The 55,676-nt window shown below is 38.3% G+C and overlaps 3 protein-coding genes across 7 annotated transcripts; all 3 read right to left on the bottom strand.

Annotated features, from left to right (window-relative positions):
* Positions 1–1,401: 1,401 nt before the first annotated feature.
* LOC136687580 (polymeric immunoglobulin receptor-like) lies at positions 1,402–7,556 on the bottom strand. Of its 3 annotated transcripts, none has more exons than XM_066662074.1 (9): positions 7,420–7,556; positions 7,015–7,335; positions 5,621–5,704; positions 5,413–5,526; positions 4,844–5,185; positions 3,499–3,624; positions 3,153–3,251; positions 2,302–2,354; positions 1,402–1,941 (listed from the first exon to the last, which is right to left on the bottom strand). In XM_066662074.1, exons 1-9 carry the CDS (start codon positions 7,457–7,459, stop codon positions 1,639–1,641), a joined length of 1,482 nt encoding a protein of 493 aa, XP_066518171.1. In that variant the 5' UTR covers positions 7,460–7,556; the 3' UTR covers positions 1,402–1,638. The 3 variants fall into 3 exon arrangements, with proteins under 3 accessions (XP_066518171.1, XP_066518172.1, XP_066518173.1); XM_066662075.1 differs by having other exon boundaries at positions 7,015–7,332; positions 7,420–7,554; XM_066662076.1 differs by lacking the exons at positions 5,413–5,526; positions 5,621–5,704.
* A 17,933-nt stretch (positions 7,557–25,489) lies between these two features.
* LOC136687544 (CMRF35-like molecule 8) lies at positions 25,490–30,035 on the bottom strand. 3 transcript variants are annotated; one of them, XM_066662024.1, is made up of 8 exons: positions 29,947–30,035; positions 29,539–29,862; positions 28,262–28,603; positions 28,048–28,167; positions 27,716–27,841; positions 27,359–27,457; positions 26,485–26,537; positions 25,490–26,067 (listed from the first exon to the last, which is right to left on the bottom strand). In XM_066662024.1, the coding sequence occupies exons 1-8, from the start codon at positions 29,984–29,986 to the stop codon at positions 25,765–25,767; spliced, it is 1,407 nt and encodes a 468-aa protein (XP_066518121.1). In that variant the 5' UTR covers positions 29,987–30,035; the 3' UTR covers positions 25,490–25,764. The 3 variants fall into 3 exon arrangements, with proteins under 3 accessions (XP_066518121.1, XP_066518123.1, XP_066518124.1); XM_066662026.1 differs by having other exon boundaries at positions 29,539–29,859; positions 29,947–30,002; XM_066662027.1 differs by lacking the exon at positions 28,048–28,167.
* Positions 30,036–39,677: 9,642 nt separating this feature from the next.
* LOC136686638 (adhesion G protein-coupled receptor E3-like) lies at positions 39,678–55,229 on the bottom strand. Its single transcript, XM_066660539.1, has 11 exons — positions 55,196–55,229; positions 54,947–55,042; positions 54,275–54,428; positions 53,961–54,077; positions 53,250–53,440; positions 51,661–51,825; positions 45,846–46,052; positions 44,788–45,017; positions 44,559–44,625; positions 40,982–41,257; positions 39,678–40,613 (listed from the first exon to the last, which is right to left on the bottom strand). Exons 3-11 carry the CDS (start codon positions 54,420–54,422, stop codon positions 40,518–40,520), a joined length of 1,497 nt encoding a protein of 498 aa, XP_066516636.1. The 5' UTR covers positions 54,423–54,428; positions 54,947–55,042; positions 55,196–55,229; the 3' UTR covers positions 39,678–40,517.
* Between the last annotated feature and the right edge of the window lie 447 nt (positions 55,230–55,676).

Consider the following 55,676-nt stretch of genomic DNA (forward strand, 5'->3'; position numbering starts at 1 on the left):
GGGAATGTGCTACTGAAGCCACTGCTACACCCAGCACTTCCAGCACACAGTCAGCGCTGCCAGTTTTCAGTAAAAACTGGTTTTAGTGGTTGTTGCAGAATGGTGAGAGGATTTACAGGTGCTGGTCATAAAATTAGAATATCATGAAAAAGTTGATTTATTTCAGTAATTCCATTCAAAAGTGAAACTTGTATATTATACTCATTCATTACCCATAGACTGATATATTTCAAGTGTTTATTTCTTTTAATTTGATGATTATAACTGACAAATGATGAAAACCCCAAATTCAGTATCTCAGAAAATTAAAATATTGTGAAAAGGTTTAAAAGACTTTGTCATCTGCTGATGTTGGTCCACTGTATTTTCTGAGGTCCAAGGTCAAAGCAGCCATCTACCAGATAGTTTTAGAGTACTTTATGCTTCCTGCTGCTGGAATTAAAATAAATAAACACTTTAAATATATCAGTCTGTGTGTAATGAATGAGTATAATATACAATATTGAATTACTGAAATAAATCAAAATTTTCATGATTTTCTAATTTTATGACCAACACCTGTACACTCCGCTTAGAGAACACAACATTTATGGTCAAGTGAGTTGCTTCACTGGCTCTTTGAAAGAGAACAGTATGTTTTTAACATTTTCACACAAATGCATATTTTTGTTTAAAAAAAATTGTTAAAAAATAATAAGCACGTGTGGAATAAGCACGATGCTAGAATTTGCATAAAACATTAGGGACAAGTAATCTCCAGTCATCTCCATATGAGACGACAATGCTGAAAAGAGTCAGATAAACCTCTAGAGAACATGGTTGTGGGGGGATGGTTCAGTTGAATTGGAGTTCATGAACTTTCCTCTTACACTTAGAGGTGTTTTTATTTACAGAAAGATGCATAACTAAGACTAGATTTTATTAATGGCTGAATTGTGTTGCTTTGTAATTGTGAAGTCTATGAATATATTTCCAACCTGTTCATGAAATAAATCCTGTGGTCATATCTGTCTAACTATTGCATCATGTACTGTTCCTGGTAATCTTTCTCCCCCATATCATTGCAATCTGACACTCTGCAACGTGTTTTTTTTTAAATAAGTGTAACTAAACCTAATCTACCATGAGGCAGAAATGCTACTAATATATGTACTGCTTCAATCATGTGTGTACTCATTTTTTGAGGTCTTGTTGAAATATGAATTTATTTACTGAGATGAGTGCTTTGAATGTGTACAGGAAGGACTAAGTACTCGATGATACTTATAATTAAAGTAGGGGAAAAAATAGTAATTCTAGAAATTAGCCATAATATTTAAAAAAATATTCAGAATATTTTATTTAGTTTAACATTAAACATCAGAAAATGTAGCACCTTACATTTCATATTTGAAAAGGGAAAAAATCAAAGTGAAAATATACAGTGCTGAACATTTTACCAATATAAACATATCAAAACACAAAGGCACAATACAACAAGGTGACAGAGCTTTACTTAATGTAAATCTCACCTACATCTCACTCCACTGTATAAGACATAAATACAATCTGGATGCACAGTTACAACCATTTCAGGATCAATTGAAGGGCTCTAGTGCTAGCCTAGCCATGTTCTCTAACAGTAACTTCATAGTACCTTCAGTTTCTTTGTTTATTGATGGTTGCTGTGGAAACTGCAAAGCCGTCTGCTTTCTTGCTTAAATCCACTGTGGCATATATAGGACTTTCTGCTGAATCAGAGAGACCTATGGGTAGCTCTTCATTGGAATTAATAGGCTTTGTGGGGTTGCAGGTTTTGGTGGGTAAATGGACATAGCTATAAACAGTCACAGGGTCTGTCGGGAATTTGGCTGTAGTGTAAACTGTGAAAAGTCCACAGTCTGTGGCAGGAAGTTGCCTGGGTTCATGAATGTCCTCATAGTCAGCTTCAGCATCAGAATCCTGAAAGAGGAATGTTTTGTATAATATTGGTGCACATGTAAATCCCCTCTTGGGAGAAAACCTTGCATAATAAAGCAGTTACAGAAATGAAGGAATTGATGAACCATCACATACTTAAAATATTTTTAAAAATTCATGAATTAAATTGCCTTAATGAAATCTAACATCTGTTTTTATTACTATTATTATTAATAATAAAAATACACAGTTTATTAATGCTATGAAAAATCTCAGTGTGAGTTTAATAAGCCATGATGACTTCTAACATGGTTACATGTTGTTAACCATTTGTTACATGATATTTACAAATGTAATAGTTCACAGTTTTTGGCATTGACTTTAAAGTCAGAGGAGACTGACCCTGTGATTCTCTGAGGAGTTCGTCTGGGACTGGGTTGGTGCTGAAGCTGGGGCTGACGACAAGAAAAATAAAAATAAAATCACTCTTAAATGAAATATTGAATCCAATCAAACAGGCAGCAGGGTCTTTTTTTGGACTCTGTTCTTTTCTTCCTCTAGCTTCCCTGCTGTGTCCAGCAGAGGGCAGCATCTGCCAATGAGGCAAATCTTTAGCGTACTGAAACCAATTGTAGAAAAATCCTGTAGCTGTAACTACACTGTGGTTAATTAATCTCAAATCTCATTATCAAGATGATCAGTATCACTGTACTGGCATTGCTTTTGCTGAGCCTCAGGTCATGTGAAAATGGCTTTGAAATATTTGTTGCTCAGTAGGTAGTGTCTGAGTGACTATAAATCATCCACATTAAGGCCAGAGAAGAGTCACTCACAAACATGCTCATAAGCAATAGTGAATCATTGTGGTGTGGCTTCAATAGCAGCCACAGAAACAAAATAAAATCAAGTTGTTGTTGCTAAATAACTTAAATATCAACATTTACGTGCAAATGATTCAGTTGTTCTCATTGATGTGGTGGCTGGTATACTGAAGTCACACCGTGATGATTCACTATTGCTAACGGCTGCAGGATTGACAAAACCTATTGTTGGAGCTCTAATGCGGAGGAGCTTTGTACCATTCCAGCTGACAGTTTGCTCTAACCATAGTGACCTCAATCTCATATACCCTGGAATCTTCTGTTGATCAGTTTTGAAAGTGTAAAAATATATATACATCCTGAAACAAAATCAGACATGACACAATGTTTTCACTCTGTATGCTGCACAAGAGTCAATTTTTGTGGTGTTACCTTGAGTTGTGTGTCTTTTCCATAGAGCAACAATGAAGAATATGAATCCAGACATTAGCAACACCACAAACACAAACACAACAGGGTTGGTGGTGGAAGCTTGAGTGGACGTGGAGAATAAATAATGTTAATAACACTAATATCAATAATAATAATAGTAATAAAGAACAACAATCAGATAGCTTTAGGACTGGGCCTTTGTTGGCAAGACCTTGTAAAAGGAGATGAAGTCAACACAGGATGTGGGTTCTGTGGTCAGTGAGCTGAAGGTAGGCAATGACATGATTTAAAGGAAGTGACAAATATTAGCGACAGAGTTGTGGGGTGCAGCCAGTGTGTGCTGTACCTTTTGATGCATCTGACAAGGAAGGTCCAGTTGATGTTAAAGTTGAAGTTGTGTTTAGTTCTTCAGGCTGTGTTTCTGAGCTTGATGATGTTGATGATGATGTTGTTGCTGGTGCTACTTTCTCTGCTACAAAGAATTAAAACCTTTAGAACTAGGAATAATAATTTTACATTATGCATATTGGAAGCTTTGCACCAATGCAACAGTAGCGCAAAAAATTATTATTGGTTCAACACAGCTTCAGGGTCTTGGGGTCTTGGTTTCTAGCCCAACCTTAAGTCACTGTCTAGGCATTTAATATGTAGTCACAATGTTAGTGTGGGTTTAATTAAACTCCCTGGAGTCTGAGGCCTTTCACGTCTGATGTGATCTGACATGCTTTGATATTTTAACAAATTTCACCTATCTAAAATGTTTGTTCCCAAAAAGCTACACATGCTAATATTTAGCATAAACCTGGTGAACTCTGTATACATGGATATCTATACACTGGTGTTTACAACTTTCTGATATTCTGGAGCAGCAGGTAGTGTCGCAGTCACACAGCTCCAGGGACTTGGAGGTTGTGGGTTTGAGTCCCTCTCCAGATGACTGTCTGTGAGGAGTTTGGTGTGTTCTCCCTGTGTCCACATGGGTTTCCTCCAGGTGCTCTGGTATCCTCCCACGCTCCAAAAACACATGTTGGTAGGTGGATTGGCGACTCAAAAGTGTCCGCAAGTGTGAGCATGGGCTTGGATAACTAAGGCATCACCAGGGATAAAACCTGTAATCTGTTGAAGATATGGACATCAGTTAAGATGTTGTGCAACTTGGGAGCCTTTGATTTATAACATTAATACAGGTTAAGTGTAGGAATTGTTTCATGGTATTGAAAAGGTTCTAGTGAGGTAATGTCAAGCAGATGCACACATTCTGGGCAGTTTCACATACTTAGACCTGTGGACCTACAAACATGTTTTAGTAGCTGTGGGAGGAACCCAGTGGACAACAAAGCAGATATGAGGACAACACATCAACTCTTTAGAGACACTGACCCACGCTTTGGTTTGAACACAAAACTGCAGGATCCTAGAGTTGTGTGACTGCAACACCACCATTTAAAGATGACCCCATTTATTCAGTGCAGTGTCCCATTAAATGCACCCAGGCATTGGGATCCACACTGACCACAGGGACAGTGCACACTTTCGGCTCTATTAACACCACCTCCAACAGCATTCTAGGATTTCTTAGGAGGTGTTCTATCCAAGTCTGTTGGACATGTGCAATGACTTCTTAGTTTCAGTCAGATTAAAATATACATATTGCTGTTCATGAACTACTTCAAAATGGGATCTCTACTCACCGGTCACTGTGAGGTTGATGTGTGTGATGTAGAGTTTGTATCCATTATCACATTCCCAGTCTGATTCAGCTCCACACCAGTATTCACCAGAGTCTCCCTCATTCACATCACTGATGATCACACTGAGGGTGTTCTTTACTCTGTCGTCATGCAGTGAGTATTTTCCCTGGTTTATCCATTTTCCACTTTCATTAACAGGTGTTTTATAAACACGTTCATCATTGCCCTCTCTCCTGAAGAGAAACCTGGTGTAATTCCTGAAGAGATCTGGATATTTGCAGCTGATGTTCACACTTCCTCCAGCACGGCCAGTCACATGGATGCTACTATTACAATCTGAAACTGTCAGTCATAAACAGCCATAATAAAAAACAAGAATACAATTAAAAGTATGTGGATGGCACAGTCAATTAAATTTCAAATATAAATTTAAATTTCCTTATAGTTTAACAAAAAAAGTTTGCAGAATTCACCAAAGTCTCCCTCACACAGATTGCTGATGTGCACAGTGAAGGTCTGCTGTCTATCATTATATAGAAAATATTTTCAATTTTCTATCAAGGTATTACCATTTTTAACAGATATGTTATTATCACTGCCCTGTGAAGGACTGGCGTCCCCTCCAGGGTGTATTCCCGCCTTGCGCCCGATGATTCCAGGTAGGCTCTGGACCCCCCGCGACCCTAAATTGGATAAGCGGTTACAGATAATGGATGGATGGATGGATGTTATTATCACTCCCACACATAAGTACTCCACAAAAAATAGTTGTGTTACCGATGGATTGTGAGTATTTACAGATGGTGTCCACATCTCCATCTTCACAACTAATCACAATGATTTTATTTCCATAGTGTGGACCTGTCAATAATGAACAGAATACAGTTACAAATACTTCAACACAGTTCCAGCTGGTCATGTTTTGACTAATATTTGTATATATCACTGTATCAATGGAATTATGTGCTGCTGTATAATCTTATTGCTTGAACTCGAGGAGCAGCAAGGTACACTCTGAATTCAAGGTTGTGGCTGCAGACACAGAAGTTCAATTGTACACAGTAAGCTTGAATAACCTACTTAAGGAATCACTGCCCATAGAATGAGACATGAATGAGAAACTAGCAGCAGTTTGCTAAACACGATGGAGTACCACCTAAATACCTTTGGGATGAGTTGGCATGGGGTTGGTGATCCAAAACTAACTAATCCCCCATTTGTACATTCATTCATTCATTGTCTGTAACCCTTATCCAGTTCAGGGTTGTGGTAAGTCTCGAGCATACTCAGAATCACTGGGTGCAAGGCAGGAACACACACTGGATGTGCCCAGTTCTTCACAGGGCAACACACATTCACTCACACAAGCATACCTACAGACACTATTTGAGTCGCCAATCCACCCACCAACATGTGTTTTTGGACTATGGGAGGAAATCTACGCAGACATGGAGAGAACATACCACAGACAGTCACCCGGAGCGGGACTAGAACCCACAACCTCCAGGTCCCTGGAGCTGTGTCACTGTGACACTACTGACTGCAGCCCTCCATTTATACATTTGTACATGACCTCACTAAATATTACACAATAAAATAATAATGGCTATGTTCCGGTGTCCAAAAGTAAAAGTAGTTAATGCATCAAAAGAGGACCAAACTCTCAAACAACTCCACAAATATTGCACTTGGATTAATGATGTGCAGCTGCTCCAACATGATTCATCACATTCTGAGATATTTGTTAAAAACCAAAATTACAGAAACATCATCCTCTCTGCTGCTGCTGTAGTCAAGCTTCTCTCCGTCTCCACAGTGGGGGAGCTCAGTTCTCAGTGTGAGAACACTGTTAAACTGAGTTCACTGTGAAAACTCATTTATCACCTCACTTAAAAATCACAAGTTTACTTAGCTTTAATTATGCCATCTTTCTAGTGAAGAAAGTTTCAGCTTACTGCCTTTAGTAACACAATTTAAAAATAAACAGTGCAGAAGGAGAACATGCGCTAACACTAAACGTCTCTTAATTGAGCTGTGAAGATAAATACTGTGAGAACACAGTTCCTGATCTCAGTTCTTCATGGACTTCTATGTGTTTTCTCTCACTGTAACTGAAACTACTGATGCTGGAGGATTCAGATCATAAAGAGGACAGTGATGGAGACACTCACCTTCCTCTACCTTCAGTTCCACTGGGGTGTAGCTGTCCAACAACAAGGTTTTATCCACTGCACACTGATATAATCCAGAATCTTCTACTGTGAGGTCTCTGATCATCACCCAGAAAACTGCAGCACTGGTGTCATCAAACAGTGAAACTCTTCCTGAATTCACCCACTCATTTTTAACATCTGTCCTGATTTGGTCAACACAGGTCAACCCTGAACCCTTACAGAAATACTTTGTGTTTGATGTGTATTGTGTCTCATATCTGCACTTGATGAGGACTCCTCCTCCTGAAAACCCCCTCACTGTGGATCCTCCAGCAGCTGCTAAAAGAGGAGGAATGTCAGTGTGAAGAAAGGCTGGATGTGACACTGCTGATAGAGCTGATGATTTAGAAGTGTGTTTCTTACCTAAGATCAGGTAGAGGCTGAAGATGAGGAGAATCTTCATTATGAGTTCAGACCTCACAGATCCACACCAGCTCTACTGCACTTCACACAGATCTCAGAGCTTCTCACACACACACATTGTCAGTTCTGTCACATTCACTCTCTGAATCTGTGTCTGTACAGTTTTCAGCTGCATCTGCAGAAACAGATGATCTGCCCACTTCCCCTTTTGAATCACAAGGAAGAAAGAGTTAACACCTCTTAACAAGAAGATACCAGAGATTTGTGAGAGGTCAGCTGCAGTAGAAAACTGCCAACACTTTAGGGATTGCAAACATTGACAAGTTATTAATAAGCCATTTATAACTTGTTAGTTAACTGGTTATTATGCATTATTTATTAGTAAAACACTAAGCACTAGTTTATTATTTATTTATTTACTGACTGTGCACTAAACCACAGTTTAGTATTCTTCTGTAATACTTTTAGTAATACCGTTTCCAAAGAATTTAACAATTTTATTTAATCATTAATTCCATGGCGCGGCATGGTGGCACGGCAGGTAGTGTCGTAGTCACACAGCTCCAGGGACCTGGAGGTTGTGGGTTTGATTCCCACTCCGGGTGACTGTTTGTGGGGAGTTTGGTGTATTCTTACCGTGGGTTTCTTCCGGGTGCTCCGGTTTGCTTCCACAGTCCAAAAATACACATTGGTAGGTGGTTTGGTGACTCAAAAGTGTCCGTAGGTGTGAGTGTGTGAGTGAATGTGTGTGTGTGTGTTGCCCTGTGAGGGAATGCTGCCCCCTCCAGGGTGTATCCCCGCCTTGCGCCCAATGATTCCAGGTAGGCTCTAGACCCACTGCGACCCTGAACTGGATAAGCAGTTACAGGTAATGAATGAATGAATAATTCCACGTATAACATGTTTTTTTTTTTTTTTTTTTTTTTTTTTTACATTCTAAGGGACAATTTCCTACACTGCAGTTTCCAACATTAATTTACATTCGTTACTGGAGTGGGGTCACCACACACATCATATCATTGATTCTCTGCTGGTCTGTGATGGAGTTCCTATACTGCCATCTAGAGCATGGAATTTAAACCGCTGTCACACAGAGACTGGACTAACTTAGCACATAACTACACACAATAGTTATTAATATGTCAATTAGTCATTTAGGAGCTTTTCTATTGGTGATCACATGTCCAAATTAGGTAAAGAGCTACTGATATTTTTTACCCGAAATATTGGTACAAATTAAAGCAACATAAAATACACTCTCCTTTCTAATGACATCAATATCTTTCTTTTGTCATAATGTGTAACTTCTGTGTAAGTATCTTATTATGGTGCTGGATAAAGTACAATTTTATAACATATACATTACTCTTAGAAAGTGTAAGGACTTTTCACTACTGCAACAGAATTATCAGTGTATTCGTTTGACAGTAGTTACTGAGTAATAATAATAATAAATCTACAAAATAGTAAGTGCTAAAATAAATGATTAAACTACAACATAAAAAAAACTGTTCTTTAAGGAACATGAGAAAATGTTGACCTTAATGAACAATGTAAAATTGAAGAAAAATTTCTTGAGTAAAAAGCAAACCAATGCTGCATGCTCACAACACACACACACACACACACACACACACACACACAGAGGAAGAAATCAGTCAGACATTACCAAGTTTTTAAATAGCCCTGATACTGACTCCTAGTGGCCTGGATTATTCAGAGACGTCTGACTGCTCATCTCTGACCAATTTAAACATGGCCACCTTCTAAACAGGCTCATTCAGAATAAAATATATATATATATATATATATATATATATATATATATATATATATATATATATATATAAATATATATAAATACTTATATATATATATATATATATATATATATATATATATATATATATATATATAAATATATATAAATACTGCGTATTAATCGTATGTGGCCCACATTTAAAAATAAAAGAAAATACTGGTAACTGTCTGGAAAACGATGTAATAAATGTTAAATAAATAGAATCATTATTTTAACTTGTTAAATGCCATACAGTTAAAGGTAAGCTCTGTATTGTACTATTTTAGAATATTGATGTAATGACTGGGACACGAACGACAGAAATGATTATGATAAACAGGGTTAATAAGGAGACAGTGCCGTGCTGAAGGGAGGAAATTGTTAAGTTTTTGAAGATGGCAGCTTTAAAATGAATGAACTCTGAATGAGAAAACGGAAGGTGGCAGAAGCGAACCGCTGTAAAAACACAGAAGAAGAAGACGATGAAAATTCGTGATTCGGCCGATACAATTTTGCTAGCTGGGTATATATATTGAGCCTTGCACAGCTCAAGTGACAAACTCTGGAAGAAGGGTAATGTTAGCACAAGCAGAGAGAAAAATGTACGACCCAAGTCATCAAACGTATGGGAGCACTTTACATTAACGCCTTCAAGGGCGTTAGGTGCAAAATGTGCACAGCTGATCTCGCATGGCACAGCAGCACAACATCACTGCATGAGCACCTGAAAAGGAAGCCTGTTGGAGCTAGAGATTCACGGTAAGTTCATAGTAAGTTAATTCTACGTTTTCTCTCACTCAATGTTACTAGAGCCTGCTAGAGTAGTTAAACAACATTTGTTTTTCTTAGTACATTGATATTACACTCGCGTTTAGCGAACAAGCCATAGCATCCCCCCGGGTTTTCTCTTCCACCTTAAATGTGTCAGCTCGACCAGCAGTTCCAAAACAAACCGTAGTTTTAGTCTCGCTAACGTTAGCGACAAGTTCTATTTTTTCTTTCACTCAATGTCACTAGAGCCTGCTAGAGTAGTTAAACAAGATGTCGCAGTGTTAGTAAATTTATATCACTCTTGTATTTAGCGAGTTTTCCGTTCCACCTTAAACGTGGCGGCAGTTACATTCAGAGTTAAAAAAAAAATCTGAAAAAAAATCAATCCAAACATTTTTTTTAAATAATACATTTAAAGCCTTTTTCAAGGTCTTTTCTGACAAGCATATTTTTTAAACATTTGTTCATCAATGTTTGATTGAAGTAGATGGTAACATCTAGCATGCTAACCTAGACATCTTTGCTAATGTCTGACAGTAGCATATTCAAAACAGTCTTGCCATTTGGTGGCAGTTGCTGTGGTGACAGTGTCTAAGCCCTGTGTGTGTGGCACAGGAGAAGTCTCTAAGAAACTCTCTTTTTCCCTTTCTCTGCTCTTTTACAACCGCTCTTTCATGACACAGTGCACAGTAGCGACATCTGGTGGCCAAAACCATCGAGTGCTTTCTGTATCTGATGGACAAATGTCTTTTTGACAGATTTTAAAATGTTCTCCGGTTAACTATTATCATTACATATGTTTCAGTAAAGGGAGCTGATAAAACTTTTTGTGGTGCATGTCTTCCAAATTTCACTATACTTGATTAAGCACATTAGAAAAACTACACTGTTGTAATAACATTCATAACTATCACACTGTTACTGACAGGCATTAATTCTGTTATTTTACGTACAGTTCTAAACTTCTAAAAGTTCAACCAACGTTCTTCTAAAACTCCCAGGCACGGCTTTGATAACCTGCTGACATTTCCCGCATCATTTCGTAGGCTTTCTGTGGGAGGAACTGACATGGACAGAATATAGTGGTCAGGGATGATAAAGTACTGAGCTCTTGTGGAGAGGTCAGTGAAAGTGCGTTTGCTGTGGGAAGTTATCGTTTTCTGAGAAATATGATAGAAGTTCAAGTTCTTTCTTTTCTTGTGATATATTCTTATGAAATACTGTATCATATCTGATGAAAGATTCACTGATCCCAAACCTCAGAATGCCCATATTTGTTCTCACTGGTTCCCTCTTAATCACTGTTTGCCACTGATAATTATCTGTTTATTACAGTTTTTTTTTTCACATGGACAAGAAAGAAAGAACAGCAGACAACAGAACAAAGCGCTATAAACTCAAAGCAGCACAATCAGGAAGAAGAACAGAATCAGAAAATCGTTTCTTTAAGCACTGGTGACTTATTGAAAAATCTTTACCTTTATAAATGCATCCCCACAGTGAAGAGATTGCTTTTAAATCCAATTCAATAATAAGGAGTGGTGTTCATCCTCATTTATTTAGTGTTTTATCCTCAATGTCTAACAACCTCCACCATTTCGTCATGTCCCTCATCTTCCACTAGCCTGTGGCCACATCCTGTAACTGTCTCCTGGTGTTCTTGGTCTGTGTTCATGATTTTATAAACCTCTGCTCATAAGAATTTGTGTTATGTGCTGAAAAGCAAACTGTGTTATTGCTTCTTTCATGAAAATGTTTCCCAAATCAGTTTTGATTTGTGTGGTGTTTGTGTGGACTTTGCAAACACACGTTTCCTTCCTCCATGCTTCATTACAGACCCCTGCAAATAGAGAATCTTAGAATGTGTCTTACCTACAGAATGAAACAAACAGGACCCAGACTTATGGAAACTTTTGAGTTGCCATTCTAACTACCAACCTGTGTGTTTTTGACCGTGGGATGAAACTGGAGCACCTAAACACATGGACAAGCGGAGAACACACCAAACTTCTCACGGATAATCACCCAGAGCAGGACTTGAACCCGAACCTCCAGGTCCCTGGAGCTGTGTGACAGAGACACTACCTGCAGCCTGAAGATCACCCTCACCCTCAGTGTGTTGTTCAAATGATGCTCATTATAGATTTACACTAAACACATTTCCCCAATAATAACATTATGGAGTTTTAGATATTTTTGACAAACATTAAAAACAAAAAGGCTCTAAATCATCTTACAATCAGAGAAACACTCAGGACTCTCTGACCAATAGGAAAAGACCATGTCTCTCACCAGTGACCTGCAGCTGGATCTCTGAGAAGAAGAAGAGGTAATGGACTGACTTCCCTATAACCCACACTCCACAGTAATAAACTCCTCCATCTTCTTCACTCACATCACTGATTCTCACACTGACATCATTAGAGCGTCTGTCTTCAGAGATGGAGGATCTGTTTCTCTGAGACTCTGGTAGTGATCAGTTCAGCAACATTCTGACCATCATCTTTGTAGAAAGCTTTGGTGTCTGTCCTCAGCTCTTCTGGGGATGAACAGTTGATTGTGAGGATCTCTCCCAGAAAACCAGTCACAGCACTAGGACCTGAACAACTTTAAATCATAAATGACATCATCTAATAATTCAAGGTGGAGTTTCTTGACGACATTATGACTACTTCATTAATTTATATACACAAACCGGATTCCAAAAAAGTTGGGACACTAAACAAATGGTGAATAAAAACTGAATGCAATGATGTGGAGGTGCCAACATCTAATATTTTATTCAGAATAAAACACAAATCACAGATCAATAGTTTAAACTGAGAGAATGTATCACTTTAAGGGAAAAATGTGTTGTTTCAAAATTTCATGGCGTCAACAAATCCCAAAAAAGTTGGGACAAGGCCATTTTTTTACCACTGTGTGGCATCCCCCCTTCTTCTTACAACACTCAACAGACGTCTGGGGACAGAGGAGACCAGTTTCTCAAGTTTAGAAATAGGAATGCTCTCCCATTCATGTCTAATACAGGCCTCTAACTGTTCAATCGTCTTGGGCCTTCTTTGTCGCACCTTCCTCTTTATGATGTGCCAAATGTTCTCTATAGGTGAAAGATCTGGACTGCAGGCTGGCCATTTCAGTACCCGGATCCTTCCCCTACGTAGCCATGATATTGTGATTGCTGCAGAATGTGGTCTGGCATTATCTTGTTGAAAAATGCAGGGTCTTCCCTGAAAGAGATGACGTCTAGATGGGAGCATATGTTGTTCTAGAACCTGAACATAGTTCTCTGCATTAATGGTGCCTTTCCAGACATGCAAGCTGCCCATGCCACAAGCACTCATGCAACCCCATACCATCAGTGATGCAGGCTTCTGAACGGAGCGTTGATAACAACTTGGGTTATCCTTGTCCTCTGTGGTCCGGATGACATGGCGTCCCAGTGTTCCATAAAGAACTTCAAATCGTGACTCATCTGACCACAGAACAGTCTTCCATTTTGCCACACTCAATTTTAAAAGACCCCTGGCCTAGTGCAAATGTCTGAGCTTGTGGAACTTGCTTAGAAATGGCTTCCTCTTTGCACTGTAAAGTTTCAGCTGGCAACAGCGGATGGCACGGTGGATTGTGTTCACTGACAATGCTTTCTGGAAGTATTCCTGAGCCCATTCTGTTATTTCCTTGACAGTGGCATTCCTGTTTGAGGTGCAGTGACGTTTAAGGGCCCGGAGATCACCAGCATCCAGTAGAGTTTTGCGGCCTTGACCCTTACGCACAGCAATTGTTCCAGATTCTCTGACTCTTTTGATGATGTTATGCACGGTTGATGATGATAACTTAAAAGTCTTTGCTATTTTACGCTGGGTAACACCATTCTGGTATTGCTGCACTATCTTTCTGCGCAACAATGTTGGAATTGGTGATCCTCTTACCATCTTGGCTTCAGAGAGACACTGACACTCTGAGAAGCTCTTTTTATACACAATCATGTTGTCAATTGACCACTAGTGTTAACTAGTGTTAATTGGTCTTCCAGCTGTTCGTTATATGCTCAATTTCCTTTTTCCAGCCACTTATTGCTACTTGTCACAACTTTTTTGACACTGTGAAATTTTGAATCAACATATTCTTCCTTTAAAATGTTACATTTACTCAGATTAAACTGATCTGTCGTCTATGTTCTATTACGAATAAAATATTGACATTTGCCTTCTCCATATCATTGCATTCAGTTTTTATTCACAATTTGTTTAGTGTCCCAACTATTCTGGAATCCGGTTTGTAGTTTAAAAACCAGTAGCACGAAAAGCTCTCCAGTTCAGTTCATTCAGCTCATCAGAATGGTCTTTAGATCTCTCTTCAAAGCTCTTCAAGGCTTCTAGGCTCTTCTAGAAGCTTCTCAGTCTCTAACAGACTGATATATTCCAGAGAGAATACAGACTCTCTTATGGCACTCTCTTAAAACAGGCTTTCCCACACCCAGAGCATGAAAGAGACCTCAGGCCTCTGACCCTCAAAGTGGTGGAACTAGAGCTTGAGGATCAGTGACAAAGGAGAAGGCCACATGCTCTCTCAGAATGATAACCTTCTGAGGTGGTATCTCTGAGCAAAGGCCCAGAAATGCATGGATGTATCTCTCAAAAGGAGGATGATCAGCAGCGAAGGAGAATCTCACATGCCCCTCAGAATGCCACCAGCTCTGACAGAGTGTTCACCGTGTCCTAGGCTTTGTCTTTGACCAAAAGCCCAAATGGAAGAATAGGTGCAATGCTACAAAGTCTGTGAGAAGCTCCAGAAAGCCCAGCACATCTGTGACCCCACACATCACATCTCCACTCCTCTCAAGGGACATGTAAGATCACTGGTTAAATTATTTCATATCTCAGGAGATTGGTGCTGAATGCTTTGATGGGATCAATATAGCCTTTTTAGAATTTAGGGTAATTCCCTCATATATTAATCTCCCTGCTCCCTCATGTAGTGCTGTAGCCCAATTCATTATATGAATATATAATCAACAGTCATTATTTGATATTACATTTAATAAACCAGTTGTATGATAAAAACAGTCCTTGGTTATTTGTTTGTCTGTGCACCTTTCTTGTATGGAATAAATACTTTTGGAGCCAAGAACCTATCGTTGGTCAATGAATATGATAATTTATTAATAATAATTAATTCTAGCTAATTCTGCTTTTATATGTGTAATGTCGCTCATCATTATAGCCTACTTGTCCAAGCTGAAACTGGACAGGTAAAGACACTACATATTATTTAATGACTCCCAACCATGGAGTTTAACATTATGAATTATATAATTAATTATATATAAAATAATAATGAATTGTCACTTACTCCGCTACCTTATTCCAGTACCTGATAAAGAGCAATATTATATATATAATAATATAATATATTATTATCACTCTCAGAAAGTGTAAGGACTCCTCACTCCTGCACCGTAAATATTTTTTTGTCAATTTTACAGTAAAATACTGGCAGCAGAGTTCCCAGTCATTTACTGCATTTTTTACAGGAACACTACTGTATTTCTAATTTACAGAATACTACTGTAATTGCACATTATATTGTTTTACTGTAAATATTTAAATGTACAGTAAATCCTTTCAGCAGATTTGCCAGGCCTTTTAATGCATTTTTTTTTTCAGAAACAGTACCTTTTTACAGATGAACACTGTAATTAGAAACAGTATCTAAATTGCATTCAATTCTTTATTTATACTGAACAATACCAGCATGTAATATTTTTGTAAGATTATAGTGTTACCCTTAAGTAAGAAAAACAATTTAAAACATTATTTTATATTGCATGACTTTTGAACTTACCAGATCACGCAAATATTGACCATAATACATCATGAAAATTTTAATTAATTTCAAATATTAAATCATATTTCAAATATTATCGATATTTACTGATCAGCCAAGACACACAGAGTCCATTTTGCGTTGAACATTACCCTTTAAATAAAATTATATTCAAAGTCCAACAAGTTTCTTTAAAAGTGAGCATACACACAGATGCATGGTTCAGGACTTCTTGGTTGCTCTTGACGCTGACCACCCCTGGGGATTTGTACCAATGAGGCATCTATAAAAAAAAATCCAGAATCATTAACAAAGCATGTGGAAATAATGGAACCAAAAAATTGCAATAAAAATTGTGTACACAAAGCTTAGAGGATACAATAAGGGGAAGATCAGATGGCATCAAGTGCAGGACCATTTTTAAAACTAAACATAGCACAAAAGGTAAGCAAATTTTTGCTTGGTAGATTATTTTTTGTTGTAAAGATGCTTCTCAGCAACAAATCTTACACCATTGGAAGCCTGTTTGTACGCCTGTGCCACATTTGTAAGGAACATGAATTTGTGGGAGGAGCAGTAGAGCTAAGTATGTGGGTTGTGCCCATGAAAAATTTGCCAAATCCCCTCTAGTCTGCACACTGCATGGGGCATGTTGCATGTTTAAAGCAGGAAAAATGAATGAAAACAGTCCCAATAATCAATAAAGTTAATTAATTAATACATTGATATATATATCAATGTATCAATATATATATATATATATATATATATATATATTGATACATTGATATATATATATATATATATATATATATATATATATATATATATATATATATATTATTTACTATTAATCTAGAAACAAAAATAAATTCATAAACATATGAATTTGTGAAGTAACAAAAGCATGGTTAACTCTCTCCATGTCCTTAAAGACCTCAGTTTTGCATTATTTCTAACCTGATAAAAACCCACCCCTAGCCACAGTGTTAATTTACTGATCCACTGCAAAGGATCAAAATAGATGCAGGGGATTTTACATAAGAAGCACAATGGGCATGAAATGTCCCAAAATATTAACTACAAGAAGAGTTTGCTGAGAGAATCCAAGTAAAATAAACATCATATGTTTCAGCGGAGCTTCCAGTCAATGAGGATTAAGCTCGTCATCGGATTTTTGCCCTGCACAGATCCTGGGGAGCAACTGCAGCTGGCTCACACTCATGAGATTGTAACACTGTGTGTCATTGTGATGTATAAGGGGCACAGACACAGGTCAGACAAAAAAAATCTACTGGCATGCACCTCACAGAAACTAATGGTGATAGGTTTGTGCAGCGCTGGGTCAAACAAGCTTTGATACTTTTAGTGCATAAACCTGGCCTCACTATTAGGATGCTGATTGGCTCTCCATACATCTGGCATATATGCACCGTGTGTCAGGATGAGAAACAGAGCTATGAAGATAAAAACACTGATAAAGTGATCATGCTTCTTCATGGGCTTCTATGTGTTTTCTCTCACTGTAACTGAAGCTAATGATGCTGGAGCATTCAGATCATGAAGAGGACAGTGGTGAAGTCATTCATCTTCCTCTAACTTCAGTTTCACTGGGGAGTAGAGGTCATGACTCATGATTATTTCAGATGCACACTGATATAATCCAGAATTTGCCAGAGTGAGGTCTCTGATCATCACCCAGAAAACTGCAGCACTGGTTTCATCAAGCACTGAGAATCTTCTTCAGTTTACAGACTCAGTTTTAATTTTCATGAACCCTTACAGAAATACTTTGTGTTTGATGTGTATTGTGTTATCGCTGTTATTGATTTATGTAATGGTAAGTACTCACACTGTCATGTTATTGTCATTGGTTTACATTTCAGTGAATATACCACGTGTATAAAACAATGGATGCCATTTAGGTTTTCTTTACTGATTTATTTGTCATAGAAAATGTGTGTGTATGTGTTACTGTTTTGTATTCTCTGGTGTTAACATGTATTCCTAATACTATTTATTATGAATATTTGGGAATATATATGTGATTTGTGGTTAATAAATGTATTTCAATTCTGTTAAACATTTATTTCATTAAACACATTCATTCAATATCTGTAACCGCTTATCCAGTTCAGGGTCGCGGTGGGTCCAGAGCCTACCTGGAATCATTGGGCGCAAGGCGGGAATACACCCTGGAAGGGGCGCCTGTTTATTAAACACATGTAATACTTAATTTTATATGGCTGAGAAGCTGTTGATACCATTTTATGTTTCTGCTTTGCTCTTATTGATATGTACACCATGATGAAATAGGCTCTGATAGTGTACTTTGCAAGTCATACTTTGGGTTTTGTGTGTGTCCAGTAGGGAATAATGCATACACAAGTGAGTCTTACATACATTTCTTTAACACTGTATAACATGAGATTCAGGGGTGCAGTTTGGACACATATGTGGTATTTAATTAAACAACAATATACAGGGGGATGAAAAAGCAAGGGTTAAAAGGTGAAAATGGTCAAAATGGCAAAGGCAATCCAAACCCCAGGGCAGAGGCAAGAGAGTTAAAAAAAAAAAAAAAAAAAACAGGAAGCAGCATGTACCTAAAATTAGAAATTACAGAACAAAAGCTTCATATACACTTTGCAAGTCAGTTTTGCACCTGTGGACAACTTGGAATGCAGATTCATATTTATAATCCGTCAGATATTTACATATACTACCTTGGTAATGAGAATGTACTGGTCTCTTTCGGAAGTTTACTGCCATCTACAGCACAACATGAGTAACTGAAATCAAGTCAACATGAACAAACAATCCCTTTAATCGCATTAAAAGTGGTTCAGTGAGGAACATTGCAGTAAAAATGACAGGTATAAATCTGGATATTTCAGATTTCCTATAACAGGTTCTGCTTTTCTGAGATGGATTTATTCTAACTGTTAAAACAGCAATTGATTAAACAAACAAACAAACAAAAACTTCACTTTTGCTTTTAATTGAAAATGGAAAAAAACCCTAAAGACTAAAAGTAGGAGCTAATAATATCAACACCATTTGCACTTTCATCTGTTATATGTGCAACTATCTGAACCTTCAGAGCAGCATTACATCAGTGACTACATAATGAAGGTAATATTACAATACAATATATGTATTATTATTTATTTCATATATTTAGCATTTGGTGGTTTAAACAATTCTCTCATTCATTACAACCTATGCAGTAAATAATTTTAATATAAGGTGAAAACTCCACAGCAGATCAGAACATTCATTCCTTCATTCATTCATTATCTGTAACCGCTTATCCAATTCAGGGTCACGGTGGGTCCACAGCCTACCTGGAATCATTAGGCGCAAGGCAGGAATACACCCTGGAGGGGGCGCCAGTCCTTCACAGGGCAACACACACACACACACACACATTCACTCACACACTCACACCTACTGACACTTTCGAGTCGCCAATCCACCTACCAACGTGTGTTTTTGGACTGTTGGAGGAAACCGGAGCACCTGGAGGAAACCCACGCGGACACGGGGGGAAACACACCACAGATCAGAACACTGTAATCAAATTATTACACACAGTGTATTTGGAATGCAATAATATCTCATTCACTTTTTAAAACTCTTTAAAAGTCATTGTCATGGAGAGAGGATTTTCATGTAGACAAGAGGGGTAACATAAGATTGGACATTCTAACTTTACAAAGACCATAAGGTGTGTTCATGACCGAAATCACTGATCAATTAAACCAAATCTAATTGGTCAGTGTTGGGATTTAGACTCTGGTAAACTGAATCTGATTGGTTGATTTGGAGATTTAGACTCTGGTAAACTGAATCTGATTGGTTGATTTGGAGATTTAGACTCTGGTAAACTGAATCTGATTGGTTGGTTTGGGGATTTCGACTCTGGTAAACTGATTCTGATTGTTTAAAGTTTCCTCTTGATTGAAGACTGATCATAGTTGGATCATTCCGATGACTGTCTTCAGTCTGAATCAAAGAAAAATAAAAATTTTAAATGAAAGTTTAATGCATTGCAAAAAATGGACAAATATCATCACTACTTTGCACCCACCTCTGAGGAGTATCTTGTCCTCCTCTCAGAAGCTGTTGCTAAACACACAATAGGGGGATAAAATATAAAGTATTTCTGGCTAATAAAGACAAATGAAAACATTAAAATCAATAAAATTACAGCTGCGTTTTACTTTTATGGGTTTTTTTGAAGTATATTGCTGTCATCAGTGCAACAGTGAACATAAACAAACCAACACCAACAGAGGAGTACACAACCAGATCTGGAACACACACAAACACACATTAAACCATTTAGATTGATACATCCTAATAAAACTGGTGTAATAATGTGCAGTTTAGTGAAGGAGAAGCCAACACACCTCTTAGAAAGTTCCTCTCTTCAGATTGTGATGGAGATGTTGTTGATGGAATTAGGAGAGGTGGTCGTTTGGAGGATTGTCCTGCTTTATATCTTGGATCTAGTGTCCACCCAATTCCACTTTTTTTGTCTGATGCTGAAACTGATATGGAAACAGTGAGTACTGGCCAATATTGATATCATGTTATGACTTTTACAGATGATGTCATCCTTATTTTTTCAGATTCATGTTTATGTCATTCTTCTTCGTGTTATGATGCAGCTATTATACTCTCAGTGGCTTGGCTCTATTCTGCACTCCACCCTCCTTTTAAATATCGTTGGCCCTTGTTTTGAGATCCTTGCACACTTCAGAAATAGTCTATTTCAGGTAGGATCATGACTTCAAGACTCTGTTTCTGAACTGCAGAAAACATCCCAATGATGTGTTTACTGTCTGTTACCATGAACACGTTTGTTACAATCTACCAGCAATGAACAAAAAGGTCTGTGTCTAAAGCCTCTTCCTAATGATACTATAGTTATTCTGAAGACACGCTGTAAGTGTTTAGACTCACCTGGTGATGGGGGTATTGCAGTTGTCTCAGTGAATGATATCCAGATCAAGAAGGATTCTAAAATGACATAAGTTTGGAATATTTTTAACAGAATTAATGAGCCTCTCTGGATTTACAGTAGCTTACCATACTTTTTCTACTTTCTTCTCTCTTTTGAAGCTTAGTGCGTAACAGACTGTTAATTGCTTAGAACAAAAAAGTGAGTTTTCTAATAAAGTTAATATATGACTGCTCTGTTTTTCCTGAGCAGTTTTTTAATGGCATCATCCAAAGATCTTATAACACTGGGATTTTGAACACTTAAATCTTATTTGTCTGTTAAAGGATGTTGGATTTATGTGTAATGGGGAAGGATTAACAGAATTCCAATGTTGAGATATAAATGGCTAACAATATCAGTGGAATTAATGGAATTAACAAAGGTAAATATTGTTTTTAGTGTTGATTAATCTCACGAGATTAGTGGAGTTTCTGTTTTTCAGTGTTTTAAAATGTGGGTGATGAGCTTTTCATGTTTTCATACATGGTGTGTAACTTAAAAAAATAATAATAAAAAACAAGGATCATTCACAAATGGTCAACGGATTGCTGAGAAACAGCCGATCAAAGACCTGAACAATTACGCAAATACACCAACGTGCTGTGTGGTAATGTGCTGTATAAAAACCTATTAAATTTAGTTTAGAATAAAAATAAATACATAAATCATACCTGCTAGTGCTTGCTTCCTTGTTTTTCATTTAATTGAGCAGTATTAAAATCAGAGTACTAAAAAACAGAAAGAAGGGAATTTTAGATCTCTACTTACCAAAATCAACAATGATGATGCGTGTGATGTAAAGCATGTATCCATCATCAGATTCCCAGTCTGATTCAGCTCCACACCAGTATTCACCAGTGTCTCCCACAGTCAGATTGTTGATCCTCACATTTAAGACATTCTCTACTCTGTCATCGTGCCATGAAAAGTCTCCCTGATTTATCCACGTTTCACTTCCATTGACAGGTGTTTTAAAAACACAGCTTCCATTGCCCAACCACCTGCAGATAAACTTGGGGTTGTTGCTGAGGAACTCTGGGTATTTACAGCTGATGTTCACATCTCCTCCAACAATGCCGATTACGTAGTTGTTTTTTCCATAATCTAGATCTGTCAGTTATAAAAAGATCAATTGAATATTTTTATACCATTTTCAGTATTAATTGCTTATATTGTCTATCTTACTGTACTAAATACATCAGAATTTACATTACAAAAACCTATACTACAGAGACATGCAACAAGTTTCTCGATTCCAAGTAAAAAAAAAAAAGCTTAGTTCTGTGGCTTATATAGAAATGAATCATGCACTAGGAGATGCTGTTGTCTCTTTACCCCTCCTTGGAGGACACTAACAATAGATACTTACCATCCTTAATATTCAGCTCCACTTCTGTGTAGCTTTCCCAAAAGAGAACACAGTCAGCTGCACACCGGTATGTTCCAGAATCTTCTTTGGTGAGGTTTGTGATCATCACCCACAACAGTGCAGAACTGGTGTCATCAAACAGAGAGAATCTTCCTTCTTCCACCCACTTGTTTTTAGCTGTCGTCTGGATCTGGATTTCACAGTTCATCCATAAATTCTTACAGAAAAACTTAGGATGTGATGTGTAATGTGTCTCATATTTGCACTTAATGAGGACTCCTCCTCCTGAAAATCCCATCACACTGATGGTTTGTCCAGCAGCTGCTAAAAGAGGAGGAATGGCTGTGTGAAGAACAGCTGGATGTGACACTGCTGATAGAGCTGAAGATTTAGAAGTGTGTTTCTTACCTGAGATCAGGTAGAGGCTGAAGATGAGGAGGATCTTCATTCTGAGTTCAGAGTTCAGGTTATCAAAATCACTCCGTCTCCCACTCTGTGTCACTATCTTCTAACCTGTCACTATGACACTGTCTGCCTCTCTGTCACTGACTTGGATCTTAATCAGAATTTTTAATGACGTTCCCACTTCCTTTCTCACACTAAGAAAAAGAGCAGTATGTGAAATTTATTTTCACTCTACCTACATGTGTTTGTAATGAGTGAGTTCAGCCACTTTTAGGTGATGTGAGGTAATACACACATTGATATTATAACTGTCTATAGACAAGCATGAAATCTAATGAGAAACTGGAGCAGACATAAATGCTTAATGTCCAGCATGGGTTAGATTGTCAGTCATGTTATTATGTTGATTTTGTTTAAAGGATTAAAACACTATGTAAGGTTTAAACACTATGTATTATTTTCTATAATTATGATACAGAGTTCCACCACAACCCTGAAATGGATTACAGTGAATGATTGACTGTACCTTCCCAAATAGTCTTGACTAAAATCTACTTACATTGATTTCAATTAAAAGTCATTTTGAAGATTTTTTATATGTCCTTTGTTTACATCAGACCATTTTGTGCAGTGGAATAGAGCTGGATGTAATGTTGGAAAAGGACTACTTACATGTCAACAGGGCCAAGATAATAGATACATTTGGGCCTAATCTGTGGTACTTAAGGCATATACTGGTCAGTTATTGCACTGGCAAAATGAGTTGTGTGTACTAGACATGGCTAATGGTCATGAGCTGGACTTGATTTGTGTTGTGTGTCGGGTTCAGATGTGCCTAAAATGAAGGTTTGGCCTATATTTGTCCACAGCACAACTAACATCTGGTCCATTACATGATGTAGCTGTGGCTGGGTTGAGGCAAATGGGCTCTCACTGAGTCAATGGCATTTCAAGGCCAAACATGGGCCATAGGAGAACTGTAGATGTGGTGTCTGGGAATGTGCTACTGAAGACACTGCGACACCCAGCACTTCCAGCACACAGTCAGCGCTGCCAGTTTCCAGTAAAAACTGGTTTTAATGGTTGTTGCAGAATGGTGAGAGGATTTACAGGTGCTGGTCATAAAATTAGAATATCATGAAAAAGTTGATTTATTTCAGTAATTCCATTCAAAAAGTGAAACTTGTATATTATACCCATTCATTACACACAGACTGATATATTTAAAGTGTTTATTTATTCTAATTTGATGATTATTGACAAATGATGAAAACTGACAAATGATGAAAACCCCAAATTCAGTATCTCAGAAAATTAGAATATTGTGAAAAGATTTAAAAGACTTTGTCATCTGCTGATGTTGGTCCACTGTATTTTCTGAGGTCCAAGGACAAAGCAGCCATCTACCAGATAGTTTTAAAGTACTTCATGCTTCCTGCTGCTGACTAACTTCATGGAGATGCAGATTTCATTTTCCAACAGGACTTGACACCTGCAAACAGTGCCAAAGCTACCAGTACCTGGTTTAAGGACCATGGTATCCCTGTTCTTAATTGGCCAGGAAACTCACCTGACCTTAACCCCATAGAAAATCTATGGGGTATTGTGAAGAGGAAGATGCAATACACCAGACCCAACAATGCAGAAGAGCTGAAGGCCACTATCAGAGCAACCTGGGCTCTCATTACACCTGAGCAGTGCCTCAGACTGATCGACTCTATGCCACGCCGCATTGCTGTAGTAATTCAGGCAAAAGGAGCCCCAACTATGTACTGAGTGCTTTACATGCTCATACTTTTCATGTTCATACTTTTCAGTTGGCCAGCATTTCTAAAAATCCTTTTTTTGTATTGGTCTTAAGTAATATTCTAATTTTGTGAGATATTGAATTTTGGTTTTTCATTAGTTGTCAGTTATAATCACCAAATTAAAATAAACACTTTAAATATATCAGTCTGTGTGTAATGAATGAGTATAATATACAAGTTTCACTTTTTGAATCGAATTACTGAAATAAATAAAAATTTTCATGATATTCTAATTTTATAACCAGCACCTGTACACTCCGCTTAGAGAACATAACATTTATGGTCAAGTGAGTTGCTTCACTAGCTCTTTGAAAGAGAACAGCATGTTTTACCATTTTCACACGAATGGATATTTTCATTTAAAAAAAAATGTTAAAAAAGTCAGTGTACGTGTGGAATAAGCATAATACTGGAATTTGCATAAAACATCAACAAGTAATCTCCAACAGTGATCTCCATATGAGATGACAATGCTGAAAAGAGTCAGATAAACCTCTAGAGAACATGGTTGTGGGGGGATGGTTCAGTTGAATTGGAGTTCATGAACTTTCCTCTTACACTTAGAGGTGTTTTTATTTACAGAAAGATGCTTGAGTAACTACAAACTAAGACTAGATTTTATTAATGGCTGAATTGTGTTGCTTTGTAATTGTGAAGTCTATGAATATATTTCCAACCTGTTCATGAAATAAATCCTGTGGTCATATCTGTCTAACTATTGCATCGTGTACTGTTCCTGGTAACCTTTCTCCCACATATCATTGCAATAATTGCAAAAATTGTAACTAATCCTAATCTACCATGAGGCAGAAATGCTACTAATATATGTACTGCTTCAATCATGTGTGTACTCAATTTTTGAGGTCTTGTTGAATTGAAATATGAATTTATTTACTGAGAATGTTGATGTAATTTGAATGAGTGCTTTAAATGTGTACAGGAAGGACTAACTACTTGATAATACTTATAATTAAAGTAGGGGGGAAAATAGTACTTGTAGAAATTAGCCATAATATTAAAAAATAGTCAGAATGTTTAATTTAGTTTAACATTAAACATCAGAAATTGCAACACCTTACATTTCATATTTGAAAAGGGAAAAAATCAAAGTGAAAATCTACAATGCTGAACATTTACCAGTATAAACAAATCAAAACAAAAGGCACAAAACAAGGGCAGTGTTTAAATTCAAGGGTGACAGAGCTTTACTTAATGTAAATCTCACCTACATCTCACTCCACTGTATAAGACATAAATACAATCTGGATGCACAGTTACAACCATTTCAGGATCAATTGAAGGGCTCTAGTGCTAGCCTAGCCATGTTCTCTAACAGTAACTTCATGTAACTTCAGTTTCTTTGTTTATTGATGGTTGCTGTGGAAACTGCAAAGCCGTCTGCTTTCTTGCTTAAATCCACTGTGGCATATATAGGACTTTCTGCTGAATCAGAGAGACCTATGGGTAGCTCTGCATTGGAATTAATAGGCTTTGTGGGGTTGCAGGTTTTGGTGGGTAAATGGACATAGCTATAAACAGTCACAGTGTCTGTCGGGAATTTGGCTGTAGTGTAAACTGTGAAAAGTCCAGAGTCTGTGGCAGGAAGTTGCCTGGGTTCATGAATGTCCTCATAGTCAGCTTCAGCATCAGAATCCTGAAAGAGGAATGTTTTGTATAATATTGGTGCACATGTAAATCCCCTCTTGGAAGAAAACCTTGCATAATAAAGCAGTTACAGAAATGAAGGAATTGATAAACCATCACATACTGGAAATATTGGAAGGTACTGTTTTGGAGATACTACATTTCATTGTCACAGGGAACACAACTTGTTTAAAAAAATTCCTGAAATAAATTGCCTTAATGAAATCTAACATCTGTTTTTACTACTATTATTATTAATAATAAAAATACACAGCTGTATTAACGCTATGAAAAATCTCAGTGTGAGTTTAATAAGCCATGATGACTTCTAACATGGTTACATGTTGTTAACCATTTGTTACATGATATTTACAAATGTAATAGTTCACAGTTTTTGGCATTGACTTTAAAGTCAGAGGAGACTGACCCTGTGATTCTCTGAGGAGTTCGTCTGGGACTGGGTTGGTGCTGAAGCTGGGGCTGACGACAAGAAAAATAAAAATAAAATCACTCTTAAATGAAATATTGAATCCAATGTCCAATTTCCACAAAATCAAACAGGCAGCAGGGTCTTTTTTTGGACTCTGTTTAGAATCTTTTCTTCCTCTAGCTTCCCTGCTGTGTCCAGCAGAGGGTAGCATCTGCCAATGAGGCAAATCTTTAGCGTACTGAAACCAATTGTAGAAAAATAATGTAGCTGTAACTACACTGTGGTTAATTAATCTCAAATCTCATTATCAAGATGATCAGTATCACTGTACTGGCATTGCTTTTGCTGAGCCTCAGGTCATGTGAAAATGGCTTTGAAATATTTGTTGCTCAGTAGGTAGTGTCTGAGTGACTATAAATCATCCACATTAAGGCCAGAGAAGAGTCACTCACAAACATGCTCATAAGCAATAGTGAATCATTGTGGGGTGGCTTCAATAGCAGCCACAGAAACAAAATAAAATCAAGTTGTTGTTGCTAAATAACTTAAATATCAACATTTACGTGCAAATGATTCAGTTGTTCTCATTGATGTGGTGGCTGGTATACTGAAGCCACACCGCGATGATTCACTATTGCTAATGGCTGCAGGATGACAAAACCTATTGTTGGAGCTCTAATGCGGAGGAGCTTTGTACCATTCCAGCTGACAGTTTGCTCTAACCATAGTGACCTCAATCTCACATACCGTGTAATCTTCTGTTGATCAGTTTTGAAAGTGTAAAAATATATATACATTCTGAAACAAAATCAGACATGACACAATGTTTTCACTCTGTATGCTGCACAAGAGTCAATTTTTGTGGTGTTACCTTGAGTTGTGTGTCTTTTCCATAGAGCAACAATGAAGAATATGAATCCAGACATTAGCAACACCACAAACACAAACACAACAGGGTTGGTGGTGGAAGCTTGAGTGGACGTGGAGAATAAATAATGTTAATAACACTAATATCAATAATAATAATCGAAATAAAGAACAACAATCAAAAACAAACAAATTAACTTCAGGAATGGGCCTTTTTTGGCAAGACCTTGTAAAAGGAGATGAAGTCAACACAGGATGTGGGTTCTGTGGTCAGTGAGCTGAAGGTAGGCAATGACATGATTTAAAGGAAGTGACAAATATTAGCGACAGAGTTGTGGGGTGCAGCCAGTGTGTGCTGTACCTTTTGATGCATCTGACAAGGAAGGTCCAGTTGATGTTAAAGTTGAAGTTGTGTTTAGTTCTTCAGGCTGTGTTTCTGAGCTTGATGATGTTGATGATGATGTTGTTGCTGGTGCTACTTTCTCTGCTACAAAGAATTAAAACCTTTAGAACTAGGAATAATAATTTTACATTATGCATTTTGGAAGCCTTGCACCAATGAAACACTAGCGCAAAATTTATTGTTGGTTCAACACAGCTTCAGGGTCTTGGGGTCTTGGTTTCTAGCCCAACCTTAAGGCACTGTCTAGGCATTTAGTATGTTGTCACAATGTTAGTGTGGGTTTACTTAACTCCCTGGAGTCTGAGGCCTGTAAGTCACGTCTGATGTGATCTGACAATGCCCCCTTTTGTCTCTATCAACACCACCTCCAACAGCATTCCAGGATTTCCTAGGAGGTGTCCTATCCAAGTCTGTTAGACATGTGTAATGGCTTCTTCGTTTCAGTCAGATTAAAATATACATATTGCTGTCCATGAACCACTTCAAAATGGGATCTCTACTCACCGGTCACTGTGAGGTTGATGTGTGTGATGTAGATCTTGTATTCATTATCAGATTCCCAGTCTGATTCAGCTCCACACCAGTATTCACCAGAGTCTCTCTCTCTCACCTCACTGATGATCACACTGAGGGTGTTCTTTACTCTGTTGTCATGCAATGAGTATTTTCCCTGGTTTATCCATTTTCCACTTTCTTTAACTGGTGTTTCATAAACACATTCATCACTGTCTTCTCTCCTGCAGAGAAACTTGGGGTAAGTCCTGAAGACATCTGGGTATTTGCAGCTGATGTTCACACTTCCTCCAGCACGGCCAGTCACGTGGATGCTACTATTACAATCTGAAACTGTCAGTCATAAACAGCCATAATAAAAAACCACAATCAAAGGAAAAGGATGTGGGTTCTTTATAGTTTAACAGTGGTATAGTTTAAAAATGGTAAAATTTGCAGAATTCATTAAAGTCTCCCTCACTCATATCGCTGATGTGCACTGTGAAGGTCTGCTGTCCATCATCATATCAATAATATTTTCAATTGTCTATCAACGCATTGCCATTGTGAACAGATATGATATTATCACTGCCACAGATAAAAAAAAATTGGGTGTGTCACTGATAGATTGTGAGTATTTACAGATGGTGTCCACATCTCCATCTTCACAACTAATCACAATGATTTTATTTCCATAGTGTGGTCCTGTCAATAATGAACAGAAAACAGTTACAAATACTTCAACACAGTTCCAGCTGGTCATATTTTGACTAGTATTTGTATATATCATTTTAACAATGCAATATGTGCTGCTATATTATCTTATTGATTGAACTCAAGGAGCAGGAAGGTATACTCTATGCCCAAACATCTGTAGACAGCCCAAATTTAAGGTTGTGGCTGCAGACACCAAAGTTCAGTTGAGCACACTTAGTTTATGTAACCTACATAATGAATCACTGCTGATAGAATGTGACACTGAAACACTTACATGTGAGCCTTACATCATCATGGCCAATGCAAAGCTTAGGCACAGGTTTATAAACCAGCAGCAGTTTGCTAAACAAGATGGAGTACAACCAAAATACCTTTGGGATGAGTTGGCTTGGGGTTGGTGATCCAAAACAAAATATTGGTGACCTCACTAAATATGTCACAATAAAATACTAATGGCTATGTTCCAGTATCAAAAAGTAAAAGCAGTTAATGCAGCAAAAGAGGACCTGTAACTGAAAATAATGATGCTGGAGGATTCAGATCATAAAGAGGACAGTGATGGAGACACTCACCTTCCTCTACCTTCAGTTCCACTGGGGTGTAGTGATCCAGACTCCTTTTTATATCCACTGCACACTGATATGTCCCAAAATCTTCTACAGTGAGGTCTCTGATCTTCACCCAGAAAACTGCAGCACTGGTGTCATCAAACAGTGAGAATCGTCCTGAATTCACCCACGCATTTTTAACATCTGTCTTGATTTGGTCAACACAGATCAACCCTGAACCCTTACAGAAATACTTTGTGTTTGATTTGTATTTTGTGTCATATCTGCACTTGATGAGGACTCCTCCTCCTGAAAATCCCCTCACTCTCCTGGATCCTCCAGCAGCTGCTAAAAGAGGAGGAATGTCCGTGTGAAGAAAGGCTGGATGTGACACTGCTGATAGAGCTGATGATTTAGAAGTGTGTTTCTTACCTGAGATCAGGTAAAGGCTGAAGATGAGGAGGATCTTCATTCTGAGTTCCCTCCCTGTCTCACTCTATGTCTGTACTGTTTTCAGCTGCATCTGCAGAAACAACCTGCCCACTTCCCTTTTTGAATCACAAGAAAGAAAGAGTTAACACAATCTATCAAGAAGATACAAGAGATTTGTAAGATAAGATTTGTAGTATAGCTGCAGCTGAAAGCTGCCAACATTTTAGGGCACTTTAAGTCATTAATAAGCTGTTTATAACTTGTTACTCATCTGGTTATTATGCATTACTTATTAGTAAACCATTAAGCACTAATGTATTACTCAGTGTAGTTTTGATTCACAGTTTATTTACTGACTATGTACTAAACCACAGCTTAGTATCCTGCTGTAATACTTCAATAATACTCTGTCCAAACTAATGAGAATTTATCAATTAGCTTTAATCATTAATTTATCGCTACTACACTTTTGAGGAACATTTGTTCTGCACCACGTGGAATGTTTTTTTAGACATTTTACTGGACACTTTCCTACACTGCAGTTTTCAACATTGATTTCTATTTGTTACTTGAGTGGGGTGTCACCACACATGTCATTGATTCACTGCTGGTCTGTGATGGAGGTCCTATACTGCCATCTAGAGCATGAAATTAGTACCTCTGTCAGACAGAGACTGGAACACTATACACTTATCAGCAAATTATATATACACATTAAGTAAATGCAACTATATATATATTAGGAATTAGTCATTAAAAGCTCTGCTCCCCTGCTGTCTGCCTCCTTAGGCACTAATGTGTGAAGTGCTTTTGGGAGAGCAGACTGGAAAAGCCTGCTTTCAATGGCAGTTCTCTAGCTCTCCTCACCAGATAAAAGCCTGCTCCCTCCTGCTGCTGTGTAGTATGCTGTTGGAAGGGGAGAGTGGTTTCAATGCTGAAGTTAGCTTTATATTTACCAAACTCATTTTCAGATTTCCTGTTCCATCTTAAATGAGGCTATAAATTAAACTTGCAAAATTGCTCTGTGTGTTTCTCCTTTTTCATTCATGGTGTTTGCACAGCATTTTATCAAATGCTTGGTGTTAAAAGCAGAATGTAACTGCAGCACAATTTAACATGGAAAGGGTACAAAAAACTGCAGCCTCGTAGAGCTGACCAGGAGAGTCTGCTTTAACTGGCACTACTGTAGCTCTCTTCTCCGGGAAAATGCCTGCTGACAGACTGGGGCAGAAAATGACAACATTCTGGGTCCACACAATCACTTTGTCCATCTGAGATCTGATGACACCATGTGACACTTGGACATGCTGAATTTGCTGTCAGACCCACCTCACTGTTCCTTACATGTTGCAAGTGGAACTTCCATATGCTGCTGAAATATTGCTTCTGCTCCATTGATGAGATTCTGGGGGATGATGTTCTGTAGCACCTCCTTTTGTCCCGATCTCAGGTGTTCCAGACACTACTCAACACACTCACCCTCCCTTCCAATTTCTGGGCTTTGATCTTGCTCTCGCTCCACTGTCAAAGCATGTTTGTGTGAAATGACTGATAGATTTTCTTACTGGGTCCAAGAGTTCAATAAGTGGTTTGGTTGATTTGGTACAACACATTGTATGGTCTGTGCCATTTTACCAGCAAACTTGTTTCTGTCATGGGCAAAACAACTATCAACGTCTTTAAGCATTCTTTTCTTGTCATGCCAGATTTTTTGGTGGATTTTTCTGTGATTGCTTCAAGTTTGAAAACATATTTGTCATGCTTTTCATCTTTAAAAGTTAACAGAAGGATTTTGTAGCAGAAGCTTAGTGTGAGAAGCGAGTATAACTAGGTTGTATTGTTGAATAACAAGGGTTAGGGTTAGGGTCTTGCTGCAGAAATTCATATTTATTGAAGAGGATGGAGAGATTTGGTTGGTAAGCCATAGAATGATTTAACCTATGTCATCTACATGTGATGAAGGAATTTATTAGGATAACAGCATCTTTTAAACTGAGTATAGAGCGAAGTCTAGCAACACTCGAAGATGGAGGAATGCAGATTTCATGCAATCAGTTTTTCTAACATTCAGTGTAAATTAGTAAGACTTTAACCAGTGAGTTAACTAATGAATTCAAGACAGAAGAAAAGATGGAGGGAATTATTCTCTAGGTTTAATGTGTACCAGAGGCACATAAAAGTGTTAGTATAGTATAGGAATTTTAATACTGATACATGTAATATAACACAGTGTTGGAGGCTTTTAGGATTTTTTGTTTAATTTATCCACAGCAAACAAACCTGCACATTATCCTCAAATCTCTCACTGATATTTAATCTCATTCCAACTTTAATAGACCATGTTTGTGTGATTGTAAGAATTCTTCTTCCCCTTCTCTGCCCTTTTACAACTGCTCTTTCATGACACAGTGCACAGTAGCGACATCTGGTGGCCAAAACCATCGAGTGCTTTCTGTATCTGATGGACAAATGTCTTTTTGACAGATTTTAAAATGTTCTCCGGTTAACTATTATCATTACATATGTTTCAGTAAAGGGAGCTGATAAAACTTTTTGTGGTGCATGTCTTCCAAATTTCACTATACTTGATTAAGCACATTAGAAAAACTACACTGTTGTAATAACATTCATAACTATCACACTGTTACTGACAGGCATTAATTCTGTTATTTTATGTACAGTTCTAAACTTCTAAAAATGATCATTTCATAGGCTTTCTGTGCGAGGAACTGACATGGACAGAATATAGTGGTCAGGGATGATAAAGTACTGAGAGTTCTTGTGGAGAGGTCAGTGAAAGTGCGTTTGCTGTGGGAAGTGATCGTTTTCTGAGAAATATGATAGAAGTTCAAGTTCTTTCTTTTCTTGTGATATATTCTTATGAAATACTGTATCATATCTGATGAAAGATCTTGCCACTGATAATTATCTGTTTATTACAGTTTTTTTTTTCACATGGACAAGAAAGAAAGAACAGCAGACAACAGAACAAAGCGCTATAAACTCAAAGCAGCACAATCAGGAAGAAGAACAGAATCAGAAAGCCGTTTCTTTAAGCACTGGTGACTTATTGAAAAATATTTACCTTTATAAATGCATCCCCACAGTGAATAGGTTGCTTTTAAATCCAATTCAATAATAAGGAGTAGCTGAAATCTCTCTGTTAAAAAATGACTGTGGTCTGTTAAAAAGATTAGGAGCCTAGCTCTATCTCTCTCACAGCTTTCTTGTTGGAGAACCCCACAACATCCTGCTCTGCCTTGATGTTCATCCTCAATTATTTAGTGTTTTATCCTCAATGTCTTACAACCTCCACCATTTCGTCATGTCCCTCATCTTCCGCTAGCCTGTGGCCACATCCTGTAACTGTCTCCTGGTGTTCTTGGTCTGTGTTCATGATTTTATAAACCTCTGCTCATAAGAATTTGTGTTATGTGCTGAAAAGCAAACTGTGTTATTGCTTCTTTCATGAAAATGTTTCCCAAATCAGTTTTGATTTGTGTGGTGTTTATGTGGACTTTGCAAACACACGTTTCCTTCCTCCATGCTTCATTACAGACCCCTGCAAATAGAGAATCTTAGAATGTGTCTTACCTACAGAATGAAACAAACAGGACCCAGACTTATGGAAACTTTTGAGTTGCCATTCTAACTACCAACCTGTATGTTTTTGACCGTGGGATGAAACTGGAGCACCTAAACACGTGGACAAGCGGAGAACACACCAAACTTCTCACGGATAATCACCCAGAGCAGGACTTGAACCCAGAACCTCCAGGTCCCTGGAGCTGTGTGACAGAGACACAACCTGCAGCCTGAAGATCACCCTCACCCTCAGTGTGTTGTTCAAATGATGCTCATTATAGATTTACACTAAACACATTTCCCCAATAATAACATTATGGAGTTTTAGATATTTTTGACAAACATTTAAAACAAAAAGGCTCTAAATCATCTTACAATCAGAAACACACTCAGGACTCTGACCAATAGGAAAAGACCATGTCTCTCACCAGTGACCTGCAGCTGGATCTCTGAGAAGAAGGAGAGGTAATGGACTGACTTCCCTATAACCCACACTCCACAGTAATAAACTCCTCCATCTTCTTCACTCACATCACTGATTCTCACACTGACAACTTTAGAGCGTCTGTCTTCAGAGATGGAGGATCTGTTTCTCTGAGACTCTGGTAGTGATCAGTTCAGCAAAATTCTGATCATCATCTTTGTAGAAAGCTTTGGTGTCTGTCCTCAGCTCTTCTGGGGATGAACAGTTGATTGTGAGGATCTCTCCCAGAAAACCAGTCACAGCACTAGGACCTGAACAACTTTAAATCATAAATGACATCATCTAATAATTCAAGGTGGAGTTTCTTGACATTATGACCACTTCATTAGTTAATATATATATATAGTTTACAAAGATTACAAAGTTTACAGGATTTCACATCATGACTCAATCCTCCTCTCCATCTACACTGATGCGATCCAGAGTCATCTGAATGAAGGTTCCTGTAGAACATTGTAAAGTCTCCAGGAAAGCAAAGTAAGTCTCTCTTTGTGAACCCACATATAGTGTGTTTGTGTATTTATACACTTATCTGTTCCATTCTAACAGAAATATTTTCTATTTCCTCCATATGGTTCATGTTCAAAACAGATTCAAAGAGTTCCACCTAATCACGTCAAAGCAGCCCACTGGACCTGCCAATCAAATTGCAAATAGCAGATCACCTTTTATACCTCCAGTAAATTCTATCAGATCTGTAGCAAAACCCCTGCAGCACTAAATCTCCATCAGGTGTGATGTAAACTCTGAATCATCTGTTTAAAAGAATTTAAAATCCTGAACTGATCTCCAGCTTTATGATTGTGTGTGTATGTGTGTTGTTCTCCCGAGGTCAATTCTCTTTGGAATGTCCCTGTGTGACCCTCTCTCTGCTTTAGCTGCTTCCTCTTTCTTTATCACTTCAAAGATGACACTCACCCATCTTTCCTTTAGCATCGGTGACCACAGTATGTTAAAGACAGATAGTAAGAGATTATGTCTGTGTTGTATGATTTCGACATAGCTCCACTGCCATGGGACTATATTTACCAGTGCATTTAAACCCCAGTGATACTCTTGCTACAGTACAGTGTATGTATCCCCCTGCTTCTAGAACCCAGCTTATCATGGGCATGATTGATCAAAGTTATATCTCAAAGAGAAAAGATTAAGATGGAAAACATGGGGAAGAAACACCAAAGAAAAGAGCAAACTAGACCTAAACAACTAGGAAACTAAAGAATGTTTTATCTCTGACCAATACGTACAAAAGCAGTGTAAAATGAAAGAAAACAGCACTGGGGAGTATTAACACATACACTTCGACACAAAGGCAAACAGAGGGGCAGGAAATCTTAAAGTTACAATGATTTTAACAGATATTTATTTGAATATAGCTGTTTTTGGCAGAGATCAGTTGTCAGCTTGGGTACTCTGACTCTGTCTGTAGCTACTAAAACCATATGCTGCTTGCTGGGATGCACTGATCTGTCAAATGCAATTGAAAATGATTATACTTGCATTTACTTGACCTGTCAGTGGTTTTAATCTTGTGGCTGATTGCTTTATGTTTGAGTTGTATGTTCTCAAAACTCTGGTGAAACAATGTCATGTTCACAACATTTCATATGGTCACTTCTTTTGATGAGCTATGAGAGGAAGATATTTGGTTCTATTTATCTTTGAGCAATCCTGACTCCAACCCCCATCACTTAGTTTACAACTCGACAGTTTATTAATGCAGAGTATTTAAAATTTGGTGGAAGTTCCTGCAAACGGAATTGTCTTTCTCATGTTAACTGCTTCGTCTGCTTTGCTGGCTCTCATCGGCTTCACTATTGTGCAGACTATAAACTTGTTTCGCTCCTGCTTAGCTCTATTTTTATCTTTATTTTATTTTACTCAGGCAAGGACAGAAATTGTACAGTGCAATTTTTACTACATTAATATAAAATTAAATTATATTTACTACACTGTATTTTGCTCTTACCCTGAAAAATCTTTTTAGATTTTTAGTGAATGAATCAGGAAAGTCTTCTGACTAACAAAGAAAACTATAGAATGCCTCTTTCGGTTCCAGAGCACATGTGCTGCCAAATTTGTTTTGGAAACAAGCTTTCAGACATTTTTATCAGAGTTTAAGGACTGGCATTCCTGTGCTGTTCTCTCCGAGTGTCAGAGAGTGGGAGTGCTGGCAGCGCACAGTGAGCAGAGGTCGTATTGAAGCAGCAGGCAGTGAAGATGCACAGAGCTGCACCAGCAGAACATCTGGATGGACTCCCTATACAGATCTATCGTCTCATCCTCCACCCCTGCAGGCACAGCCCATCCAGCCAAAGCTAAAGCCATTGCTGCTGCACTAAGATCACAGCACAAAGCCAGAGGAGGAAGTCAACTCCAGTCACTCCACTTGCAGAAAATAGTTGAACCACTGCAAGATCTCTGTAAGTTTCCTACTGGCCGGGAACTGACACCCTTGTTTTTGTAGATGACTCTCTTTAGTGAAAAATCAGAAACTCATAGCTCAACGTAAGACTAACATCACAGTCTCTGAACTGAATGAAAAGCTTCCTACATTGCTGGCTGAACACACATCAGTGAAACGGATCATTGTCCATGTTGGTAAGAATGACAGAAGGAAGGATGAGTCTGAGGTAATAAAAAAAAACTTTAATTTTCTCTTTAACACTCTACTCAAGCTAAACATCCAGGCATTTATCAGTGGTCCTCTGCCTGCCAGGAGCACTAATATTTTTTCAAGCCTACTTGTATTGAACATGTGGATACAAAAAAGCTGCAGGACAAATAGACTGAACTTTATTGACAATTGTAATCTGTTTTTTAGTAAGCGAGAATTTTTATGCAAGATGGACTTCACACAAAAAAAAGGTGTCAGATTGGTGATAGAGACTTTTATCTTCTCCATGTGCAACCTCTCTGTTCCCAGTAGCAAATATGTGTCAGAGTTAACAGCTAAGGGCGTCACTTCAGAGACACAACAGTCTCCCTCTACTGAGAAGGCAGAGTTGTCTGCACTTACACCCAAGGACTCTTTCACTCCAGAACCACATCATGCCCTTACTGACAGTGGAGAATTATTGGATGATAGCCATGCACTACAGTATCAGCTGCCAGAGACACATGAGAAATCTATACCATCCTCCATCTCCACCTCACCCTCACCTCACCCTCACCTTCCAGCAACAATAGAGAAGCTGGTATCTGCAGGGATGAAGCTGTCACTTTCCCTGTCAGCTAGTCCTCAGGTACAGAGAAAAATCAGCCCAGATTCACCTCCACTACCATCTACAGCCCCAAGGAGTCAGCATTCCTCTCTTCCCCACTACACTCTCCAGTCATGGAGTTAGTTGTCAAAGCTGCCTTGATGAAGCTCAGCCAAATAGATGAACTGTTAAACAAAACTCCCCGGCAGTTTACGATATCTCAAAGAAAAAGACAAGCTCTTCAGATCATCAGATAGTCAACTTCGCTCTCTATCTCATCGTCAGCAGGAGCTCCACCCTCCTTCCTCCAACGAAAGAGAAGAGGCCACCTCATGTAATCAGAGAGATTGATACTTATCAGTCTGTGTTGCTACAGTGATAATGTCAGCAGTCCCTGTTTTCAAAACAAGCTTGGACCGTGTGAGTCTGTTGTGAATCATTACATTCATAAAGTATTACTTTAAGTAAATGCCCTGTCTTTTATTGCCCAATTTATTTGTATTTTATATTTTAATTTGTTTTAATTCTACTTGAATAGGTTTTTAATTATTTTAGTTTTTTATTATATAATCAGTTTTAATTCTACTTTAGTAGCTTTTTTTGTTTCTTAGTGTCGTTTACATTTTTAATTCTTCTACTGTAGTTTTTCTGTACTGCTCTGTAAAGCACTTTGAATTGCCATTGTTTAGAAAATGTGCTTGCTAGATGGCAGGAGTACACTGAGAAAAGTTGGGATGTTAAGCTCTCTCTAGTCCACAGCTCTGGGAAAAATAGAATGGTCCTCATCTGCTGATCTGAACTCAGCTGATGAAGGCTTTAATTATGAAATAATACACTCGAGGTTTGTGCTATAATGTGAGATACTGGCACTTGTGTGCTGTGGTCATAGATCAGTACACCAGTTGCAATATATCACGTTATAGCAAGAACCTTGAGTGTATTATTGCAATTATACCACCAGATTTTATGATAAAGAAGACAGAAAAAATACGTGCCTTGGCTTGAGATAAACACAATCACAGAAACCACATATACGTATCAATTTACTGTTTTGTTTACAAATCTAAAAGCAGATTCCATTGTGCCATAACTCTGTTCAAAATAAGGTGCACGAACCGAAAATGTACCCCTTTACCATTAGATGAGACACAATCCAGGCACAATGCTGTGGTGGAGGAGGTGCTATTCTGTGGAGTGATACCTGAAGAGCTTCAGTCAAAGTGCCATTATCGTGTAATATTGACACTCCTGGAACTTCTCTCAGCCAATTACATTGAAGAGTCAGAACTAACTGTGATATAATCAAAAATATAGCGTGAATGAAAACCAAAGTCTACAGAGCATTGATCTTCCAGGACTGGAGTCCTACACTGGAGTGACACATGAATAAACTCCACCTCCTGAACCGGTGCTCTTTGTAACATCTGAGCAGTGACACTCTCTTCTTTTGTTCTTAAAGGTACAATGTTCCTGAGTGTTAAAGACAGTGGTGTAAAGACGTCCTGAGCAGAGTAAGGAGCCACAAACCCACTGTGTTGTACTATATTCAGCCTCTTTGTGTTCACTATCAGGATGGCCATATGTGAAATTTAATCTCGCCCTGTGGAAACCATTCCCATGTTTGTTTTGCCCTATCCAGCTACTGTGACTGCCCACAAATATTTGTGTATGCAACATTGTGGATTGTTGTGTCATATTTTCAAGAGAAAGTGACAGTCTCGATACTCTTTCACTTAAAAAAAAAAAGATAAAATTAAACATATAAAGCATTTTTTAGGAAAAAAAATGGCTTCTATCAAATTGCAACACAAGACATAAATCTACATTGTATTGGCTTTTCTGAAATGGAGAAAATCAAGTGCTGCTGAAAGCCTGCAATAGGCCTGAAGTTTCTTCTTCACACCTGCTGATGTGTGAAGTGCTTTTGGACAGGGAGAACAGACTGGGAAAGCTTGCTTTCGATGACAATTCTCTAGCTATTCTCGTCAGGTATATGCCTGCTTCCTCCCACTGCTATGTAGTGTGCGGGTGAAACTGGAGCGTGGATATGAGGCTGAAGTGACTCTGATTCAGAATCTTATTCACATTTTCTGTTCCATCTTAAATGATGCTATAAACTAAACTTGTACCAATGTTTTTTTTTTTTCATTCAGTGTGTTTATACAGCATTTTATTAAATGCTGAGAGTTAAAAATCTAACTGCAGCACCTATTAAAGGTGGAAAAAAATATTAAACAGCTGCCAGATATGAAAATATTGCTGACTTTGATTGGTTGGTGATGTGGTTTAGATGCTTGAAAGTGTTTCAAAGTTGGATTTAATCATGGAACAAGGTGGTCTAAGTCATAACTGTGTTTAACCATTTTATTCAAAAATTTCAGCAGTTCAAACATTTTATGATTTACAATGATTAAAAATGAAACAAAATCATAAATGATAAAAATAATGAACTAGAAAATTATGATGATGAATATAATAATGGTAATTTAAATTCTCTTAGTGCCATTCAAAGAACCCAAGGATGTTTTACAGGAAATAAATACATTCCTTAGAAAAAGTGGATATAATCAGAATAGATTGAGGGGGATCATGCAAGTCTTTAAAGGTTAGCAGGAAGATTTTGTGTTGGAGGCATTGTGCGATTCAAAGCCAGTGTAAGATGTGAAGGAAGGCAGAGATATGAGCAGATCTCTTAGTGGTTACCAAGACTCTTGCTGCAGAAATTGGATGTATTGCAAGAGGACGGTGTTTTGGTTGGTAAGGCATAGGATAGAGTATTACAATGATGTAATCTAGATCATCCAGATTTGATGAAGGCATGTATAAGGATCTCAGCAGCTTTAGGGTGAGTACAGGCAAAGTCTGGCAACATTGCGAAGATGGAGGAAAGCAGATTTCAGCAGAGGTTTAATATGAATGAGTGTTACCAACTGGAAGGGTGTAATTTGGAAAGGCAGAGATACCTGATTTGTTACCAACAATAAATAACTTTTAAATGCCACAGTTGTTGTGGCATTTATGCTGAAGAAGTAGATTTTAAGCAATTAGTTAACTCATGAATATAAGACAAAAGAAAGGAATGATTCTCTGGGTTTAATGTGGCTATGATTCTGTGTATCGTCAGCATAGCAGTGGAGATTAAGGCTAAGAGAGCAGATAATTATTCAAAGAGGCAGCATATAGATACAAACACATCAGGAATTTAACCCTGAAATAAAACTAGTAAGATTCTGAATAAACCATTATCACTGAAATAAACAATAAGTGATTAAACCTGAAGAAGCTGGATAATTTTTAATCTAGAACTTTGTTGTTGTGGTATCAGGATCTTCTTCAGTTTTTGGTGTATGGGTTGCACAGAGAGTTCGCCACCACTTCACATACAATAGCCTCACCTGGAAGTAGAAGAATAAAAAGAGGAGTGTGAAAGAGAAAAAATGATAATATAAAATGGACAATGAATGAAAAATAATTCAAATCTTTTGTGACTTCAGGTGTATTAGGGACACACAAAACTTTAGGCTGTTTTGTTAGATTCTATAAAGTGAATAGTATAGGAATATAATGTTGATAAATGTAATAATACACAGTGTTGGAGGCTTTTGGAAATGTATTAATTTCATTCCAACTATAAATATGTGATTGTTGGATTAATTCCTTATTCATCATCTAACATACAGCTGGTAACAGGGTAAAGTTGGTGTTTGTTGGGAAATGGTGGGTCAGTTGGATTGACCCTAAGGTGGAGCAGGTAAAGACTGACCTCTTGGTTGAAGACACAGTGGATGAGGAAGATGAATGTTCCCTGCTGGGAGTTGAGGAGCAGGAAGACCATCTCCAACACCTTACTGCAGCCTGTGAAGAACCCAGGGACCCAGGAGCAGCCGAGGATGATGAACTGGATCATGGTTTTCAGGACCACACTTTTAAAGAGTTGCTGGTCACGCTCAGTTCGTTTGGTTTTCAGACTTTCGTTCATCACTTTTTTCAGAGTTGAGGTCATGATGATCAAGATGCTCAGGAAGAGAAGTGTGTTGGCCTGACAAGGAAAAGAAATATTTAATCATATAATATATATATATATATTGTTCTAAAGATCATTCTGTTTTGAAACATTTGTTTCAAACCCTTCTGGGCTAGTAAGAACTGACTTAAAATTCCTATTACTAGTCCAACCAATCAGTGGGCAGGATGCCTAAACTGTCTGTCTAATTATAGCTTGGGGAAAGGTTTGGCATTTCCCTGCATTTACAAGCCTTTACTGTCCAAATGTTTTACTGGTATTGGTTATCGATTTTCCCTTCCACTATAAATGTCGTTTGGGCGATCTTATCCTTATTGTTTGTAGTCAAACATTTTGTTCCATATTACATGTGTCTGTTTACGAATTGCCATTATTCACCAGGTTCTTGAATACTCTGTTCCACATAAAGAGTTGAAGAAAGTGCTATAGAGCTATACAGAGCTATTTTGAAACTTTTTGAAAAAAAACTGTTATTCCAATTTATCCATTTAAATCACACAAATTGTTGTACGATTTAATTATTCAACCAATATTTACATCACATTAATTATTTGTATTCAAGAATATACAAACCGGATTCCAAAAAACTTGGGACACTAAACAAATTGTGAATAAAAACTGAATGCAATGATGTGGAGATGGCAAATATCAATATTTTATTCGTAATAGAACATAGATGACAGATCAAATGTTTAATTTGAGCAAATGTAACATTTTAAAGGAAAAATATGTTGATTCAAAATTTCACAGTCAACAAATCCCAAAAAAGTTGGGACAAGTAGCAATAAGTGGCTGGAAAAAGGAAATTGAGCATATAACGAACAGCTGGAAGACCAATTAACACTAATTAGGACAATTGACAAGATGATTGGGTATACAAAGAGCTTCTCAGAGTGTCAGTGTCTCTCTGAAGCCAGGAATGTAAGAAGAACACCAATTCCACCATTGTTGCACAGAAAGATAGTGATACCAGAATGGTGTTACCCAGCGTAAAATAGCAAAGACTTTTAAGTTATCATCATTAACCGTACATAACATCATCAAAAATTCAGAGAATCTGGAACAATTGCTGTGCGTAAGGGTCAAGGCCGTAAAACTCTACTGGATGCTCGTGATCTCCAGGCCCTTAAACGTCACTGTGCAAACCTTAAATCTCTACAGTGCAAAGAGGAAGCCATTTCTAAACAAGCTCCACAAGCTCAGACGTTTGCACTGGGCCAGGGGTCTTTTAAAATGGAGTGTGGCAAAATGGAAGACTGTTCTGTGGTCAGATGAGTCACGATTTGAAGTTCTTTATGGAACACTGGGACGCCATGTCATCCGGACCAGAGAGGACAAGGATAACCCAAGTTGTTATCAACACTCCATTCAGAAGCCTGCATCACCGATGGTATGGGGTTGCATGAGTGCTTGTGGCATGGGCAGCTTGCATTTCTGGAAAGGCACCACTAATGCAGAGAACTATGTTCAGGTTCTAGAACAACATATGCTCCCATCTAGACGTCATCTCTTTCAGGGAAGACCCTGCATTTTTCAACAAGATAATGCCAGACCACATTCTGTAGCAATCACAACATCATGGCTACGTAGGAGAAGGATCCGGGTACTGAAATGGCCAGCCTGCAGTCCAGATCTTTCACCTATAGAGAACATTTGGCGCATCACAAAGAGGAAGGTGCGACAAAAAAGGTCCAAGTTTCCTCTGTCCCAAGACGTCTGTTGAGTGTTGTACGAAGAAGGGGGGATGCCACACAGTGGTAAAAAATGGCCTTGTCCCAACTTTTTTGGGATTTGTTGATGCCATGAAATTTTGAAACAACACATTTTTTCCCTTAAAATGATACATTCTTTCAGTTTAAACTATTGATCTGTGATTTGTGTTCTATTCTGAATAAAATATTAGATGTTGGCACCTCCACATCATTACATTCAGTTTTTATTCACAATTTGTTTAGTGTCCCAACTTTTTTGGAATCCGGTTTGTAGTTCCACCTTAAATGGGTCAGTTTATTTGCTTTGTTCTCCAGCTTCTTCCTGAATAGTCATTTAAACCTTAAACAGCTTTGCGCCGTTAAAGCTAGTGCCAAGTTTATAAACAAAACTCATTTTGAAACACTTATTTCCCATTTTATCAATTTAAAACACAACCAAGCATACATCATGTCACTAAAACATCTACAAAAACGCTTATCTTAACTAAGGGAAACTTAGCCAGTGAGGTAACTCAGTTCTTGTTAAGAAAGAGGGGTAGGGCATAGGGAAGAAATACCACAAAAAAAAAAAAAACCTTGTGAATAAGTGGCCAGATGGTGGTACAGGAGACCAAAGCAAACAAATATATTAGTAATTTCTACATTATAAACTATACCAACCAGTGTATTAGGTTAGATTAATGTAGTTTCAATATATTAAGTCTTAGAATACCCAATTCCACATTAACTGGCAAAGCAATTACATTCCAGTGTCTGTAGATACTGCAAAAATTAAGATGGACCTAGAAGATTCAAACAAGAAGACAGAAGACACAGAATAAGCAGCTGATATCAAACTTATATCACAGTGATGTGGGAGTGGGTGATATGACTGTGGAACACATTTGAAGGCATAATGCCTTAAAGATAATTACATTAAAGTCCATAAAGATAATTACATTAAAGGGGATGATTCTAACCACTACATGTTTTAACTCAGTTCTAAGGGGCAAAATAGCACTCGTAAACAAGGGGTAGGGGTAAAATTTAGAAAGGGGATTCAACCTAAGAGTCACATACCAGCACTTATTATTTGGGATATGTATCCATCTATTAGAACTTTCCTTTCCACATGCTGGACATGGAATGCTGAGTGTCCAAAAAATCACTAAAGACAAAAGAATCTGAAAAACTAAACCTAAAAACATGTTTTTTTTATTATTTATAAAAACATTCACATAAAGAAAAGTAGCTGAAATAGCTTCAGAAAAATCACTGTTGTCCATACTGTTAAAAGGATTAGGAACCTTGCCCTCCGTCTTCTTCTGTGATGCTGATTTTCTTTGTTGTTTTGTTCCTTGATGTCCCTCATCTTCCCCTAGCCACTCCCAGTAACTGTATCCATGTTTTCCTGGTCTGTGTTCATGATTTTATACACCTCTGCTCCTTTTGTCTTTAAATTTTTGTTATGTGTTTGTTGTGATCTTGCTTCTTTCATGAAAATGTCAAGTTTCAAAAAGTCAGTTTTGATTTGTGTGCTGTTCCTGTGGACATGTTTATATTACAGACCCCTGTTCTCAAAAACCAAAAGAGAATCTTAAAATGTTTAGATATGATTTACTTACAGCGAGAATGAAACAAACAGGCCCCAGGAAACTCCACACAAAGTCTTTATCTGTCTTAAGCCAACATCTACAATAAAGCACACACACCCATATACACATATCATACACAGTCAAGTTCCTGAATCTGAAACCTGGTTTCAGGTATTTTGATTATGTCTTTCTCAAAATTAAACTCCCTTTAACTTAACTCCACCCCTGATTAAAGATGCCCCACCCACTCCACACTCACTTTTCACTGCCGTATCCATCAGGAACCAATACAGCAGACACACCCACCACAATCAGGGATATAATGTATCCAATCACAACCAGGTATTTCCAGTTAAGTCCCTCCTTCTTTGATCTTAACTTAGTGAGGTTCTTCACATGAATGAAGAGCAGCACAGCTTCAGTGAACATCCACACAAAAGCAGAGAGGAATAGGAAGTGTAGAACACCTGCCAGCACTGCACACAACACCTAGAGAGCGAGAGAGAGAGATGCAGAGCAGCATTGCAGGTCATTTAAAACAAGTTTATTTTAATTATGTGATATGAGCTCATCTGACATCATCATACAAAAATGACAAAGGTAATATTTGAAATGTAAATTGGTGCTGGTCATAAATGTTGGATTGCCCAGTGTGAGAACTGGAGAAAAGACTGAGTTTTTCTTTGGAGATAAAAGCTGTCAATGTATTTACTTGGCTCCTTGGGGTCCCCCTAGTGTGATTATTTTTACAGCACTGTAAGTGTATCCTTACCCTCCTTCAAAATAGTGCAGTTTCTGCAGTGCTGAGCCCAGAGTAGAAATATGTGAGGCTCTACAGTATTCTCTCTGTTGCAGCTCAATGGAGCATTGCAGTCATTATGAAGTTATCATTTTAGTGTTTCTTTAAATGTAGAGGTTGATCTCTATGCACATTTAAGGCTGATACTAATTATTTAAAAAAAAAGGACAGTGATATTTGGGGCCAATGTTAATTTACTATGAACCTGATATACTGTCTTATGAATTACTGTCTTAGGGCTTACAATAAATTAACATAATGTTCATGGCTGTTTGCTGGTAAGTGGGGATCAGCAACACAGAGGTATGTTCTTAGTCTGCATCCTCTCTTTGTGTTGCTGTACACAGAGGCAAAAAAGGCAGGTTTTGTGGGGTGTTCTTTGTCTACAGTGGTTAGTATCTATCAAAAATATAAAGTGATGCATCACTGCTTACTTTATATGGAACTCTGTATCATTCCTTCCCTCCTTTTTGCGAAGCTGCCCCTGCCCCTGCCCCTAAAAAGGTAATTTCACTCACCTGCAGAGGTTTTATGTAACGCAGGAATATCTGTGTGAGCAGAAAGAGGAGGTGAGCCAGGAGCAGGTTTAAACACAGGTTGATCAGAGCGGTGTTGGTCAGTCTTGGGCTCCGTCGATAATTAGCAAACGTGACCAGGGATAAGCTCAGGAACACCAGCCCCACTGATACAGCTAGGATCCCAATCACCTTTATCACAATATTATTCTGAAAAAACAGCACTCATGAAACTGTTACAATGCCCCAGAATCTCCAAGTGTGGCTTACTGCTGGTGGTAAAGATTGTGTGTTCTTTACAAATTAGCTGAAGAAATCTGTAAAGGTGAATAGTATTACTACTACTATTAATCTACAACTACTAATAATAACAATGCTAATGCTAACAATGCTACCAATTACTAAACAAATGCTGCATCATGCATTCTTTTTTAAAATGATTTTAAACAGACTCCCCGGATCCAAGAAGCTGAGTCGACAGCTACAACTCACATTGAGCTGTGCAGGTGAAATCAGTCCAGTGCTGCCAACTCTTTTCAGAGGAAAATAGCTAAAGCTTGCTTGAAAAGTCACTAAATGTCAATAGATAGCGTCACAGAAAGACGCTGAAAGAGCAAGAATAAAAGGATTTATTGAGAAGGAACAATGATGAAATTGTTATTTTACTGTAAACACTGCAACTAAATGCCACACTAAATGTGCCCCAATCTACAGAACAACATTCAGCAGTGTTTCCAAAGCTCACTGAGGGAGTTTGAAAAGGCCCTAAGAGACACACTTGGAACATACACAAATAAAGGCCTTTTCACAGAGTCTTTTACACACGAATAAAATGCACATCAAGTTTTGAAAACAAACACACGTATATTAATGGTGTCCTAACCCCGAGTCCAAAACAGACGGACTGTGACCCTGCGTCACATTTCAATTAAAACCTGTTCTATTTTCAATGAAGAGGAATTAGTGCCAGTTTTAAAAGCAATCACTGCAATATGACAATGTGAAATGCAATCCACACACGTTTTTTTTAACATGAAGAACACTTTACTGAAAAACCTAACACGAGGATTTGCACTTAAAGAAATTACTTGCTGAATTAGTGGAATAAAGTACAATTGAGCTGATTGCATTTTTCTGTGGTTTGTGTTCATTTCTGACACAAATTCAGTATTCTATTCTGTAAATGGAAATTGACATGTTTTGTTGGTTCTGGTAAGAGACAGAGCAATATAGGTAATAGGCAATAAGGTAATGAATATTTATTTTTCATTATGGCACATTTTCCGCAACTCTGTGTTCAAAATTAACCTCACGTGTATTGAATTTCAATGAGACATTTATTTTTTAAAGTATCTCACAATGTAAAGCAATACACGTGTGTACTGGTTACATTTTGAGGTGATTGTTTTCAATTTTGGCACTAATTCAGCATGTAATTTTTTAAAATGCAATCCTTGTGTATTGTTTATCAGTAAAGAGGTCAAGCAACGTAATAACAATGTAATAATTGTTTTGCTTTCAATTTTGGCATGTATTCTTCATGTTAGTTTGGACGTTCTATAGCAGTTATTGCTCTCTTTTCTGCATTGACATATGTGTTAAAAATCAAGCCGACCAATCAGAGTTCCATTGTCATGGTTACAGACCAAACAAATGAGCAGGGTGGCGTTGGCTAAACAGCTTTTATTGTTTGTAGCAGAACACAAAAGCTTAAAACATATCCACCGTACTGAGAACTAAAATGCAGGGGTCAACACACAGACGCAGAACCTCAAACTCCCCCAGTGAGCTTTGGAAATACTGTGTTGTTCTGGAGATAGGTGTGGATCCCATGTGGTGTTTTGTCTTCTAGAGTCTTCTTGTGCAAAAAAAATCATACTCGTGTGAAAAGGCCTTGAGGCTTGCCTGTCTATTTAGTGAAGACTTGAACACATTTACTGATACACATACACAAGAAAGACAATAAAAAAGGGAAAAAAACATGGCCACAGTAAAAGAAAATGGGAAATATTTATATTGCATTTTGCAAGGTCTGAATGGATTTTCATCTGCCAGCAGGATGAATCAAAACTTGTGCCAAAACACTAATGCAACTCAGTGTGTTTTTGTTCTAGAAACATACTAAGCATACACCCAGAAACCTTAAAGGGTCTACTTTTCAAATACATGGCATTTGAAAAGAAATGTATTTTTACCTGGTTGTTATAGAAAGATAAGTAACAAGAGGCATGTCTCTCTCTGAGACTCAGACCACGACCCTTGATAGCCCACCCATTAATATTCATATGATAATAGCATGATCTGAATTGTGCTAATTATTAACATGTGTAGCTTTTTGGGAATAAACTTTTTTTAAGTAGGTGAAATTTGTTAAAATATCAAGGCATGTCAGATCACCTGAAATGCCTCAGACTCCAGGGGGTTAATCAATCAATCAATCAATTTTTATTTATATAGCGCTTTTCACAACAAAAATCATCACAAAGCAGCTTTACAGAGATCCAGGTCCAAGCCTCCTATGAGCAAGCCAGGGGCAACAGTGGCAAGGAAAAACTCCCTCAGTGCACGAGGAAGAAACCTTGGAAGGAACCAAGACATACGGGGAAGCCATCCTCCTCGGGTCAACGCCGGAGACACAACAGAGACCAGAGCAGAAGTAAAAGTGAACTGATGACAGATGAATGGGTTATAGCAATGTGAATGTAGAATATTAGTGATATATGAGTCTGAGGAAGGAGGGGGCGATCAGTGATTTCTGTGTGAGTTAAAAGTATGTGCAGAGTTAATTTGAGATAAAACAGCATGGCCAAGCATGATAGTGTAGATGAGACAAGGCCAGGATCTTGTACAGGATACACAGGGGCTGGATCAGGGAAACACCTGGAGAGCAGCAGGACATCTCAAAGCATGAGAGAGACAGGAGAAAGAAAACCAGACAAAGGGAACAAAGAAAAATACATGAGGTTAAATGGCTCATTCTGCAAGGGACTTTACAAACAATCGGGCAGCTACTGATCCACAGATTACAAACAATCGGGCAGCTACTGATCCACAGATCCCAGCCATTCACACCAGCAATGCTTTTATGGACTTTTTTAACAATAAGATTGAAAATATTAGACAAACAATAAATACCATATTACTAAATCCAGCCTGTCTGTCATCTGGTGTGGATGATATAGAACAAAACATAGAAGAAAGACTAGAGGACTTTGACCCACTACCACAGCTAGAACTGGAGAAAATCATCTACTCGTCAAATTGTACGACCTGCACACTTGACGCAATAACAACAAAACTATTTAAAGAAGTATTACCAGTCATAATCAATCCCCTTTTAACAATCATAAATTCGTCCCTTAGACTGGGTCACATACGCAAAGCATTTAAACTAGCAGTTATTAAACCCCTGATCAAGAAACCGAATCTGAATCCTAGTGTACTATCCAATTACAGACCCATCTCTAACCTTCCCTTCATATCTAAGATCTTAGAAAAAGTTGTGGCCCAACAACTTAGGTCATACTTGCATAAGAATAACATATATGAAAAATTTCCAGCTGGTTTTAGGCCACACCATAGCATGGCTTTAGTTAAGATAACAAACGACCTTCTTTTCGCCTCTGATCGAGGCTACGTATCCATGCTAGTTCTACTAGACCTCAGTGCAGCTTTCGATACAATTGATCATACTATTCTGCTAGAAAGTTTAAAAAACATGGTTGGAATCACAGGAACAGCCCTATCATGGTTTAAGTCTTACCTCACAGATCGCTATCAGTTTGTAAAAGTAAATAATGTTTCTTCTATTCATACAAAAATGAGATTTGGAGTTCCCCAAGGCTCCATTTTAGGACCTTTACAATTCATATTATACATGCTGCCACTGGGCAGAGTTATTAGCAGGCATGGCATTACCTTCCACAATTACGCAGATGAAACACAGTTATACATATCAGCCAAACCAGGCGACAAACCTACACTAAAGAAAATGGAGGACTGTGTTAAAGAAGTGAAGCATTGGATGTCATACAATTTCCTTCTGCTAAACAGCGACAAAACCGAGGTTCTCCTTCTAGGTCCAAAACCTGCTATAAATAAGGTATCAGACTTAATACATAATTTTGACTTCCCTGTTCTCCCTAGCTCATCAGCTAAAAATCTGGGTGTTATAATTGACTCAGATATATCATTTGATCAGCATAGGTAACATTACAAAAACAGCTTTCCTACATATTCGAAACCTCGCTAAGTTAAGAAATTCCTTATCCCTCCCAGATGTGGAAAAATTAGTTCACGATTTTATTTAATCAAGATTAGATTATTGCAATGCACTTTTATCAGGATGTTCCAGCAGAAACTTGAGTAAACTCCAGTTAATTCAAAATGCTGCAGCCAGGGTCCTCACTAAAACTAGAAAATTTGATCATATCAGCTCGGTCTTATCGGCCCTTCACTGGCTTCCAGTTAAATTCCGTATTGATTACAAAATTCTTTTACTCACGTATAAATCCCTACACGGTCTTGCCCCTGAATAACTGCAAGACCTCATGACACACTATGAACCACCAAGATTACTCAGATCTCAGGGCGCCGGCCTCTTACTAGTACCCAGAATTCATAAGACTTCAGGGGGGGGGGAAAGCCTTCTCCTACAAAGCCCCTCAGCTCTGGAACAATCTTCCAGCTAGTGTTCGGGACGCAGATACAGTCACTATGTTTAAGTCTAGGCTCAAAACACAGCCTTCAGTTTAGCCTTTGGCAACTAACCTCTGTCTAGTTTAAGGTTGTCATTTCAGGAACTCATGGACATGGAGAATCAGGGTAAACCCGGATGATGTGCTCACAATTTCTCTTGTTTGGAGCGGAAGGATGTCTTTGCCTGAGCTCCTTCTGGTTTCCCTCCTCCCAGTCTGTTACAGTCAGATCCGTCACTACACTAATGAAAATATTCACATGCTCTTATTCTCTGCTGCACTCAACCAAACTAACTGCTTCTCTTTACTGTTTTCTGAGAAAATGGTGGCCCACTGATGGAAGACTGTTTGCTGGATTCTCCTGCGGCCCAGACCAGACCAGACCAGCTGCTCACCTTATTATTATTATTATTATTATTATTATTATTATTATTATTATTATTATGTAGCGTAATGACACTTTATTGGTGATCATTTAAAATTCAATCTATAGTTTGATCAGAGGAGGATGGGTCCCCTTTGTGAGTCTTGGTTCCTCTCAAGGTTTCTTCCTCCAGCCTCGAGGGAGTTTTTCCTTGCCACTGTTGCCTTCGGCTTGCTTGCATTGGGCTTTGATTTAAATGTTCTGTTCTGAAACTGTGAAGCTGCTTTGTGACAATGTCAGTTGTAAAAGGCGCTATACAAATAAATTTGATTTGATTTGATTAGAGCTGGTGACATTGTTCAAGAATTTCATGAACATGTTTTGCAGCCCATAGATTGATTCTAACTTGCTTAAAAAGAGGTATAATATGTCCCCTTTAAAGTTGAGGTATTCAGCTTAAATTGAAGCTATCCTGGATGCATTTGTCGGCCACAAACAAAGGAGTCTGGGAAATAGGACAGTAGCCCCAACCAAAGCAGTCTAGAACTAGGCCTGTTCTTCCTGCCCTTCTTTTGAGAGTTTAGGCTGGTGATGCAGGGTATCTATAATGTTCATATAATCTAATGCTCAGAAGTCAATACAGGTGACATTTACCTTTAGTGTGTGTTGAGGCACACTTCATCTTTCTGTAAAGTATCTTATTTCCCCTGCTTGACATTTAATATACTGGTGTACATACAACTATAATCGCTCTTACTTCATCATCTGGACATGGTCTTGTCTGCATGATGAGAGCGAATGTGGACAGGTGATCACATGAGCACACACTGTGATTGATGTTGGAATGGAGAAGTTCACAGCCATCTTCAGTCCATTTAGTGTTGTTCCAGGACACACACAAGGGTTTACTCTCAGAAACTTCCTACACAGAAGAGAACAGTCATGAGTTTGAGACTCTTATACTATGCAGTGTTACAAAACATGTTTCAGAATTCTTGTAGCAGCTGTAAGTCGAGGAATCAGTGTTCAGTTGTGTATTTGGATCACACGGACCAAGCTGATCTTGAGAGATGGGAAGAAACTTGGGGTGGGAATTATTGTGTAAAACATAAATAAACACAGAATATGATGATTTGCAAATCCATTTCAACCTATATTTAATTGAATACACCACAAAGATAAGATATTAATGTTCAAACGGATAAACTTTTTTTTTTTTTTTGGCAAATATTCAATCATATTGAATTTGAGGCCTGCAACACATTCCAAAAGAGTTGGGACAGGGGCAACAAAAGACTGGGAAAGTTGAGTTCTTTCCTGTTCTTGCTTGATGTACAACTTCAGTTGCTCAATAGCCCAGGGTCACATTTTCAATGGGATACAGGTCTGGACTTCAGGCAGGCCAGTCTAGTACCTGCACCTTTTTACTATAAAGCCACGCTGTTGTAACACGTGTAGAATGTGGCATTGTTTGGATGGCAGCATATGTTTCTCCAAAACCTGTATGTACCTTTCAGCATTAATTGTGCCTTCACAGATGTGCAAGTTACCCATGACATGGGCACTAACACACCCCATAGAATCAGAGATGCTGGCTTTTGAACTTTGCACTGATAACAATTTGGAAAGTCCTTTTCTTCTTTGGTCCAGAGGATTTTCAAAATCTATTTGAAATGTGGACTCATCAGACCACAAGACACGTTTCCACTTTGCATCAGTCCATCTCAGATGAGCTTAAGCTCAGAGAAGCCAGCAGTGTTTCTGGGTGTTGTTGATATATGGCTTTCGCTTTGCATGGCAGAGTTTTAACTTGCACTTGTAGATGGAGCAATGAAATGTGTTCACTGGCAGTGGTTTTCTGAAGTTTTTCTGAGCCCATGTGGTAATATACATTACAGAATGATGTTGGTTTTTAATGAAGTGCCACCTGATAGATCAAAGATCATGGGCATTCAGTGTTGGTTTTCGGTTCCCTTTATACCCAATAATGACACCCACCTCATTGCAATTAACCTGGACTGTTACAAACAGGGTTTTATTTTAGCATTCCTCAAATTTCCCTTTTGTTGCCCCGTCGCAAGTCTTTTGGAACATGTTGCAGGCCTCAAATTCAAAATGAGTGAATATTGGCAAAAAAAAATGTCTGTTTGAACATTGAATATCTTGTCTTTGTAGTGTATTCATTATATTGTGTTTTTATTTATGTTTTACACAATGTCCCAAATTCATTGGAATTGGGGTTGTACTTTAAATTGCAAGAATATTTAAAACTGAATAAAGTTGAAATGAAAGCAAAAAGTGTGTGTGTGTGTGTGTGTGTGTTTGTGTGTGTGTGTGTGTGTTTACATGCTGGTGTGTGAAGGTAAATGTAACAGGCTCAGGCAGGTGTTCTGTCTTTTTGTTGCTGACACAGAATGTCACCACTGGAGAGTTGAGGTAGTACTCAGCGGTTCTGCCCCCAGTGTTTGTTTCCTCCATGACTGAAGTCTGGGTGGAGATCAGGGAGTTATAACTGATCAAACCCACGTAGGCAAAACCTGAGGACAGTGTCCGGACAAAGAGATTAGCTCTGTTTCTGTTCTGTATTCATACAGTGTGCGTCTGTTTGTAGGCAGAGGTGGGAAGTGTCAGTTTAGATTTGTTTTATTACACGTATTTACATTTTTATAGGGTTTACTAAATATCTTTTTATGTGTCAGACCTGGAGGTTGTGGGTTCGATTCTGGCTCCAGGTGACTGTCTGTGAGGAGTTGGTGTGTTCTCCCCATGTCCACATGGTTTTCCTCCGGGTGCTCCGGTTTCCTCCCACAGTCCAAAAACACACGTTGGTAGGTGGATTGGCGACTCAAAAGTGTCCGTAGGTGTGAATGTATGTGTGTCTGTGTTGCCCTGTGAAGGACTGGCGCCCCCTTCAGGGTGTATTCCCGCCTTGCGCCCAATGATTCCAGGTAGGCTCTGGACCCACTGCAACCTTGAACTGGATAAGCGGTTACAGATAATGAATGAATGAATGAATAAACCTGTGTGTGTGTGTGGGGGGGGGGGGGGGGCATTTACCTGGATACTTTTCCCCTACTACAGTTTCCCAACTGGTGTTCAGATGCACAGTATTGGTGCCCAGAGTCACAATGCCTTTGGGTGGAGTCTCATCCTTTTTCACATTAAGCCACACCTCTGTGTGGAAAAAAAACACACCATGACAACAATGAAAATCATCCCCATGCTCCACCTACTAAAGTGTTCTTTCATAGCAACAGTTGCTAGGTTGGACAAGCCACCAAATGAGAAATAGCAGAACACAGCTCAGTTTGACGTGTGTGTGTGTGTGTGTGTGTGTGTGTGTGTGTGTGTGTGTGTGTGTGTGTGTGTACCTGAGATGTTGTTTTCCACTCTGGTGACAGACTGGTCGAGCTGGGGTCCGATAAGATGGAGTGTGTCCTCCATTGCTCCGAGAAACACACTCAGCGTGGAGCCGTCATTGATATTTCCACTGGACACAACCTCATCACTGACCTTCATTAGGTCCTGAATCACACCACACACAGGGACAAAGCTGAGTTAGATCTCTGTGTGTGTGTTTGTGTGTGTGTGTGTGTGTGTGTGTGAGAGAGAGAGAGAGAGAGAGAGAGAGAGAGAGAGAGAGAGAGAGAGAGAGACAGACCCCTTTTCAAAATGGCTGAAATCACCACTGATTTGGGTTTTCTGTTAAAATTCTGGAATGGTTTGAGTTTGCCATCCTCCTAGGAAGCTCTGGATATCCTGTACTAATATGTAAAATATGGGAAGCTTTTCTAGTGTGAAATATCTGAGCACTTATGGATTAAACCTCCAGTTGATCCAGATGAACCAACCCCTTGTCCTGGAAATATCAGTGATCTCCTGCTTGAACGTGACTACGGCAATGAGAACACATAATAGTGCAGAACTGAACGACTGCACTAGTGGACTGTACTGCTGAGCTGGACTCTTCTGTATATGATTTTATATTTAGGTCACCGTAATTGAAATGGCCTTCATCTGTAATAAATTATGAGGCTCGTTACCTGCAGTAAAGACTCTCCTGAGAGCTGTGGAGCAGTATGATTTCTCAGAGACTCACAACTCGACACAAACAGACTCAACAGTTTACCCACTCCAGCCTGAGAGAGAGAGAGAGAGAGAGAGAGAGAGAGAGAGAGAGAGAGAGAGAGAGAGAGAGAGAGAGAGATCGCATTTTTTAGTTAAATGTGTGAATATTGATATTATTTAACATTTTTAAATAAAGACAGAAGTGTGAACAGGTGATGATTTACCTGTGTGGGCGTGGTGTTAACTTTATCACAATTCAATTCTGTGTAAATACACACACACACACAAAAACACACACACACACAAACACCAGATCAAATGTATTATATACAGTGCCTTATGAAAGTATTCACGCCCCTTGGCATTTTTTGTGTTTTGCTGCCTCACAACTTTGAATTAAGTGATGATTTGAGGGTTTGCAACATTTCATTTACAGAACATGCCTACAACTCTGAACGCTTGATTTTCTTTTTATTGTGAAGCAAACATTAAATAGGACAAAATAACAGGGATCGTCAGTGTGCTTACCTATCCACCCCCTAAAGTCAGTACATTGTAGAGCCACCTTTTGCAGCATCTGCAAGTCACTTTGGATGAGTCTCTATGAGCTTGACACATTTTGCCACTGGGATTTTTGCCCATTCCTCAAGTGAGGAACAGCAATCTACTGGTGAACAGCAATCTTCAAGTCTGACAAAAGATTCT

Source organism: Hoplias malabaricus, chromosome 2 (assembly GCF_029633855.1).
Source record: "Hoplias malabaricus isolate fHopMal1 chromosome 2, fHopMal1.hap1, whole genome shotgun sequence".
NCBI lineage: Eukaryota > Metazoa > Chordata > Actinopteri > Characiformes > Erythrinidae > Hoplias > Hoplias malabaricus.

Coding starts and splice junctions, on each gene's coding strand:
- LOC136687580 (XM_066662074.1), bottom strand. CDS start 7,459: ATGAAGATTCTCCTCATCTTCAGCCTCTACCTGATCTTAG. Junction 2,355..3,152: donor GAAAAGACACACAACTCAAG/GTAACACCACAA, acceptor TCTTGTCGTCAG/CCCCAGCTTCAGCACCAACC. Junction 1,942..2,301: donor ACTCCTCAGAGAATCACAGG/GTCAGTCTCCTC, acceptor TTCCTCTTTCAG/GATTCTGATGCTGAAGCTGA.
- LOC136687544 (XM_066662024.1), bottom strand. CDS start 29,986: ATGAAGATCCTCCTCATCTTCAGCCTTTACCTGATCTCAG. Junction 29,863..29,946: donor CAGCCTTTACCTGATCTCAG/GTAAGAAACACA, acceptor CTCCTCTTTTAG/CAGCTGCTGGAGGATCCAGG. Junction 26,068..26,484: donor ACTCCTCAGAGAATCACAGG/GTCAGTCTCCTC, acceptor TTCCTCTTTCAG/GATTCTGATGCTGAAGCTGA.
- LOC136686638 (XM_066660539.1), bottom strand. CDS start 54,422: ATGAAGGTCAGTGATGAGGTTGTGTCCAGTGGAAATATCAATGACGGC. Junction 54,078..54,274: donor AGTGGAAAACAACATCTCAG/GTACACACACAC, acceptor TTTTCCACACAG/AGGTGTGGCTTAATGTGAAA. Junction 45,018..45,845: donor GTTACATAAAACCTCTGCAG/GTGAGTGAAATT, acceptor CTCGCTCTCTAG/GTGTTGTGTGCAGTGCTGGC.